This window comes from Leptosomus discolor, chromosome Z, assembly GCF_034619465.1.
Source record: "Leptosomus discolor isolate bLepDis1 chromosome Z, bLepDis1.hap2, whole genome shotgun sequence".
NCBI lineage: Eukaryota > Metazoa > Chordata > Aves > Leptosomiformes > Leptosomidae > Leptosomus > Leptosomus discolor.
In genome coordinates this window covers 29628624-29700712 of record NC_141419.1, presented here as the reverse complement: position 1 = coordinate 29700712, position 72089 = coordinate 29628624, and the positions used below count along the sequence as shown (strand labels likewise).

Below are 72089 nucleotides of genomic sequence, written 5' to 3'. Positions count from 1 at the left end.
GGCTGTGGCCATCAGTCTCCTTGTTTTGTTATGCTGCTGAATTCTAAAGACAGTTTTATTTTTGCCAGGTCTGACCATAGTTTTTAGTGGCAGACATTCAAAAGAGAACTTTGTTTAGTGAATTTCTGTTATAGCCTTAGGCTACAGAAATGCGGCTTTTTCTGTGTCTTAAAAGTCACTATTTCCTTTTCAGTTTGTCATCCTTCTGGTTATACAAGCAATGCCTTACATTCCTGTTTGGTTTAGTGAGCACTTTTTTCTTCCTTCCTTTTAAGCAATAATTGCACCATTAGAGTTCAAATCAGCCTGTAGTGTACCAGTGTTGCATCTAGCAACAGACAGACAACTTGTCGGATGCATTTCAGTTTTTGCTTCTGTGTCTATTACATCAGCCATTTGTCCTAGCTAAGTATCACCAACATCAAAAGGTCGCTTATTGGGTTTCTGTTTTCTGAAACCAAGGATTTCTGTTCACTTTAGGAGTAATACTGTTTTGTTTTGCACCAAGTACTCACCTTGGGCTTTGCAAACTGTTTGTTTTATAATGTTTGGTACAATGTTTATGAAGCCTTTTGTGGCTGGCAAAGTCGTTATGCCTTCTGCACACATATCGTCCTTTCCTTGCATTTTATTAGTTCTGCGTATGTCTAACCATTTTTTCTAATATTCAAATTTTACCTTAATTTGTAGCCTTTGACAAGTTTGTTTAGATTCTTTTTGTAAAGTGTAATAGCCTGCCATTTATAAATACGGACTTAAAGAAACATGGCTTGTTTAACACAAGATTCCTTTTGAATAAGCTAGTTTGTGCTTGTTGGACTGGAAAAAATATTCTAGGATTTCAAAAAAAGAAGAAAACCTAGAATTCTAGCATTTTCAGGTCAGCTGCAACTCACCCAGATTTTGGCAATATTTACCATTGGCTTCGATTACTTTGTTTTCCATTTTCATCCAGACTTATAATTTTGGAGTTTTCTTATTTTCCTATTGTGATCTGAAGGCAACCCGGTTGCTAACACCTCTCTTCATACCAGTTGGTTTGGGTAGAGAGCTGGTATGGTGATATAGTTACTGTTTTGCTCTCAGCTTTTTTTTGTTTTGTAATGTGTTCAGTTTCCAGTTTTCATACCTCAGATGGTAACTGACTTCTGACAACAATTCTCTATGCCTAAACAGACAGAGCCAAGACAGTGTAATAGTCATACCTACTCTTCTGCACACACTGTTCTCTGCCATCAAACACTTCTTGAAAGCAGCATTCTCTAGGTCTGTACACATAATCATAAAGTACTGTCCTGTTGGGAATACACTTATTGTAGCAGCAGTTGGCACAGCACTGCTGAACTGCATGTGACAGTAAAAAGCAATTGCATTTTCAGCTACAGAAGATAAAAAATAAGAAGACAAATACTACACTGATCACAAGTTTGCGAGGTCTTAGAATACCCATCTTTGACATTATTTACACAACTAAGCAACAACCAAAGTATAAAAAACATCACTTTATGGAAGAAAAAAAAGGTAACACTGAAGCAAATCTTTCTCGCTCGTTCTATATCCTATCATTAAATCGTAAGTTCATTTGACTAACACTTAGAACAAGATGGGGAAACTCAAGAAGAAAAGATATGACAAAACTTACTGTCAGTGTTATAATACCTGACATTAAACTCCTGAAAGAGCAGGAAGCTTAATCTAATTAAGATACAGTAGGTAAGAGGCAGTAATGTGTCACTTCTCAGGCAGTTCTTTTCTCTTTCATCCAGTCCTATGATATTAATTTGAATATTAGGTCAAAGTACCCAAGGAACTATTTTTTACAATTATTTTTCAGCTGTGATAGTAATATTTTCTACTTTTTACAGATCTTTTCTGTAAAAGCAGTTTTTACCAACTACTCTTGTTTTCAAAACATTGATTCTTTCCTGTCCCCAAAATAATTAAGGTGTCCCACTTCAGGCCTCACTGATACCAAAAGGCAGCTGTTGAGCACACGGCCATTGATAAAATATTTTAATCTGATAATACTATAGTCAAAACATACCCTTTCGGTACATAATATCTACACAGATTTCTGTTTTCCCTGATTACACTTCTCTGGTTTCTGATGAGCAGTCTGAACTGCATCTTCTGCTCAGGTGCTGTCCTGAGCTGCAGAATGTGCTCATCCTTTTCGGTCAGTTGGAATCTTTCTCACTTCTCCATATTTTGGCCACAAAGGCTATGGCCCAAAAAGCAAGAAGGAAAGAGATTGGGATTAACAACGAACTCATGGTTTGAAATACAATCAGCAGGCAAGCGGTGGGGAAATGCAATGAATCTCAGTTCACTGTTCCACCCAAACCACCCATTGCCTAAAGACTTCCATAGCTTTTAAAGGGCAAAGGAAAAAGACAAAAGCAATCACTAAATGTGCTTTAAAAAATCCACCACCGAGGACATCAGATACTATCAGAGGATCAGTGTACTCCATGTAGGTATATGCATGTGACAGAGATTTACAGGAGTGCCCAGAGGTTCCAGGGGGCTGATCTGATGATCACCTCTTATTTATCAGCAGGGCTGAACAAACTGGAAAAAATAAACCCAAACCCCACACCATTCCTAAACAAACTTATCTACAAATAGACTGGGCATAAGGCACCCTAGAAGAGCCTGTTCCTGCTAAGCTAACAACCCAATGACAAAGCAATTACTAGGAAATTACAAACTGCTTTGCTATTTTAACTGCTACTTAAAACACCAGTGACAAGGTGTCATTTTAGGCACCAATAATAATGTTCAGCAGTTCTGGTGTATTGCACTGCCAGACACTAGATCTGAGACAAGTTCTCTATCTTTTCCACAGTTAGGAGGCAAACCTCTGGGAAACCCATGTGTTCTTCACTTCATTGAAGTCAAGTTAAATTGAGGACATTCTGCCCCTTGCTGGGATCCAGTGATTTCTCACACTCATAATCCCAAATTTTTTCCATTATCTCAGTGAGCAAGTTGTATTCTTAGTGAGATTAATCATCCTCCTGCCCCCTTCAAGGACAGCTGCAAATGTGATTTCTCTTTAGTTGTATTTTAAATTAGAAAATCTAAATGGCTTCCATCTATGGCTGAATATAAAGTTAAATAGATGTCTCTTGCTCTATTTCCTCAGAATGAGTCACTTAAATTGTTAAAACAGCAGAGTGACATACACAAGTAAGAATAATAATATCCTTGTTGGTGACAATTCAACGAAACAAGCAGATTAGTCAGTAGGGAATGACTGATGTGTTGTATATTTAATTTCTCTGAGGCATTTTTTTTTGATAGTTGTCTCCCCTTTCACTTCATTAACCTGGTTATAACAAAAATCAAAACTAAAGGATATTTTAGAATATAAAGTAGAATTCTTTGAATTCAAAACTGCAAGCACTTGCTGGATATTTGCACACAGTCATACGCCCAGAGAAGTCTGCAATTTAGCTTTACAGGGCAGCCGGTTAGACCCTCTCGGGTTTTGTATTGAACTATTCTGGTAGGATGGGTCTAGAAAATCTAAGTAAATAAGGCACAAACGCGAGCTGGAGAAACACACAGATTTGATGCAGGCCTTCCACTGGACTAATTGCACGTTCCATTGGTGACTTAGCTAGTGTTTTGTGCATCTAGTAAGTAGTAAGTTTGCAAACATTATCCTGGTTTTGTCCTTCTTTGAAGTGCTTCCTTTTCACTCACCTCCTCTGTGCATGCACGCATGCATGTCCCTGCTAACTTCTGAGTTGAGTGACTTATTTCAGTCCAGTCTGCCCAAATATGTCTAACAAACATTTATTTTGGTGGCAATATCAGGCTGCACAGTTCCCTTTCCTCTGTACTGTCCCTTAGCTGGACCAACAAAATTGTTAGTGTTGCAGCACAGTCAGCTAGACCATCTTGCTGGAATAGTTTAAATGTGTACTGGTTCCCTGAACTTCTTTACTGTTCCATGCTACCCTTGCTAATAGCTGAACCAGGACAACTAGATGTGTATGAGTAGAGGGGAATGGATGACAGCTACTAATGTTCTAAATTTCTGCAGTGTTAATGAAAGCAGGCAGCTGAGTAGAAGATATAGACCCTACTAATGCTCCGAAAAAAGAAAACTATTCAGCATGAGAACACTTCTCATTGGACATGAGAAAATCCATTTTGTTTCTCAGCATAGTTATTCATGAGAGTTTTTACCTATTCTGAGTTTCAACACTCAAAGCATTTTTAGCCTGTTATGAGTTTTGTTCAGGTCCATTGCAACTAGAAAGCTGTCCATACACAGTGGAGAACCTAAAATGGTTGGGTAGGTGGGGTGGAAAGGAGGCTCTAGGTCTTCTAGAGGATTAAAAAAAATTATTTTTTCCTTTTTTACTTGCTGAGGCATCCTGCAGGTCTGCTTAAATACATTCTGTTCTGATTCTCTGTTGCCACCTAAGTCTGACAACAAAAAGGTAAAGACTAGGAACCAGAGCAGCCATCAGAGCTCCCACTTCCTTAACACGTTTCTTGCAAACACTGAGGATTTCCATGCACAGATGCTTCCTTCCCCTGGACAAACAGATCTCCTTCCTGGGTCTTGCAGCCATTCTCAGCCATGTAGGGAGAAAGCTAGAAATAACCAACACTGGAGCAGAGTCCTGTATTAGCTGACTCCCGCTGGTAGGGATAACCTTGCTTAATCTCCATGACGTTAGGGAGGCTTTTCTCCACAGCCGTTACCCATTCTTTAGCAGCTAAAACACAGAGTTCATGTGCCTAGCCAAATCATGGACACTCGGGTCTGACTGGAAATTTACATTTCACAGGCAAAATGGCTTTCTGGATTTCTTTTCCTTACAGGTGCATGTGTGACAGGCTGAGAAAGAGAGTTCAGAAACAAATGGGAAAAAGACGCTAGAACTTCTGCTAGTGCAAGAGCACTAAGCACACTTATCAGTCAGGCTTTCAGCTGGCAGAATTTTGGAGGCAAAGCTGGAGTGCTGGGTGTGATTTTTCCCATGTTCAAGCAGACAGGACTGTGTGCACGCTTGTAAAGAACAGAAATGTAGAGACAGCCTAACCAAATCACAAAATTTTCCTTCTATTAGGAGTCACCTACAAGATTCAGGGGTTTGCACATTTGTTCCATCCAAAGGAAAGAGATTCCCAAAGGACAAGATAACCCTAAGGTCCTCAGGCCATGTTGTTTATGGGGAGCCACTGGGTAGTAAATGTCACTGATCAATCTTGTTACAAGGAAATTAACAGGAGATTCCAACATTCCTACCAAAACATAGGAAAGAAAATCATGCTTGCTAATATGGCCAAAAAGGTCACACACAAAAAAATCTTTCTTCAAGGGGGAGGTTTTAGGTAAAGAAAAATGAGGCAGTGAGACTACCATTGCCACTGTAATTATGCAGCAATCAGGTTTTGAGCGAGATCATTCAGATCTACAGAAATCACACAGACAGCTGTTGGCTGAAACTTTCCAGTGCACCCAAAACAGCATTTAAAAGTTCTCTAATGATAAGGAGCACATTTGCAAATCAACACTGAGCTGATTAATAACATCCATTATACTCTATATTTGCACAATTGTCCCATCCGACCTTTTTTTTGTTTGGTTGGGGTTTTTTTTTGCGATGAAGGAAGCTTACCAGGACATGCAGCATGTGAAATGAGTTGTCAGACTGCAGTATATGAATCACTTCAGAGTGGTAGAGGCTTGGCACACACCCAAGCTGAAAATTCAGTGAATGGTGGGCTACATGTATGACCATGTTGCTGCTGAATGTGGTACCTAAGGGAAAAAAAAAAAATTGGGAACCCCTAGTTTACAGTGTGTTAGTATTCAGGCTATCAGGCTATGTGTCTGACAGAGACATTCATTTTCCTTTCCAAAAGAAAGAAATACAGTGTACAGGCAATGAATATATTACTGTTTAGCAGCTGTTCAACATAGCAGTATGCATAGTCCCATATGGTGGTCAACGCTAGACAGTTTCCAATATGTTACCCCACAGTGATAAATAGAAAAAACTGCTTTGTTTTGATAATTAAGTAAGGGTGCTTCTGTATCGCAGGGTTTGACAGGAAGTAAGTTCACACTCTATTTACCCCACTATAATTTGTAATGCTGACAGTAAGTTTGGACATGGGAACCGCAGTTAAGGTTTTATTTTTCTCCTCTTAGTACAAGCCAGAAATATTTCCAGAGTCAAGAGAGATCTTGACTTCTGGTAAACTATTCAGCATGCCTGTAATTGCATTCATCTTAGTATCAGCTCACAAAGGAATACTGCACTTTGATTTCACAAAATGAATGCTGTTGGATGCCCAGAATTTGAATTTTGTAAAATAGCATCAGTTATCCTCAGAAGTGCTGTCTCCATGCTATTCTGAGGTCTGAACATTCAGATGAATTAGAAGGAGATCTCAATTTGTTAAAAGACTATGCAGCTGGAGAGTGAAACTTGCTCATCATTGCCAAAAGACAGAGCAGAGCATGGCCCTTTATACAATAACATGAGATTTTAATGGGATCCAGAGTTTGGTGATAGAGTTTTCTAAAACAGATGCTATCAGCTCAGCTTGAGACAACACAGCAACTAATGGCAACTTCTAGATACTATCATCTAGGCTGTCTTTAGTCTGTTGTCATTAGACTTATTGACCCTAAGTATTTTGATTGGGAGCAGTGATGTGCACACAACCGACTCACAATAGACTGTATGTTAGGTTTGTATTATGGTTTCTGTCTGTAGCATCCAGTCAGTCTTTGACCTTGCTCAGGAGACAATTGGAATTTTCCAGCACTTTCTGTGCACTTGCCCTGTATAAATGGAAAATTACAACTATAACTAGGGAGATGAGTCAGCCAGTCTTCATGACTCCCAAGTATTCCTGCAAGAGTAGACCCCAAAGAAGATTGTAACAGGAGATGATTGTCAGGCTTTCCCAGAAGTCTGTGCAGTTGTATCAGTGATACTGCAGACAAGCAGTATAGAATATCCAGCTCTTGCTATAGTTACTCACAGAGACTGGAAAAAATAGTTACTAAAGTGGATAGCTGAAAAGTTATGGGCAGATGCATCATGTTCTGTTTGTGGAGGTTTTTTCCTCCCGCGGAAACAGTGAGCCTAAGTGTGTGCCTAGCATTGTACTAACACGGAGATCACATCAGACCAGGAAGGTCACCCAAGCCAATGTCTGTTCTGCAGTCACAAATCTCTGAGATAATAAGCAAACTTGCCAACCCAGGAATCATGCAAACACTCAGCCAACTTATGAGAAAGGTCAAGGTCTTGGAGGTCTGAAGGCACAGGCTGGGCTTCTCTTGAATCTGCCAAAAGCATGCTTCCCCACCACTCAGCACCTGTGGGAGCAACACAAGTGTCACTTATCTGTATCAGGGTAACTCGGCTGCAGTTTCATTCTCAAAGGGAAAACATAATGAAGAAAATTTGTTTGAGCACACTTGGCAGAACGTTTCTTCAAATGCTATGCTTTGACTAGCAGTTATTGTTTGTGTTTTAAAAAATCTGTGTGCCCTTACTTACAGTGAGGTGAGAAGTGTTTCCAGGTCTGACCTCTATTCTTGGTATGGAGACTATGGAATCCTAAGGAGCTTTGTCAAAGGCAGAGCAGAGTCTGCAAAGGCTGGCCTGGCAGATCCAGTAGTGTCATGCTTTTTATATCATTCTTTCTTGGTTTACAGAAAAGTGTCCCGAATCATTCCTTGGCAGTTGCAACATGTGATTATGTTGCAAACACTCCTGCTGAATACACAAAATAAGCAGTCTTCTATATGAAATCTAATCACATCAGGTTCTTAACAAAGCAACATTTTATTCCAAAGAATATTCCAAAAATATTCAGCATAATTTATAACTGTGCATACACTAACATATACATCTTTATTCAAACAGTCTTGTTGCTATGACTAGAGTTTCAAATTACTTTCTAAAAATAACCAGAGTTGTCATTTATCAGTCACTATTTACAACATATGCAGATTTATATTTTTTGTACTTTTAAGATTCACTGGTTTTTATCTTTTCAGATTTTATTTCAAGCATGAACTATGATTAAAGGGCTGTTCATTAAAATAAATGGCATTCACATCTGTGTTTATTCTACTGTTATCTGCCATAAGTTTCTGCAACTGTGCCTCAGACATTTCACCAATAATACCTATAGTACACATTTTAAAAATAGTTTGGTTTATCATTTTTGCATTCAAGGCAAATGAAACAGAGAAAACACACCCAAACCTACTATCAACCATAATCCTGAGGTAACTGCTTTACTTTCAAAACCATTCTTTCACCTTCTTAAAGTTAGTGTTCTCTCTGCTCCACACATACCCTCTATTTCTTCCTCCTTCTATGTTAAATAACTTATGGACTTCACATATCAGCATGCAGACATCTAACCAGATTTCCAGCTAACAGAAACAGCTTTTAACACACAGCAAGTGAGTTCCCAAAATACAGAAAGATGGATAAAATATGTGTGATTATAATAGAAATCATTAAGAAATACCTCAACATTTTCTGGAATATTTCAAAACATTGTTAATGACCAAGTGACATGCAGACTGTAAATCATGTAAGCTCCCCATTTTTCTCCAAATGCTAGTACTCACTGACAGCAGTGGGTCAGAATTACCCCTCTCAGTTTGATTTACTTAGAAAGAGAGATAAAATGAAACATCCCTCTTCCCTGTATTGTGCATAGAGTTGGAATCAGGAAGGAAACTAGTTCTGTTTGCAGACTACTTTTGTCTTTGTGACTTTTAAGTTACATTTCCAACTTCAAAAATATGGATTGAGTCAACTTCCTGCAATGCAAGTCTGACCTTTAGCATCAGTTCCCTTCTCCTGCTTTTATTATCTTGCACTTGTTGCCTGTCCTGTAGACAATAAACTAACAACAATGGCCCTAATTTCACAAATTTGTACGATAGGCAAGTTGCTCATGTTAGTTGTTGGACATCTGGTCAAAGGAATGCTGTGTATGTTTTTGTATCGCCGGTTTTTAAAACTTCACTAGTAATAGGTGTGTTGACTGCTCAATTCTTCATTCATTTTACTGAATCACAAACGTGCAAACAAAACAAAACAGGAAGACTGGCTTTTTAAACCTCCAAGAAAGGCTATAATATATCAGAAATGGTATTTGTTAAGACCTTTGTTACATCCTCATGCTGAATAATTTTTGAAAGCATCCATGAATCTGAAGCCAAATTGCTTCTTTTGTTCAGATTATTATTTTTTTTAATCTTTTATTGCTGCATTATCTCACATGAGCTGCAATGGATACACCTGCCTATTATCATCCATAGCAATAAAAATAACTACAGTGCATAATCAAAAAGATATGTTTGCATTAAAAGGAAGTTTTTTTGTATTTAAATCCCCTTGAAGTGGAAGAAAAACAGATGCAGTTATCCATCTACAAGTCATTAAGAGGGTATTCCTAGTACTCCGCTCTGTGCATACCAGAGTCTCCACACCACAACCCTTCTTGAAACTTTACTGGCATAATTCCTTTAATTAGGTGGGTTTTGTCTGCTGAACTATTCTGTTGATAACTATGCTATAGGTACTGAGCCATTTTAAAGAAATAGTTTCTCTGCAGGTAGCATCAAACAAAAATATTACTAGGGATTCGAGACAGACAAGATGGCCCCTTGAGCTTGAAGCCAAATCAAGGCTGAAAGTGCCTCAGAATGCCACTGTTGAATGAAGGATTAAGTAATTAATTACTGTAATTAAGACTACCACTATAGCCTCAATTCATGTTCCAAGTCACCAAGCACTGTTCAGAAAACGGGTTGTGGGGTTGCTGGTTACTGCCCAACTCTCATTACAGGACAGGCTGTTGAAATACCCCTCACCATTTCCACTGAACAGCTCTTTGCAATCCTTATGGAAGTGACCCAGAACAACATGGACAGCCCTGGGAACGTCAGTGACCTAGCAGAATCACAAAATGTAACTGATAGTCTCTGTAAATAAAAGTTCAAGGAGATTGAGAAAACGCCAAGACCAGAAATTCCACAGTTGTAAGCTGTATTTATCTAGCTTACTTAAAGAGGATGTTTATCTATAAAGAAAAGCATTGCTTAAACAATCAGCCAAGACAATTACTTGGGACCTAGCTAGTCCTACAGGTTAATCACATCCAGAAAAATCCACAGTAGCCCTTCTGAGTAGAAATCTGCATGTACAGTGGTCTGTGAGTCCTGATACAGCAGTACAGCACCGTTCCACCCCACACCTCATGTTTTCCTCTTGGTAGTATATTTGAAGCATATTTGTCCCAGCTGAGGTACGCAGCAAGGCTTCTGCATAAAAGAGATGCTTTTTTATCTGGTCAGTTCCCATTTCAGTAGTTGCCCATCCAAGTTTTGCAAGCTGGATTTCTATACGTTCACTGTCTGTGCGGTACAGGTTGAACAGGATACTGATTATTCAAATGAGAGTTTGTTTTAATGCTCAAGTACTGCCATCCACATTGCTCAGTGGTACGTCGCTGAGAAGCAGCCCTTTGGAACAAGACATCTACCAGCAGGTGGAAAGCCTTTGGTTTATTCACATGTGCCCAGCTATTAACCTGCCAAAACCTGGTACATTTCTAGCCCTGTCAATCAGCAGATAAACGTCAATATGCATATTATTCACAATCAGTTAGTACTCAACTAATGCAGAAGGTAATAGCAGTCCTGACAAAATTAAACACCTATTTAAGAATTCTCATTTTCAAAAGCTGTTGTCTTAAAAAAGTAACCATTAATGTGGCAATAAAATGCAGTGGTTCCCCACCCACTGCTCTGCACAGCATTAAGGAAGCCCCATCAAACGTCTTCAGGCTCTTAGCTGGCCTGGTAGGACAGAATTGTCCACGTACCCACTGCAGCAGCCCGCTGACAGCAAAGCAGCACACACATAGAGTTAGTAACCAGCAAAGGACCCCAGCCCTTTCAGGAAACACTGTGGTGCCTGCTTTCTATTACACTCCTTCTCAGCAGTGCTTTGAAGAAATGATTACTTAAGTATTGCAAAATGCTCTTCTATATGCAACCTACCTACCACCAGGGACACAGAAAAAAGGAGAGAGATCAGGGAGATTATGTGGGAGAAACTGCAAACAGAAGGAAAATATCTTATTATTCTGAATTTCAGAGCAATGCTGTGAACTTCTCCTATATCACTGGGAACCACAGGTCATCATCATCCATATGCCTCTGGAAAGCTGAATATCTCTACAAACACGACATATTTTCATGTTTAGTGTGCAATTTTGATGCCCCGACCATTCAACTGCCTGGTGCTTGCAGCTTTCATAACACTTCCTAAAGTGCAAATGTGACTGCGAGACAGTCAGCATGCTTCGTTCTCCCAGCACAACTGCCTCTAAGCCTGCGGGACTCCCTTCGCAAAGCAGGTATCTACTTATTTGCTCGGTTTTCCTTTTTTTTTTTGAGGAAAGGTCTGTATTTGAAAGACTTCATTAACAACTCATTAACCAGCAAAATGACACTGCTTTCAAGGCAGCTGACCCTGACTGTGCAGTGGCAATGGCTAAAGTAGCTGTCCCTCTCCACAAGGGAAATACTGCCATTTTGTCCCACTCCTCCCCTCCCAGATGTTTGGGAGAGCACCCTGTCCCAGCACACCCATGGCCTTCAGCTTCTCCCATGCCAGCACCTTTCCCTGCCTGCCCCCACCTGACCACACCAAATGCAGCTTGCAAGCCAAGACCTCGAGCCCATTAGAAACCTCTACAACTTGGCATTAAACTTCCCTTAACCCTGCTGGCCCCCTCTACCCCTACCCAGAGGGCAAGGCGAAACCCAGGGGTGTCCCCCTCAGCCCAGGTGTCTGAGACACCCCCGATGGCTTTCCCAGAGTACAGAGAAAGACCTCCATGTGGTTTTGATTCCTCCTCTGGGTTTTTAAAAAAATTTAGCTCAAACGTAGAGGTACTTGAATTCATTCATATCGCTTCGCTATCAAGATGATAATTTACGAGCACTTTGATTTTGTTAGCTGAAAGCTAACAAAGTGTCATCTTTCCACTCAAATTCAATCTTCTAAGGAATCCTAAATGAGTGTGCCAAGCTAAGGATACGGCTTTTCTGCAGAGGAAGAAAACCTCTCCTTGCTGCCATGTTGGCACCAAAGGATGCACAGAGTCGGGGCATGGCTGCGAGCCAGGGAGAGGCAAGCCCCTAGCTCCCTGGGTCTTGTAGGAAGACAACCCAGAAAAAGCAATGCCTGTCTTAGTATTCATCTGTGCTCAGGGACACGCTGGTGAAAGTGCAATGTAGCAGCAAAGCACCATGTACTGCAGCTTGTAGAGGTACATATGTTAACTAAAGGCAAAGGAAGAAAATGTTCACAAAAATCCTCAGCTTGTTACCTCTAGCACTTCTGTCAAGTCAAGGTCACTCTCAGATGTGGTGTGACAAAGCTGTTTGAATATCAGTACACATCAGAGGGTTTGTTTTTTAATCTTATTACTTCATGGCAATTGGCCTGGATGTAACTAAGTGCAGCACCCCTCGCCCCCACGAGCCCTCGGCTCCATCTCCTCACCAGCAAGGGAAGCCATCTACCACAGGTCAACACGCCATAGGACACCCCTGGCACAGGACTGGACGGCTGCAAGCTGCAATTAATCAACACAAGCCTTGCTCTGAGCCCGCCATTTTCCATCACCAACTCCAGCAATCGATGGGGGAGTCTGTGCTGCCCAAAGAGTTTGGTGATAACAATCATATTGCCTCTGCACAAGGGCTCATGCTATCGCATCTCTTGAGCTAGCAGTTCTGCAGTCCTCTTCACTTTTCTCTCAGTGGCTAAGTGATAAAAACAACCATTTCAAGGTTACACAGCTATCTGCTGACAAGAGTTAGAGAAGTAAATTAAGTTTTCTCAATTGATGGCCTTGCTGCCTCCTGGCCTTTTTGCTGCTTTCCAGATTTCTCTCAAATTTCAGTAAGTCTGCCCACAGTGAACCTGCAGGTTTGTAACCACTGGAAAGGGCAAGCAAGAGCAAGCCAAAGATAAGTGCAAGGCAAAACAGAGGGGTGTGTGTAGCAGGTCCCTTGCCCACATACATTACTGTGTAGGCACAACAATGCAAACGGTGTAACGGCCTCAAGTCGTCCTGACCTGCAGAGCAGCTGCAAAAGTCCTGAGGCCAGGACAGAGAAAGGCTAGAAAGAGTTCAGCTGATAGTGCAGCAGAGATACAGCAAAGCACAAGACTGCACAGACTTCAAACGCAGACATGAGCAAGCATTGCCCGGATCACTTACAAATCCCTCAGGACTATACTAGATCTCAAACCATGAATTATTTGAATGAATGAGCACCCCATCTTCTTGTAAAGGATGGATAAAAGCAATTCCATCCACTTCTCAAAAGAAAATGGAAAGCAGGCTTTACCTAAATACAAAAGTTTTACCAGTGATTTAAATTATAGTTCTACTCATAAACTCTTCATACATACACTTTTATAATGAAGAAAGGTTATACTTTTTTCCCATTTAATGTTTTATACTTTATTTTGCAACATAAATTAAGCAGATTTTATAATTAATATATACCAGACATTTTTATGCCAGCATGAAAATTGAACACATTCAGGCATATGTCTGCTGTTAATACAATACGTGCATACACTCTGCTATGACAGTATCTTCCTGGTTTCACATGATCTCTTATTCCCCTATAGCTGTGCCGAGAAGACTGAGGTGATCTGTTAGCCAAATAAATGTGTTCCATTACAAAGACCATTAACACCCAAAGGATCGCTTTCCAAAATGTTTTTTGGTTTGCTCTTTTCCTGTCTGACACCAAAACAGCACAACGGGATTATAGCTAAAATATTATGTTATATATAGCATATACGTGTATCAACATTCTCTCTGTCTATAATATACATAGAGTGTGTATTCCTGTATTATATATACCATAGCTCAACAGTATTTTTTGTATGCTAGCTAGTTTTCATCCTAACTGAACACTAAGAAATGTGTCACAGTAACATACACCACCCTGTCTGTAATCTCAAAACTGAGGGCCACACCCCTGTCTCACTGGCCTTCGGCAACTCAGCTCCAATTAGCTTACTAGCAGCAATAAAAGATACTCAGCCAAGTGCAGCATGCTTCAAAAAACACCCTATGTACCATGGGCACTCTAATCAATTTCAATAATACAGATTTGAAAGTTACTCCCTTCCAGGTGTGAATTCATCATCTTAGTGGGGGTTCCACCGCAAACTTTGCCTTGGCCACTTCATAAACATAAATAGAACTAGCCTGAATCTCACAGGCTAAAAATAATTTCTCAGGTCAATATTGTGCCTAAGAAATTTAGCACTTTTGTAATTTAGCAGCTTTTCTACAGATGGTTATAATTAGAGAGAGAGAGAGATGGTTTATTACATATGAGAGTTTAATATTAAAAAAAATTAATAACAACTCAGGTCTGAATCTTTCATCTATAAGAAATACATTCTTTGATGCCTTGCATGTATGCCTGTATTTAGATTTGCTATGCAATGAGGAATAAATTAGATCTTTTTACTTTGGTTTATAGTTCCCTTTGACTTCACTATGCACTGCTTAATATTCGAGGGATTCTTAAATCATATACACTGCATGTCATACTGCTGCTGTGATACATGATGTATCTATAACCCAGCTGACACTTGGAATTGAATTGACAACCCTTTATCGCTCAAGCAGTCCTTCATATGTCTCTACAGCTTGAACTAAGGAAACAAGCTTGTCAATGGATAGACTCATATTCAACATACATCAAACACACTGTCCAATAAATTAGGTAAGTGGATTTTTAGGGAATCTAAACTAGTAAGAGCATGTGATATATGACTTTCAAATTTGTTCACTCATTGCCATGCAACTACCAACAGCAACGAGAACAGATGAGAACCAATCCACTGCATCCTATGCAGTTTAGCCTCCAGTTCCTTTGAGCTCCTGTCAAATTGTCTTCCTTTCTGGTCCTCCAAAGAATCCTTTGGCAGTGGGGTAGGTATTGAGAAGTAGCCAGAAAGTGGTGAAATTCTTGTACAAATGCTCAGTGCTTCCTTGTCAATAAATCTATTCAAATTCAGAAACAGGAATATGTCCACAAAGAGCGTTATTATAGAGACAGAAATGCACCTGAACTGTGGGAGGCAAGAGCACAGGGGTATTGGAGACAAATGACATAACCCTTCATTAGCACGGCCTAATAAGACATGCAACACATTGTGGCAGGTAGCTGTACAATGAAATACTTAAGAGGAGTCTGCCCAGCTACTAACTTGAACAGTATGTTTTTGTAGTGAGACAGGGAAAGAATGGGGCCTGAGGAATATCACTATCAGCAAAACGTTCCTGGCAATATAGAAGCATAATGTAGGACAACTGAACCTCAGGAAGCCTGCAACAACCCCTTTTGCTCCAAAATAGGAAAGGCTAAAAAAGTGGATGAGAAAGAGAAAAAATGAAAAGACATGTGAAATCCACTTCATTGAAGAACAACATATAACATAAAGCTTGCTGGAGGGTTGAGGGAGCTTTGTGGTTGTGCAGTGTGGCTGACAGTATCTGTTTATAGGCAGCAAAATTAAAATCTTGGCACTTGAGGCAATAGTTTACTGCCATTATCCTTGCACTCTTGCCCAGGGCTTTTTTTTTAAATCTTTACTCATCAATTGACAAATAGAGCAGCCATTCTGCAGATAAATATAGCCACACTCACCAGAGTAACCCCATTTTCACAATCACTAACCAGCTCAGAAGGTAAGAAGAACTTCCACCACAGAATGACTGCTACTGGACCTCCAGCTTCTACCTTGTGCCTAAGGAAAGTTTCATCAGAAAGGTCTAAAGAAAGCCTTGATTTTATACTTCATGTGCTTACATTTCCAGAGGTTTAGTATTCCCACACTGATTTTGACCTACAGGGAAGCAAGTCACCTAATCAGCACCAGAATATTCTAAAACCTTTTCGAAGGTGTTTTTTACACGTTGCCTATAACTGCCCACGCTTAACCATAGTGTTTCAGGCCACAGCTCTAATAGGCATGATCACCAGTTTTTTAACAAGAGGCAACTTCCGTCTCCAAGGCACAGCGTGCATCTTCTTCCCAATTCTCTCTCTTGTCATTCCCTTGCCTAGTTCACCACCTCTGCTAGTTTTACAAACACTCTGCAGTTTTGTTCTGTTAGGCAAGGAAGAAAAGTGCTAAAAATGCCCTTCCATTGGCCTAACTCTTTAAGGGGTCAGAATAATGGAGAGGATTCTCCTTCATACCAGCTTGAATAAATAAATGGACTAAAGTGCCCTCTTGTGTTTCTCTACCTAAAGCTAAGAGAGGCTTAAGAAATATTCCTATATAGAATATTAATGCAGAATACAAAATGTTAAGAAAATATTCTTAAGAAAATATTTAATAGTATGCCAGCTGTTAAAACATCAAAGATCACAGTGACATTCATAAAATATTTTCAGGATCCAGGCTTCCATGTTATCACTGTCATATTTCACAGTGAAAAAAATATGCTAAATATTTTTAGGCTTTATTGATCACTTGTCCTGTGTTGTACTGCCCCAGTACTGCTACATTTATATCTAAGTTACAGCATAAATCAAAAAAGCATCAGCAGAACAGAGTTACAAAAATAAACACTTATAAAACAGTCCAAAATCTGACATTTTTCCTTTGGTCAACTTCCTGAAGTAGTATCTTTGAAAATAGCGATAAAGCAGGTTTTATGTAAAAAAAAAAAAACAAAACCAAAAAACCAAAAAACACCCAAACCCACAACTTGAAGAAATAGCAAATATTTAGTATTAAACTGGCATCCTTTTTGTCAGATGAATGAGATTACTTGTGTGACAAAGGATAGTCCCTGTGAATCGAGACTCAGGGGTCAGGCCCTGAAATGTTTCTGTGGTTGGCTATGCTTTCAGAGTACAATATTGTAGCATTTTATATGCTAACGTTAGTATTTAGATCCTGCTTTAGGATCCCTTGTTTGGGGCAGACAATGTGAATGATAACAACAAATTTATTGTTTATTTATGAGGGAGTAAAGTACTTAAAAAACAAATTTACTTTGGAGAAATCAGTCATAATTCACATGTAATAGTTTGCAAAGTAAACACTGAAACCTTCATGTGCCTTTCACTAGGGATATTCCTGACACATCCAGGTTGTCTAGAAGATAAAAATCAAAAGCTGTGTACAACAATACAGAAAATTCAGACAACTACAACAGGAAGAGGCCCTCACACAGCACTCGCCAGCTGTCCTTGGCTGGCAGAGACATCAGGCAGTGCTCAACTCCTGGGCTGTTCAACTGGGAGCACAGCGTCCCTGTTCAATTATTCCTGCTTTGCCCTGCCCCCACATTTCTGACAGGAAGCCCCTTGCAGATCTGTTTTCATATTTAACAACTTAACTGGAACAGTTGTTTGGGGAAAGAAATGGAGGGTTTTGTATCTGGGAATTTTTGCCTGGAGACAGAGGAGACTTCCCCATTGAAGTGGCTGGCTTATAGTTGTGGAGATTTAAATGTTCATTATTAGGTTGCAGTTCTGGTCTATTGAGATGGATGTAGCACTTGAAAACTTTCCCTACAATTATTTCAGTTCTCTGGAGGGTCAGAAAAATTGCTTTCAGCTCATGGTTTTTCTTTAGACTTTTATTTTCTTCACAGCTATAAAGGCTCAATATTTGAAATGAAACATAGAGCTCTGTTCCAAGGGACCTATTTGATGCCCTCAAATTATCAGCTAAATGGGCCTCTAACTATAAATATGAATCTTGTCTACCTATAGCACACAATGGGATGAGGTGGGCTGGTTTTGGATCTACCAAAATTTAGAGCTTGATATGTGTGCAGAACTGGGCTGTGTGCAGAGTGTTGCTGTTTTATTTCCCTTGGTTCTGGTATAGTTTATCACAAACGCATTTTAGGTACACCCTAAGGCAGACTCCCACTTACCTGAGCTCCTCTCCACATAGGCACGCTGACTCGGGAGCTATTTGGCCTCTCCTGAAGTGGGGCGATTTGCTTGACTGTTGTAGCTCCCAGAGGACTTTGAGTTCTGCAGCAATCTACTTGGATGGTTCTCAAAATCCACAGTCCCATCTCCTCCCTCCTGCTGCTGTGACGGGGTATTTTTCTGAAAGCCCAGATTTTCACAGCCTGTTCTTTTTCTCTTTCTTGCTCTAATACCAAGTTTATAAGCCAGGTTCTGGCAAACTGATACAAGTTTCACAACCACCAGGCATAAATTCAGGAACCCTGAAGTGGGTTCACTGTCTCACTGCCACCCTACAATCTCAGACAGGAGCCATCAGTCACATCTGATCAAGCTAGCAAAACAAACAAAAGACTGAAATGTGGATTCAGATAGCTCCCCACACCAATCAAGGAGTTACAGCTGAAAACTGATTTTGTCCTTGGTGACAGAAATCCCTTTCTAAAAGGTAGAGTCTGAACTAACAGCTGGAGCTATTTTGGTTTACTAATATTCAAAACTACAACCATGATTAATAGCAGTGAATGGCTGCCTCTCCTATTATAGTTTTATTGTATTATTTTTTCATTATTACTGTGTTATAGTCTTTTCTATTTCTATATCTTCTTTATTTTGTTTGTTAAATTTTGCCTTCATTTGTTTCAGCTGCTCAGGAATTGTTCATGCCCCCTAGATAAAAAGCTGTATGGAAACCCAGAAAGCATGAAAGAGCTATTCCCATCAGATAGCTGACTGGCATGACCTAATAACCTGCTTTCTTCATTCAAAATTAGAACTAAGATGTCATTTCTCTTTTCTTGCTATTCCCTCACTGAAGACTCAACCCCAAGCCTTCTGAGTTCAGCAGAGCTCTTCCCAGTGGCTTGTTTTCTCTGGACTGTCCATCGAGAACCTGACTGAGATACAGATGTAGACCACTGACTATTGCAAGTTCTTTTAAGAACTTTGCAGAAAGAAAGCATGCCTCTGAACTGACTTGGCCAAAAGACCAGAAGTGCCAGCTGTGACAAACAGGCAAGTGTATTTGCAAGGGAAGAAAGCACAGAAGTCATGCACAATCACTCTTCCAGGCCCAGAATGATAAATTCTTTATATCTCTGGTGTCCTCTTCTCTCTACAAACACAGTCACTGAAGTGAATAAGCATACGTTATAACTATTCACAAAAAAAATGCTCAGATACAAAATATGTTTTGAGTTATAAAATTATCATAATGAACTTGGGCACTCTCCTGAGTACAGTGAATGCAGACACATTTTGCAAGATTGAGTAGTAATAATAGATATGATGATCTTAAAAGTTTATAATTTTACTTTCTTTATAGTAAAGTATTAGCAAAATTTATGATAGTGTAATTATGCAGAATTTTCTAAATCTGTTTCTTTTTATTTAAAGGATTACTAGACATCTTCCATATCTACTCAACACAGATAAATCAGACTATGAATCATTAAACAGTCTTGCCTATCTGTTGTTTTGTTGCTGCAATATCAGACGACAGGAGGTAAAAATAAGTAAAGATTTAGAGATGCTGAACCAAGAGAGCGATAGGAGGGTTGGATTTTTTTTCATCTTACACATTTTGCTATGGATGCAATACCAGCAGAAATCTTACAGGCACCTGATTTAGTTGGCTATATCTGTTCAGGTAGGTTTCCAGTACATTTGCAGTCAGCAAAACTTTTAAGCATGTGCTTAATTCTGACTGCCTTAAAAACCACAGTGAATCCTTATTTCAGCCCAATATCTCTATGGGTATCTCACTAGAATACAGCACTTTCCATGCCTTAGACAGATGTTGCAAGTTGCTCTTCCAAAAGGATTATCCTTTCAACCGGTTGAATTTTGTACATGGTTGTACTCCTCTGGCAGTGTCAAATACCGGCCTTGTAGAGCTGACAGAATATCTGACTGTCTTCATGTATCTTTGTTTTTATTCTATACTAAAGCAGCAGATATAGTCAAAGTAGTGGTTAAAAAAGGCCTTGGAGGTTTAGGGCATAAGAAAGGGTACATTATTTATTTCTCTTTTGTCATGTTTGGATTTGAACATTGAATTACAGGGGCACTATGACAAATTAAGCTAGTCAGCCATGTTATGAAACAGTAAGCGAAAAGTTTACTGAAGTTACAGGGAAGTCAGAAATTCTGTTTGTTCCCAAGAGGTGGTATGTCTGCTTTGATAAAAATTTTCCATTTGATGCTTAATATACATACCAGAGATAAGTGAATTTCAAGTGCTTGCCTTTCTTTGACTGGCATTCTCATAAGCAAAATTAATCTGGTGTAAATGACTGTAGCCCCAGATAAGTTGATGGTGCTAAATAAATCCTTACCAGCTGAGAATCTAGCACAGTGTGTATCTTAGAATAAGCTCAGCCATTTCAGTCAAGAATCAGACCTGAGAAGACAAGTACTTCTGCAGTTAATGGTAGGTGCTTCCTGTTGTAGGTTTGGTTGGTTCATAACTGTATTGAAGCCAAAACAGCAGAAGCTACAAAATCACACGAAGTACGTTCTGCCAGAAGCCTCAAAATTGGGGCAAATCTACATATATTCTGGAGAAAGACAACAGTCAACTGGCATAAGCATCCCAAATTACTGACTAGATCTTAGCCCTTGATAGCAAGGCACGTATTTTCTCATTTTGACTTTTATGCTTTCTCATTATGATTTTGTTTAATAGATTATGTGAACACAAAGAGTAAGACAATACCCCAAGACAAAGAGTAAGACAAAGAGAACACAATACCCCAGATAAGCACTTCTGTACCATAAAAGTAAGCTAGATCTCCCTTTGTTGGGCCATTGACTAGACTTCAAAACATTTTTGTGGTGCTTTCCTAACCCCGCACATTTTCACCATCCATTTTAATGTGACAGCATCTAAACTCAGTTTAACCTAAGTCACCTGAACAACCTATATGCACAACTGCATCCACACTATAAGACAGAATAATGTGGAAATTTCATGAAGAATAGTTTCTAAGGAAAAAACCACGTCTGCTGCAGACACCATAAGAACTACTGTATTCCAAAAGGCTGCTCAGCCAGCTCGGGTTCCCAGAGAAGGTATCTGTGACTTACAGGCAAGGGTCCCTGGTCAGCTGCAAATAAAGACCATCAAACTAGGGACAACACCTGAAATCTCCTCAAAATCCTAAAGTAGACAATGGCCAAGGCTGTGGATGCAATACAGCAGACTGGCGTGTGTCCAAAAAAGTGAAGCCCAAAAAAACCATCATACTTTTATCAACGAAACCTGTCATCTCAAGCAATTAAATTAAGTGCATTTGACACGACCTATTTTCTTTTAAGCCCTATTGACTGACATTAATTCTACTTCAGTCTTATAACCATTCCATCTTTTGGCCACAAATCAATGCAAGATTGACCTAAAATTACTCAGGTCATTTCACTTACCTTTCTAAAAATATTTTCATTACTTTCATACCGTCCCTAGTCTCTTGAAACATACAGAGTTATAAATTTACAAGAAAATGTAGATGTGGCCCAGAGATGTCTACTACAAACACAAGCATTTTTCAGTCATCTCAGTACCCTTGCTGGAGTCGAAAGACGGAAGAGTTTGGAGGAACTTGGACCTCCAACCCCTGCATTTCCTTACCTGAGGGCATTCATCTGCTTCAGCTTCAGGGCTGGAGATGGTATGTCATTAATCCCTACTGCTCTCATACACCCCGCTTGGCCATTCTTTCCTCAAAATCTTAATGCATATTAGGGTGCAGTCGGTCATATACTCAGAAATTCACAATAGGCACTTCTGCAAAATTCCTCAGGCTTGTCACTTGTCCCTGTGAAGAAGAGCCTGGATGTTGGGAAAGAAGCATCAGTCAATACACCCAGGGGAGGGAAGAGGATTTGCCCCTTAGGATGTGCTGCAGGTTAGGGGCAATGTAAGACCATTGGGTAAAATAAGTCCCTAATAGAGTTTGTCCTGACTCTGGACTATATACTGCTTACATCATACTTCTCTTCTGAACCAATGCCTGAATCTTAACATTTTATAGTATTACCAGGCTGTTCGTTATTGGATTTACCCCTCTCCATACATCTTCCTTCTAACCGAAGTAGTACTACATTTCTGACTTCTTATAAGTTAGTTTTCCTTTCTGGACCCTGAGTTTTGTTTCTGCTTCATTCTGAATACTATCTCCTTGCTTTCAAGAGAGCCCTGGCTTCATTATGAATACCTCAACAACCACACCCATCAAAACCCTTCTTCAGAGTTGATGGTGATGATGCTAATAAGAAAAAATCTAGCATATCAGAAAAAGAATACTGGGGAGAGGAGAATAGCCTGTAATAGTAATTAGTGTCTATAAAATAATTAGTACTTATAACAATATGCATGTCAGACTGACAGAAGGCTTGAAAATCCCAATCATTACATGAAAGTGACCGAAAGTAAGACATACATATCTTCAGATGAGCATAGCTGCTACATTTCCTTACGCAGTGATTCCTCATGTAACAGACCTATCTCTAATTGTCAGGATAAACCAGCAAACTGAGCGTGTTACTGACATCTTCAGAGGGAGTCTTCACAAGTCAGAATCACTTTGTTATGTAACACGAAAGCAAAAATGCACAACATCATGTAGCATTACCAGTGAAGACATGCTAAGAAATAAATGTACCATGGCATGAAGGTCACAAGCGTGATAAGACCCATTGCACCCTATAAAGCCAGAGGGAGAACACCAAGGAGCATCTCAGCCACGTTAAAGTCAGAAGTGAAGCTCTCTGCTGAGGCCTTTAAGGCCCGGACTTCGTGTTTACTTTGCCAGTATCTGGTAACTGCAAACAAAATGCATTCTTCGTGGCAAATCACTACTTGCTGCCTGCTCAGCACTTTCTCCTCCATGCTCCAGGATCTGAGTCAATGGCATCCAATGCAGAAAAGAGCTGGTTTAATGGGTTTATTATTATTTAGGTATCAGTCTCTGAAGACATGAACAGTATTGACCATTCAGCTCTAAACATCTATTTAAATATCACAACACAAGCAGCCTTTCAGACGGAAGAGGTTCTCTCCTGAAGAGACGTGCAGTGTGTGTTTTAACTTCTTCTTTTTCACTTAGCTACTAGGCCACTATGTCCTTCATCCAGGTTGGAGATTCAAAAGCAAAAGCAGAATGAATATCACATATCCAGGAAGCAAGCTAAGGAGCAAAACTATTGAAGTTGATCAGGTCAGGTATTCAGACACACATCCTTGTCTTGGTCAGTTAAATTGCAGCAAGATTATTTGAGGGAAATTACATCTTCTGATAGTGGATTGAGATGGTCCCTAAATTAGGAAATAGGAGACATTAGATAGCATTTCAGTTTAGGCAGAACTGGAAGCAAAAGCTGAATCTCAGTTTTTTATGTACTTAAAAAGGAGACCCAGAGCACTGACAAACAGGGCATCAGCATCCAAACTACCATGCCGAGGCACACGGTGATTAACAAAACAGGGCCACACTCACTGTTGAAGAAGGTGGACACACCTCTTTGTATCTCAGGGAATTACTTCTCATTTAATCAGCAAAGTGTTCTTCTCAGCATAATGGATAAATACTCAGCTCTCAAAACCACCATTCCCTCCAGCACCCTTTGTGTGTGGGTCAATTTTCAGAGAGTAATCAAAGATAAGAAATCAGGTATCTTTCCTCAAAGGGTGAAGGTGTCACGTGCAGTGCACTGAAGGGCTCTGCCTCCTCTAATGGAAGTGTTGACCCAAATCCTTTTGTACCACCCCTTGGCTAACCCACTCTGCTTAGGGGCCTAGCACTGGAGCAGGTAAGCCCTGAGCTCGCTGGGACTCACGGACTAGGTCAAGAGCAACCGAATGCACTCCTCACCCTCATCACAGTACTCTCCACTTCTGTGTGAGGTTTTCCCCCACACCAGCTATAAAAAATCCAGGTGAGTTGGCAACTTCATCACCAGCTGCATTTGTGTTGGCCATTATGATTACAGGTACGGAATTTTAGGCACATTCTGAATTCCATAGAAAGCTTCATAGATCCACCTTATGTCTAAGGAAGTACTCAGTGTAGCTGTACAAAGACCTAAGTAAGTACAAAGTGCACTACAGAATAAGACAGAAACTAGCAACAAGGAAGGGAGAGTTTACATCGCCTTCACTTCTAGGGGAAACCTACCATGGAATGATATCACAGGATTCTCTAAGGTGGGGAAACTGAGGCACAAGCGTGAACATGAAAGTAGAACAAAATTTCTTGTCATTCCTCATGCAGAAGGCATTAGCTAGAGCCAGGATGATTAACAGCGAAGCTTACATGCTCATTACCCAAGCTGAATGTATAGCATGATGAGGAAGAACTTCAGCCTCCAGAGCAGTTTTTTACAAGAATGAAAAATCATCACAGGACACTAAATACTTAAAAGGCATCTTAGCAAAGCAAGTGAGTGTCTACATACCATGCATCTTGCTCTATCCAAAAAATATTCGCCTTGCTAAAAGGGTCCAAAGAGATACCTTGCTGAGTTCATCAGCCAAGCACTAAGTGGCTGAGAAGCACTGCAGTAACCTATTTCTGAGCACAACTAGACAGGTGCTTGGTACACACAGGCATTTGATCATGGGATTACAGTCAAGTATTTGTGTAACCTGAAATACAGTCTTTTGTATTTGAGCTGTGAATGTACTCATTAAGAAACTGATTGAAAAGTTGTGTATCTGTCCTTCAAAAAAGCAACATATTCATGAAATCTTCCTAAGCCGTACAACTCTGACTGAGTCTGGGACACTTCATTGCAATTCAAAACAAAGACCAAAGTGTCCACAGAAGAATTTAAAAAAACCCCAACATTTTTATTCCTCTTACCAGCTACCTTCACCAAGCAGCAGCTGCGATAACATCAAGTCCTGAAGCAGAGAAATAAAGTAATGTTTATAAAGTCCCTTTTGCCTATTGGTCTGGAATTAGAGAGAATTTTCCAATGTTAACTGAATGACAGCAAAAAAACCCAATTGCTAAAGGAAGCAATGTACAAACTAAGGACCTGGGACTTGTGGTAGGCAGCAAGTAACCCATGAGCCAGCCATGTGCCCTTGTGGCCAAGAAGGTCAATGGCATCCTGGGGTGCATTAAGAACAGTGTGGCCAGCAGGTCGAGGGAGGTCATCCTCACCCTCTGCTGTGCCCTGGTGAGGCCATATCTGGAGTATTGTGTCCAATTCTCGGCCCCACAGTTCAAGAGAGACAGGGAGTTACTGGACAGAGTCCAGCGGAGGGCTACTAAGATGATTAGGGGGCTGGAGCATCCCCCCTATAAGGAAAGGCTGAGAGACCTGGGGCTCTTTGGCCTGGAGAAGAGAAGACTGAGAGGGGGCCTTATCAACACTTATAAATATCTAAAGGGCGGGTGCCAAGAGGATGGGGCCAGGCTCTCTTCGGTGGTGCCCTGTGACAGGACAAGGGGCACTGGACACAAACTGGAGCACAGGAAGTTCCGCCTGAACATGAGGAGGAACTTCTTTACTCTGAGGGTGGCAGAGCCCTGGAACAGGCTGCCCAGGGAGGTTGTGGAGTCTCCTTCTCTGGAGATATTCAAAACCTACCTGGATGACCTGTGTGAACTGCTCTAGGACCTGCTTTTGCAGGGGGGTTGGACTAGGTGATGTCCAGAGGTGCCTTCCAACCCCTGCCATTCTGTGATTCTGTGATTCTGTGACCATTATGAGTGTATCTTTATAACCATCCAGGGAAAAATAGGCCTCACAGAATGCTTTTCTTAACTGATACTCATTTGTTCTCACACGAAAGGATGCACATTAAACATCCGTATTTACGTACAATCTCTGCAACTGTGTAGGCAAAGTTGGAACCTAGCAAATATTTTGTTGTTTCCTGCTGTTACCTGGTTGTAAGGTCCTGTTCGTGATTCATGCATGTAGGAGCTTGGCTCTCAGAACTGTCCTGAAAAACAAACTCCACATTTCTATGCAAAGTCACAGACTGAGACGTTACAGGTCAAGCTTACTAAAGTTTTCTGTTGTTTACCCCTGCATCACCTACACACACACTAGATGACATTCCCCTCCACGGAGAGTGAAAATCTCTGCTGTATGGCATTGTACTAGAGTAGCTGCTAGGTTCCCGAGCCCTTTTCCATGGCTGTCACTCCCTTGTGCCCTAGGTAGTGCTCAGACAGGGTGGCCTCCTGCAGCCGCCCTTGGCCAGCCAGCACCCACGCAGTCACCCTGCCACCACTGCTGCTGCAAGCCAGCTGCCTCAGCTTGCCTGACATGCATGGGCAGGCAGGACTTCTTGGGAAGGAGCCTGTTAGGGGGTTGTGTGCTCTCTTGCCACCCCGTCAGGATTATTTTAGTTATACTTTGCAACATAAAATAACTACTCGGCCATCTGCGGAGGAAATCCTCTGTTGCACCCTGACTCAGAAGCAGGCATAGGCTGTAACAAAGCGCTCCACTATTTGATGAGTTAGCATAAGCAGATCAAAAGTGTAACGCAACACAGTGCTAAAAATCGCTCCCAGAAGAGACTTCTAAAACACCTATCTAGAAACAGCTTGAGGAGTAAAATCAATTTCCATACTATTATGCTATATATAAATACCTATTTTTAACTATATGCTGGGCTTTCAGACTGCTAGAAGGGACTCTGCTCTGGAATTCAGTGCTGATCATTGGTGCTCAGGGTCCCAATAGGCTGCTTAGCGTGGCTATCAGAAAATTGCTTGTCTCGTTAAATTACAGCATAATAATGGACAGAATCCCACAAACTTGGCAACATTGCTTATAGTCAATGCCAACCAGAAGAGACTGGGATTGAAATAGATCACACAAGAAAAAAGAAACAAGAAAGAAGAGATCCCTGTATGCCTCTAGCGGTAGTTGGTTATAGAGTATCTAGCATATAATTGCATGTTACACTTTCATAATGTGGTTTCATTGCCAAAGAAGTTATTCCTTTCCCATTGCATGTTGCTCATTTTCATCCACACAAGATCAGTCTCCATCTGTTTAAAAAAAAATAGGCTGGGGGTGTGAGGAAGGGGCAGCTTGTGGCAGTGTGGCCAGAAACTTCTTAAACAAGTTGTGCTGCTGAAAACTGTAATACAGAATTACATCATTATTCTTTACAGAAACTGTGACTTAGCAGCCTTGATCTGAAACAGATCCCTTCTTCACTTAATCATGTCACAGTGTTGTTGGCATAGCCTGTAAATAAGACTGATGCTTCAAAGAAATGACCACGCATGTGTCAGAGAGGAAGAGAATACTACAATTTCTGTGCTAATTGTAGGGTAGACTCATGATGCTCCTAAGTGGGGCTAAGGAAATAAGCCACAAAATAAAAAAAAAGCACAGAGAGGTGAGAAGCAGGTAAAACACATGTAGAAACACAGAGTCAGCATGCCGGATCCCGTGGAAATGTAAGCCACGAAAGACTCAGGGATATTGCAATAGTTTAACTTGTCAAAAATAGTCCATTCTTCTCCTGCAGCCTTTTCAAGCACAGAGTTTATAAAAACAGGAGTATCAAGTCCTAGATGTTGATAGTCCTAGATGTTGAGAGACTGGCTTGGTAATGCCAGTCAACTCCTTCAAAAAAACTAGTTTTATAACTTCTATGTGTCTAACTAAGTAGAAGATTTTGGGTCTGGCCCCAGAGAAGCAGTTTCCTTCTTAAAATAATTTTCTTTCCTGTTTGAATAAAATTACATGTATCTGCTGAAAATTACAGACAAGAAGTCATTAACAGTGTGGGAAAAGAGACATCAGTAATTCAAACTCTATTCCACAGGCTTGCACTCATGGGACATGCAAAGCACTTGTCTGCTTTCCCCAGCTCTGGATTCAGTTTTGGGGCTGTCTTTCTATGAAAACAGGAGATGCTTGAGAGGTTCTGGAAACAGTGTGAGGGTGGTGGAAACAATAGCAAGCTAGAAAGCATGATTTTTGAAGACAGATTAAAGTCATGGGGGGCAGTCGTACTTGAAACAACAAAGGAGGAAGGGATGTGATAAAGGTCTTAAACTCAAGAGACTTCTGCATAGAAAAAGGGGCAATTTGTTCAAGTCCATCATACATAAAACTTAATCAGGCAAGCCATGCTGCTGCAGGAGAGGGAGACTATCAGGACTATCTAGGGAGTCTGTGGAAACTCCCATGGTGGGGAGGGTTAAGGACGTATTAGGTAACCCTTTGCCAGGACATAGTTATAAATGGTCCCACCTCACAGTACAGCTGGAACTCTTCTGAGTCAATTGTTCTGGTAGTTGACTCTTTATTATGAAGCAATCATTTACCAAGCTGATCATGGAAAATGTTTATCTTGTCAGTGTCGTGAAAAACAAAAATTCACAGATATTCTTGCTGGTATACTTGCCGGCCAGCAGCACCCTGCAAGTCCCCTTTCCAAACCTGTACAGCTGTATTGCTTAGCAGCAGATTCAAAGAGATTCAGATATCCAAGGAACAGATTTAGATGGCTACAGACCCATCCAGACAACAAATTTAGAAATTGTCCTCTCGATTGAGGAGCCTGCAATGTAAATGGGTGTTGTGACCCCTTTCCTATGTTGTCATTATCAGTTTAAGAAACGGTCGTGTGGTATTCTCCGAGTTCTTCAGTTTTACAATTATTTATTGTCTCAGACAGTGACTGTGACCTGAGTGTTCAGTATTAGCACAAGCTGCATGTCCTTCTGGAAATGCAGTGAACATATGCCAAGAACGGCTTCCAGCTGAGACAAGCGGAGCACAGTCCCTGCTTGCTGAGCCAGAGGAAGGCTCTGCTTCGTCTCACTTGGGGCGGCTGCTGCCCACGGACCATGTTGCTCCCTCTGCTTTCAGCAAGCACGGGGCTGTGGGAGCAAAGGCAGTGCATGGGTGTTGCGGGAACAGTAGGCGCCGTGAACAGGACTCTGCCTCTGTACTATGAACATAGGAGGGACACAGAAAGGAAGAAAACTGGTATCTGTTCAATTTTTCTCTACCCTTAAGTGAAAAAAAAAGGGATTTCAAAAGCATGTTCAGAACTCAGCACTCTTTCAGCAAGCGGCAGGGTGTGTAGCCTTTTCAGTTGGCTTGTGTACTCACACAAGCAACCCCTGATCATCCGCTGATCCAGCAGTTGAGAAAGCAGACCTATTGCACAGTGCAGCACCCCATTTTGGTTGCTCTTGTTTATGGTGGCACAAAGCTGAGTGCTTCTGGCATTTCCAAAGAGAGCTGAACTGGAGGCCTGAAGCGTGTTTGGTAGGTGTATCAACCAAATTCAGGTAGAAATCTTTTTTTTCTGTCAACAGGCCTGCTCCTCAGCACTTCCAATAGAACACATATGCTTTTTCTCCGCTATATCTGTCTTCACTGCATCTGTCTTGTGTGTTTGCCTGCTGCATAGCCTCTGAAATCTCTTGTAATTAAATGAACTGGGTACAGGAGCATTTTCACCCCTGTAAAAAAACATACCCAATATGTATATTCTGCCTAATACCTAGTGTATACCTAGTGCATACATCCTGCAATTTGTTCTTGCACTTCAAACCACTTTTCTTAGTACCAGTGCAACAAAAGCAGACAGGGCACAGGACTTGTCATCCTGCCTTTCCTGTCACATTTGGTGGCCACAGGCAGCCACACCAGTACAGCGCCCAGTTCTGCCAGCGATGCAGTTTACAGCGATGCAGTTTACAGTCACCTGTCGCCCTTCTGCACGGGAGACGTGGGTAAGCAAAGATTCAGCAGCTCCTTGGCAACCCAGGGGTGATTTTGCCTTTGCTGTCCTTCTGTTTTGGGTGGGAAACTGCCAGCAAAGCAATTTCTCTGCCACTTCTCAGCTCTCGACGGGGCTGCAGCTTCCAGGTGCTTCCCACGAGGCTGGGGACCTCCCGGGGTACCCGGCAAAGGCAACCCGTGAGTGCACAAGAGAGATTTTGCCAACTGCTGCCTCTGTCGCCCTTCACTAGCCCTGTAGCTGCTCTTCGGGCACATCCCCTGGGGTGCCCTGGTTTCTCCCCTGGGAGAGGAAAGCACAAAACAGCTCGTGCGATCCCTCTGGGTCCCCGCAACGGGACACGTCGGTCTGATTTAAAGCAGCAGCCCACGGCTGGGCCCACACCACCGGCCCGGAACTGTGGCCCTGGCCCAAGGCCGCGGGGGAGGAGGGGCGGGGCGGAGGGGAGCGGGGCGGGGGCGGGGCGGGGCAGGGAGCGGAGCTCGGCCCCGCGGCGCGGCGGGGCCCGGCGGCGGCGGCGGCCCGGTGCAGGGCTGCCCTCTGGCGGCAGCACCGCGGCGGACCGCACCAGGAACCAGGCGGGAAGGTCGGCCTGGCTGACGCTTTTGGGAAAGCCAGGCGGGAAAACGAGGGAAAGCGGTGTAGGACTTTTTTTCTTTTTCGTTGGATTTTTTTTTTTGTTTCGTTGTTTTTTTTCTTTTATAAGAGTCGATACATAGAGCTGCTTCCCCTTGCTGCTAGACAGAACTCCCTCTGCACTTAGAAACCTTCCGCTGGGCTTCCCTGTAGTCTTTGGCTGAGTCCGTTGAATCACAGTTTGGAAAAGCTGGCTCCAGATATGGCAGGATTTCATTTTGGGCATTCTTCAGCAAAAGCCATTTGGGGCATCATTTATACATGCTTTGTTCACATAGCTCCTTTCAAAGTCATTGTGAGAGGCTCATTTCTAAAAAAAAAACCCCTACCTATCTGAAGTGGATGGCCAGACACACTGACAAAGCAAACATACTCTGAAGCAACATAGTTTTTTTAAATGATTGCCACTGTGAGTGCTTGAGATCAGATAGACTTTCAATCTTCTACACACTTCATCTTTTTTCCTCACTGACACTTAGAAATGCTTTGCCTTCATAGAAGCTAGTTTGTATTTGCTTGCATTGATATATACCCTAACAGAGAGCTTCCTCTATCCGTACATCACGAGTTAACACCTCTCGCACCTGTAGCAATTCAGTGACTGACTTCGAAGAGTGCAGTATATTGATTGTAGCCACAGGTTTTAAATTTAAGCAAGCATCCTGTTTTCAACTTTTCTTATCCCAGCCCCCTTGCCTATCATGGCACTCCAAGTAGAAATGCATGTTCCTCAGCCTTTTATGTGATCTAGTCAGATTTTTCTTTACGGCATTACGGTTTGTAATCAGATCAAACACAAAGGAGACAAGTCTAAACCTCAGTTGTTTGTCAGCATAAATCCACAGCCTTCTCCTGGATCTTCAGGTGGCCCCGGGGGAGGCAGGGGCACTAGCTTAGCTGCAATGGGGCAGCAGCCCCAGCCCAGCGGTGCCGCCCAGCTGCCAGCCAGCCATGCTAGAGTCAGGACACAGGCAGGGCCCCACTGATACTCTTGCAGAAGGGATTCCCGTGTGGTCTCACCTAATCTTTCCCTAAAAATTTACCCCAGACATCTGCCTCATAGACACTCTTGAAGGGCACACAGCATAGTCCCCATTGCTCTGCTAACCTTTGGACTGGTAGTAAAAACCAAACCAGGAGAAGGACTACAACTTTTGTGTACAACATGCAATGAGCAAGAACACCACCAAGGTTGCAGAAAATGGGCTCTGACACTGTAGTTTACAAGCTTCATGCTTTCAGAGGTTCTCCTGTAGCAGACTTTGCTGCTTGCTTCTCTTAAAAAACGATAAATAGCACAGCACTAACTTACACCTTCTACCTGTTGCTTTCCAGTATTTAGTGAAAATATAATGGCTTTGAAGAATAAGGGGCTGAATGCTTTGCTTCACTAGAAATCCTGTTTAAGAAGAGTTCTGACTACCATGCACCCACAGCAGTTCACAAGAGGTGGTGCGATTGCCAGCTACATGGTTTAACGACAGCAACTTAGTGGAACTGAGCTCATGACTTAATTATATCAATTGTCAGACCTGGAAGACTGCAGACTTGATAATGCCACAGAAACTTGGCTTTTGACCTGAAGAAATAAGTATTTAAAACTGAATCTGAGTGTTTAAGTAGAAGCAGAGATGCTAATTGCCCAAAGCCATGATCTCAGAGGCTAAAAGTCCAGCCACCTGATGTGTAAAAATGGTCATGCAATGAGAAGTAAAACATGCAGGTGACTGAGCAGGGAAACAGCGGAGATTTTTGGAACACAAAGGAGTCTAAGACTATGTCTTTGCAGGAATCTAGGTTTTCTTTTTAACGTGCTATAGATCATGGCTGTTGTTAAGTAAAGGTTTTCATCATTCCGTTACAACCATATGGACAGACACTCGCATCCCTTCAGCAGAAAGCTAATTCAAAGTTGAAGGAAATGTGTTGGGTTTGGCTTCTTTCAGGGTCTGTTCTGGAATTTATGAAGTTACTGAGATGCTACGATAAGGTCTTGAAGCTAATGCAAGACAGTTTTAAATTCCCTTCTCAAAACTGGCTTTGTTCCATTTGCTTGGATTTGTCTTTGACAACATTGTTGTATGGAAGATGTTTTGCAAAGGCAAATGATCAGTCGTTATTTTGTCAGTAAAGTACACTTTCTTAAATATAGAAGAGCTGAGCTTTCCTGGAGGGGATTAGCTATGTTTCAAAATGTAACAGATCGATATTTTCTGATTGAGACTCAACATGTATTTTCTCTTTTCTGTTGAATCCAGCAATAGGTTTTAATAATTAAATGTACAAAATTTAGCACAAAACTTAAAGAATCTGAAACCTGTTAACATTAACTGTCAAATGATAACTACCCAAAGATCAAATTAGAGCTTGTTAATGAAGATGTAGAACAGTGTTTTCCTTCCTCTTCAATAAAGTTTGATAACTTGCAATATTGTGGTCTTATCACTTTGAAGAGATAGAAAGCCCCAGCTGTTAAACAAAACAATGTAACATTAATTATCTGTTAGAACATTTCTGACACTATTTATGTCAACATACACAGTATTTTGCTATAAACCTACTATGAGAAAGGATAGGGTAGAGAGATATAAATGTTCTGGTCAGTAACTCAATTAGGGAAGTAAAAATTCGGAGGCTCATGTGTGACAACATTGTAACACTTCCTAAATTTTCTGCAAAATTTATCATCGTATCCTTTTTTCTTTCCAGTATCTTGACTTCAAGCTGCTTTCCTTTGATTTCTTACTTGCTTGGAACAAAGTCCATTTCATAACTTCAATCAGTTTGGGGCTGAACATGCTTTGGCTTATTCACACATGATGTAAACAGGTGTGAATGAACCTTAAGCTTGCTTTGTAAACCGGCTAAATCCAGACCATAAAAATAGCTATGCTGGGTTAAATAACATGGTTAAAATCTTGTCTGCATTGAAAAGGAGAAATAATTATGCCTGTGTCAGACATCTGCTTTCTCAGTGATGTCTCACTTCAGGAAGATGCAACCCATAGAATATTGTGGTCACTTCTTAGACTTTTGTCTGTCTTCAATAAAATTTAATATTATTTGGAAATTAGAAAGCTTGGTGGTTTGTTTTTTTTTTTTCTCTCAATAGAAATTGCTTTTCCTTTTGGTATCATTGGCAAATGTTGGAACAACAGCGGGGAAAAAAAAAAAAAGTTTTACATAATTTTAAAAAGAAATAACCAAATGTAAGAAATCCACATTTTTTCTAAATCCACAACAAATGTCAACTAGTGACTACAAAATCTTTTTCATATCCATAAAGAACGTTTTTCTTAAGCCAGCGTTCACCCTAATGACAAGAACTTCCAACAGATTTTCCAACAGTCTGTAGAAGTTGGCAAAGCCAAACCTGAATTTGGTGTTACAGACACTGCAAATGTGAGCAATACTGTTACCAGTGAAACACAGTATAATCATCCACTGAGTTGCACTATGTAGTGCAAGTTTTTAACTTAATTTCCCACAAGTTGGTCTCTGCAGACCTACTTGTTGAACTCTATTTCAACAGGCTGCCCATTGCTCAGCATAACAGCTGTGGAAAATAAGAGTATGTTTTCTCTGGTCCTGTGCTTCCAGCAGTCATTGGAGCAGTGGCTTCCCCACCAGGTTTGCATTTCAAAGGAGAAGAACCATTTCCCAGATTTACTTCAAAGCAGCCGGACCTTGTGTCTTTGCATTTCTTACATGTTCTGTGGACGATAGCCAATTACTACCAGCAGCACTGGAAAATACATTAAAGCCTGGGTTGGTCCCACGTCAAAGAGCACTTCACGCAGTCTTAAATCTTGCACCTTACTCTTGAGAAGTAAATGGGTATTTGTGAGGCTGCAGATTGTACAAAGCAAAGTAGATGTTGACTACACATGAGCTGAAAAAGCAGGCCTAGCCTATCTCCCCAAAAAATGCCAATGGCTGTTGTGAAACCACATAGCCCATCTCTCCTAACTATTTTAGTTTCTGCTTATCAGCTGAAATGCTTTGGTTATGCATTCTTTAAAATATTTCAACATTTCTTCCTTGCTGCCCTGCTATGTATTCCAGTCTCACCAACATATGCAACTGGCCTTATTGGGATGAACCTGGAGCTAGAGGTCCTGTGAGGAAAGATCTCCCCAAAGGTGACCGGGGGCGGTGAGTCCAGGGGAGGCACAATACTGCAGCAAGAGCTTAAGCTGAGAGTTGGTGCTAATGCTGGTTGCTGTTGCCCCCACTTTGAAAAGAAAACGGGCATGGTTAATTGTTGGACTGGAACCACAAAATCACAATTGAGAAATCAGTATTTCTTTAAAAATATGGACTACGCTTCTAAAAATAGTAGTGATAGGTCTTCTTTAAAGTTAAAAAAAAAAAAAATCAAGCTCATAAACTAGTTTTAACTCTTATTTTTTTTAAATCGTTGTAAGTAACAAAAACTAAAAGTCAGTATGTCAATCCTATAAATAAGCGAATATTAGTATTTTCTCCTTACCTTATATAATAACTTTACAAGTGATTATGTGGTCTCCAAGGGCATATTCTTTGGACCACTTCTCTAAAAAAACCCTTCTGCTTGAATTAACACTAGAAATCCAGTAACAAGCTAGATAGGAGAACCTGAGAAGAAGGGAAAACTGAATAATGGGGGAGACACTAGAAAGTCAATGAAAGTGAAGCCTACCCACACACTCGCATCTGCTCACTCAGCTCCAAAACCAGCACCTGGGAACTAAAAAAAATGACAGCAAGGCCCTGAGGAAAGGTCCCCCCAAGCCCATGTACCCTGTTACACTGATTGCTCTCATGGCAAGTAGAAATAGAGGTGCTGGAAGATAAACTCATGCTTAAATACTCCTGAATGCACTTACACCACAAATCTGCATGACCTAAGTTACTGCCCTTTGATTACAGCAGCAATGCACCAGTCTGGGTGCTGTGACTGCCAGGTGCTGGCTGGTGCATGGGGAACTGGATGGGGCTCAGCGTGATGCCAGCCTGCCTCCCTGGAGCCTGACAAAATACAAGGTGCATGAAATCTAAAAAAAAAATTATCTGTGAATTAGCAAGCAAATTAAGGTATTTAGAGAACAAATAGGATTTGCAGAGAAAAATCTTACCAGTACCTCCTTTCCTCACTAGTGCCTTGAAAATGCTTTATTTCATATTTTTATGTCTGGAAGAAACAAAGTGCTCTGAAATAAAATTAAAACAGTACAAACCTGGTACTATACATTATTTTTTTTCTCATAACAAGTCCTAGTCTTGTCCTTCTTCATCCTACTTTTTCTGTCTCAACAGTTATCTAACATGGACTTTATTGTCATTTAAAAAAAAAAAAAAACAATTAACATTTTGAGCTAGATTTACTCTGTGAAGAGGTTTGCATGTTCCCCTGTGAGGCAGGAAGAAGTTTTAATAAAACCAGCATGAATGAATTCACACCTGCATAAATATTCTGAAGTATCAGGGGGTGCCTGGAAAACTAGCATCTTCTAAATAAGGAAAGCAGTGACAAATTCAGCTGAAGCCTGGAATGACTGCGCAAAACCAGCTTCCATTGCCAATTAGCTCCTAGTTGGTCAGCAGAGAAGGCTTCTTCCCTACAGAGAGATGCTGTGGGGGTCCAGATCCCATGTGGGCATCCTGTGGACGTGGCCACAGAGTATTTCTGCCAGGGCAGAGATGCAAGAATTGGGCTTGAAAGGTGCCCCTCAACATCATTCCCAACTCCAGGGTCTTGTAAGTCCCAAGAAACAACAGGAAGGGAAGTTACAAGTGTCTGTCGCGTCTCCTTGTTCAGTGAGGAAAAGCTGAGGAAAAATCACCCTGACAGCTCCACTAGGGTGCAATGTCACACCTCCACGTCTTCTTCTGGCTTAGTGTTCACATGTACAGCAGATGTACCACCAGCAGCACCCCAAGTCCCTCTGGCTCACAGTAAACAGTCTCTTCACCCCGTACACCCCCAGGTGCATAGGAAACGACCATCCTCTGTCACCTTGCATAGTCTAAATACCCGGATGCAGTGAGCACACTTGTCCCAGCAATACACAAAATCCTGATAAGATGGTCCTAAGAACAATTGTTGGTATTATTTGAGTAAGTCAGTGTTTTCTGACCTTCCTAATGATTTCATAAGTAGTCAAGTAACTTTCAAGAAAAAAAAAAAAAAAAAGACATGCATATACCAACATCTCTATACATGGGTAGGTTCAGGGACGACGAATGAAATGGAAGTGCTGCTTGTTTTCCATAGCCAAGTAGTTAGTTCAGATGTCTGCAATTTTCTTATGAAATTACTTCTCCAGCAAACTCTTAATTTTTAATCTTCATTCATCACTTAACATGGTTTTGAGGAGTATTTATGAGATTATTTCTTAAAGGAAACTTTTTCATCCCACTGGTTCAGTTACGGTGTTTGTGTGGCATGCTACATAACTAAGTATGACAACTCATTTAAATGACATTAATATCAATTCTACTCTTGAAAGTTCTCTTTTTAAAACAGTTCTGGTTTTAAGAAAGGATGAATAGATATTCAGACAAGTTTTTTTGTTGGAGATGGATATCTGTTAAATCAACTGACAGAGAGGAAGGCCAAATATAATCTTTTTACTTAAGCTCAGGCAGAAACAAAGTCACTTGCACATTATGCATATAGGGAGAAACGGAGAGGAAGGCACTGAACTTGCCCATTTTAGACCACCAGGTCACATTAGGTTACCAACCCCAGAAACAGCCATTTCTGGACACTATGCCAAGTTGTGCTGCAGGTTGTACATGTTTAGCAGCACCAGTAGGAACCTCCTCTGCCTACCTGTCTCCCTGCCCTGCTCGAGCACCCACGCAGAATGGTCACTTCACAGAAGGAAGAAAATAGTCATTTTTCCTCTGAAATAATTTTTTCACTTTTTTTTTCTTCAAGGTGCAGGTTTTCTGTCTACCTAGGGTACTTTCTCTCCATCTCCTTATGATAGGTTTAAGGATAGCTCTGTATTTTTTTCCTCCTTCCTACATCAGTTACAGCACCTGGAGGAGCAGAGGATACTGCTGCTGTAGTTGTTTCTAGGACTGAGAAAGGAACAGGAAATCTAATAATTACACCAAAGTTGAACTGATACAGGTGTGATGGAGCGAAAGAGAGGGAGAATTTAATAAACAGGCAGGAAAAGATAAGTTTGAGAGAAACATTTTTTTATAGTGTTTGAGCCTCCCATTTCTTCCTTACAAATGTCTTATGGGAGATAGAAGGCAGGAGGAATAAAAGGGTTAAGGACAAGGACTAAGCCTGTGAAACCAGGCACGCTAGAGAAAACAAATGGATCCTTTCATGCTAAGTTGGATTTGCCCAGTGCAATGTTTATAGTTGGGCAACAGATACACAAAAAGCTTTATTATTATGCCAAGGAGCTAGAAACACCCTTCAGGCCAAGTCAAAGCTACTTCCTTCTAATTTGAGACTCCAGCACAAACTGGAGTTCTCTCTCACACAGTTGCACAGTTTGTCTTTCTGAACCTCAAAACAAGCTTTCAGAAAGTTACTGAACAGGAGCTGAGCCAAAGACCATGCATCACCTCAGTCTTCCCTCATGGCCCACATCTCAGAGAGTGCCATGCAGCTTTGCATTCATTTGCTGAATATTCTTTAGCCCCAGTCACTTTCAAGTGCTTCCTCAGCCACCCTTCTATCTCTTCCGTGTTGGTTTTACTCAGCTTCAAGCAATAAACAACCTGCCATTTGTACTTTTGAACAATATAATGAGGACAGCAGTCAAATCAGAAAGTTGAGAAAAATCAGCAGAATATTGCACTTGGTTTCAACACTCCTGCTTTCCCAGGAGTCAGTTCTTCTCTCCTAAAGTATATACATACATATATTGACCGTACGGCTGCTTTAACCACACTGGCACAGCTCACGGGACATTTCCTGTGAATACAGCCTCCAGCGCTCACCTGAAGGCAGCAACCATCAGAAGCTGGAAGTTCCAACATCCAGAAAGCAGCAGCATCGACAAATGCAGACACTCAATTTTCAAAGAGTTGCAAATTTAAGCATTGGCATCTATTTTCAGAACTGCAAAACAAGGCAGGTCATCCAACCTAACTTAGGTCTCTTGGCTGGGCTGCTCACAATTGGAGAGCTAAGCACCACCTGCTTCCTCTGTTAAAGAATAAGTAGGTTCCCTTTAAAGTGCCCAAGATCCAGCTTCCTTCTGGACACACATTTTTCTCGACTAAGTGGAATGGGAGCCTCAGGCAGCGAGTTCTTAACATCAGCATCTTAAAAAAAAGCCTGATGTGGCAGTTAGTCCAAACCAGACTCTTTAGTCCTCCTAAAATTAGAGGTACTGGTGTATGGGCAGCCGTAAGAACTAAAAGCTGTGCTTTCTCTCCGCAAGTCACCTGTCATCATCTATTGTAAAAAAATATTACTTCAACCAGGGTGCTTGAGAGCTGGGATGTAATGATGTGAATGACAGAACTACTGTATTTTCAACTTTTATTTAAAAAAAAAAAACACCAACAAAACATCACATTTACATTTCAGAATATTTTTAAACAAGGCCTTTCTGTTAAAGCTTTAGATATCTAAAAAGTGTCTACATGATTCACACCTGCTTGAAGCTTTGCAAATCACACAGTAGTCACTAAACAGCTATATTGCACAAAGATCCACACAAAACCACACCATTCTTAGCTTAGTCTACATTGTAAAGTGCTGTTTCATAGGAAGAAACATGTTCTGGAAAAATAAGTATCTGGATAGGTAAGTACTGCTGAACTGTGTTTCTGAAAGGTGACACGTCCACTGTAGTGGAAAAAACCTGACAGTGTGGTGTCAGTGCCTCTGACATTGAGGTTTTTTATTTAATAAGCTGGAGTAAGCACCATAAAGTACTGTAATTAATGCATCCTAAGTATTCAAGTAACACCGAAAGACAAATTGATTTTTAAATTCAGAATGAGATAAATACAAACATACATATCAAAAGGTAGATAAATGTTTAAAGTAGCATCAGTCTCTGTCCAGTCGAATAAGTAATTGCATAGCAAAGCACATCTTAAATGAATGTAAGATAAAGCTGTAATAGAAAAAACCCCAATTTTTAATTTTTTCCTTCTATTTTCTCAAACCAGTAAAATTTGATTTTTTTTTTTTTTAAATAAATGAGTCTGAGAGACTGTCTTCCTATGAAAGATAAGTGTTCATTTTATGAATATTTCCCTAAAGTAACAAAAGGCCAAAGCCTAATGATATTGGTCCAGGTGCTTATAAAGAATCCCAATGCCCGAAGTGCTAACCACGACATAAAACCTCTTAATTTAGACCCGCTCCTGAACAGAGGAATCAAAAATGACACATTTCTCTGTGGAAGGAGATTTGGTCTGGGAAAAACAAACTAGAAAGCTCAACCGTATAATCTACAGCTTTAAGCCAATACTAGGTTTGGTAGGTGAATGGACAAATGGTGATTATACAATGGGAGATGCCACAGCTACTGAAGAGAGAATCCTGTCTCCTGGGTCTGTTTGACTACTGGTCTCATACAAGCATGAGTCATGTACTCAGAGTGTACTAACACGCAAAAGTTTTCAGTGCTTGACTAGCTAATCATGGTTTAATAAGTAACTGAGGGAAAAAAAGTGGAAGGAACAATAAATTTTAACAGCAGAAAGATTTGCCACTTCTCACTACAACTTAAGTTGCTCAAATATCTGGAAAAGCAAGAAAACAAAAAAATGATCACATTTGTATTACCTATGAAGCTACTCAGGAACACTCAAGTCTAGAAGTGACAGAAAAGCTGGAGGAGGCCCTCACAACTATGTGACTAGGTAAATGAGCAGATGAAACTCAACATCCACAAATGCAAAATAACACACAAGGTGGGGAAACTCTTATGTGCACAGCTTGTTCATGACTAACCATCAGGAAAACACTGCAGAAGAAACTTCGTAAATGTCAGCTTAATAGTAGGTATCGACCAAAAAAGGCAGATACAGTTTTAGGACTATGGAAAGAAGGAAAACCCAGAATTCTGTCATCCTTCACAACAGGGTGTCTGTAAGGAGAGCTCCTTCAGTCAGCCTCAGCAGGCAAGAGGATAAAGAGGGGCAGCAGGATGCACACCAGTACAGAATGGCTTCCATCCAGCAAGAGGGAACATGAAGAGGAGGGCATAATGGGAAAGAAAGGTTATGACAACAATCTATTACAAAAAGAAATTACCTAAAGGATAACTAGCAAAAGAAAACTTGCCATTTCTCCTGAAGGACAAAGTTCCAGAAGATACCCACTGCTTCACACTTGCTGCCTGGGACATCAAAGTGCTTTTCACACAAGCACACAACGAAGCTGCAGAACATACTTCCACACAGCCTTACTAAGGCAGAAATGTTTGCAGGTGAGACCCAGACAAGAAGTTGCCCTTGCTGGGCCTTTCTAGCCCCGAAAGGGCTGTCATGCTCACCTGGGTGCAGATGACATCTCTGCCAACTACCATTTCTGTCAATTTCTTCTGACGGTGGCCACCACACAGGGGCTTAGGAGAGAGGACACTGGGAGGAGTAGACTCCAGGTCAGATCAGTACAACAGTTCAGACAGCAAAGCATACAAAAGTTTTGCATTATGACATACATTCATTTAAGTGTACTGTGATCATCAGGTCCCATTTGATACCTCTACAGCTGTATACATGTACTTAGTAAGCATACTTCACACACATTCATCAAGATGCAATGCTATCCCCAAATTAGAAAGCATATCCCCAAATTAGAAAGCACCAAGTAAGTATTAGAAACATCCTTCACTTTAGATCCTTATTTTTCCACAACACAAGTTAACAGTGCAAGTACCCAAACGTTTTTTTTACATGGATTTCTATAAACAGATGCAGTACACCTCCATCCCCAGTGAGATCATGTAACAGATCCTCCTGGAAGACAGGTTGAAACATATGGAAGATAGGGAGGTGATTACAGAGAGCCAACACAGGGTCACTGAGAGCAAGTTGTCCTGACTCACCTAATGGCGTTCTGTGATGGAGCAACTGCATCAGTGGACAAGGGAAGAGCTACAGATGTCATATACCTGGACTTCTGTAAGGCCTTTGAAACAATCCCCTACAACATTCTTACCTCTGAATTTGACAGATGGGTTTGATGGATGGATAGCTGGATAGGGAATTGGCTGAATGGCCATGTCCAAAGAGTTACAGTCAATAGCTCAATTTCCAAGTGGAAACCAGGGATGAGTGGTGTCCCTCGAGGGTTTGTACTGGCACCAATATTATTTAATATCTTCATGAACAAAATAAACAGTTGGATTGAGCACACCCTCAGAAAGTTTGCAAATGACACCAAGCTGAACAGTTCATTTGCTGGAGGGAAGGGATGCCATCCAAATAGACCTTTACAGGCTTGAGGAGTGGGCCCACGAGAACCTCGCGAGGTTCACCAAGGCCAAGCGCAAAGTCCGGCACCTAGGTCTAGGCAATCGCCCGTATCAATACAGACTGGGGGATGGAGAGCAGCCCTGCAAAGAAGGACCTGGGGATCCTGGTGTATGAAAAATTGAACGTGAACCAGCAATATGCACTTGCAGCCCAAAGCCTACTGCATCCTGGGCTGCTGGGTGGCCAGCAGGGCAAGGAAGGTGATTCTCCCACTTTGGTCTTCTGAGACCCCACCTGGAGTACTGCATCCGGCTGTGAGGCTCCCAGCACGGAGTGGGTCCAGAGGAGGGCCACAGAAATGGCCAGAGTACTAGAACACCTCTCCTGTGAAGAAAGGCTGAGGGAGTAGGGGTTGCTCAGCCTGTAGAAAAGAAGAGTCTGGGGAGACTTCATTATGGACTTTCAGTATATAAAGAGGGCTTAAAAGAAAGATGGAGACTTTTTACCAAGGCCTGTAGAGATAGGTAGGGTAGATTTAGATTAGATATTAGGACGAAGTTCTTCTCTGTGAGGGTGGTGAGACACTGGAATAGGTTGCCCAGAGAAGCTGTGGCTGCCCCCTCCCTGGCTGTGTTCAAGGCCAGGTTGGATGGGGCTTTGAGCAACGTGGGCTAGTGGGGGGTGTCCCTGCCCATCACAAGGGCATTGGACCAGATGATCTGTAAAAGGTCCCTTCCAAATTGTTCTGTGGTTCTATAAAAAACTACTATGCGATACAGCTTTTAACATGAGAGGAACAGAAGTTTAAGGGGAAACAACATCCTTTAAGGCAGAAATTGGGTTTCAAAACTTAATCAGTGCATTTTTAACATTCTTACCAAAAAAACCCAAGCTGCTACTAGATCAAAAACTTATACAAACAAGTATTAAAAGAAATACCTGTGGGTTTTTTTTAGAAGTTTGCATATCATTACTCATGTCAGTAACTCATTTGCTTTTGCCTAAATACCAGGTACTATTACTCAACACATGCAAACGCTTCTGATTTTGGACTCTAAAGTCTGATGTTCAAGGTAGAATTGCACTTTATATATTTTATATAGCCTACAGTGAAAGCCTGGAAGAGTACAGAAACTTACCATTATGCACCAACTATATGACACCAGGTGTCTAAGAATTAAAGTTTTAGCTTACAGTCACATTAAAGGTATAAGACATGCAATCAGACTCTAGTTTACCCTCCTCTTTCCAAATACAACCTAAATGTTCAGCTGCAGTTCTGATTTCTCCCTGCATTGTATTTTATTTCTGCAAATGTTATTTCATGCTGAAAGGCCCAACCCCTGGTGCTTAGGGGGTAATTGGAAAGCATCTGACCCCTCAGGGGCATTCAGGCAGATTTCTTAGAAGAACGGCAATCACAGCTATCAGCTTTGATTTCATTAAATGCAAAACTGACTATTTAAGTAGCTTAAGTAACTATTTAAGTCACATAAAAGGCAGATTTCTACCCCTGAAGAGTAATTTTGGTTGCTAGCCAAACTTCTTCCCTGATTCCCCATGGGAAGAAAGTGTGTGGAGAACAGCATCGCACAGATCACAAGAAAGGCAGGAGAGTTCCTGGAAGAACGCCAGTGGAAAGTGTCTGGACCATTTGTTTTAAAAAAAAAAAAAAAGCATGGACCAGAGGCTTGTGAGCAACACATAGGTAGAATGTAACTAATCAGGACTGAAAACTAAGATAGAATTATTCTGCTCTCATTTTCGATCTCAGAACAGCAATGGGAAGATTACAGCACTAGATGTCATCATGGTACTCCCCGTGCTTTGCTGTGACAGCTTCCTCAAGATGAACTGCAGCACCACCCATTAAGGCAAATGCTGGGTACATTATGGCAGAGCAGTCCACCTCGCACTCATAAAGGCATTTCATACGGCCTGCGTCGTAAAACTCCACTTTGCCTTTGTCATAGTCAAGGCAGATGCCCAAGCATGATGGCAGGGGAAGGATTCTGCTTGCTGGATCCTTGGGGGCAGCTGGTGTCGTGGGGATAAAGAACTTATTCATGCCTAAAGTGACCAGTGTGAAAGGCTGCGATGAGTCAAAGAAGGCATCTTCACTCCCACTGTCATGACCACTATCTTGCTCGTATCTAGAACAGAAAAATAACCATTTGCTTTTGTCAAATTCTGAAGTGGGATCAGTGATGTGAGCTGGAGAAAACATTTTTGTAACACAGATAACACCACACAATCACCTGAAAAACACTGTGGGGTAAAAATATATCTAAGCCAGGAGGGAAGATGGATTTAGTAGGTGGAGAACACTCACTTGGGACACTTCAAACAATTAATAACAGCTAAACACTAAAGACGACAAGACCACAGAATACTTTACTAAGAAGCAGATGTATCTAAATGTACTTACGCTAGGCAATCATTAATGAAATACATTAGTTAACTTGAGAAGTAATTTAGCGAATATGACAGACAATATTTGTTTTGTTTACTTACAAAGTGTTAAAAGACACCAGTAAATACATTTAACATTACTGTTGTCCTAGGAGTTTTCCATGTCACTGTTGTATTACATGGTCTTTAAAATTCACAACATAATAAGTAGTTATTTAAGGTTTGGGGAGATCTTTTGTTGGGTTTGTTTTGTTTTGTTTTTTAAAGTGCTCTGCCTGGAGCCTTCCCTGAACCCTGTTTTCCCAGCTGGGTCCTGGGGAGAGCCTGTAACCAGATTTGCTCAGTCTACATGCTTTTCACCCTACTTCTGTCCCCAGATGAAGACAGACAGGAGAAGTGCACATTCTTATGTGCAGACAATCCACAGCTAGGTTTGTGGTTTCGGGGAGTATGGGGGGAGGCTGGATGTCTGTTAGCTAAAGTTTTCCAGATATTTGTGTGGATAAAGAAATCAGGATCTACTCTCTTACTTTGCAGAAAGGCTCCATCCAACTTTAAGCAGGTCAAGACATTGGCATTTTTATACTTTCAGTATGTTACACAGCAGAAAGACAATACATTTGTCAGATTCCTGAAAAAGTGAAGAGTCCCCAGGAGATAGCCTCCCAGCCTACAGTTCCTAGACACATCGAGGCTTACTACAACTGTAACTGAGAGCTGGAAAAGTTTTTGTTGGTTTGTCCACTGTGCTTTGGCTTGTGCTCAGTAGCACTCCAGTACCGTATGCAAGCATACAGCCTGGGATAAGCCAGTGACTTGGAATCCACCGTGACACAAGCTACAGTAAAGGTACACAGATAATGCACAGTGAACACTGTACTGAATAGCTGCCAAACCTAGCTTGCTAAGGGAATTAAGGCAGAGTCTTACTACTGACAATTAAGCATTGCTTCTATCTCACAACTGATGCTTTTTTTTTTTTTTAACTTTCTTGCTTTAACTGACATATCTTGACATCTATAGGAACCTGATTTCTTTCCCAAAAAGAAAGAAAATAGGACTCTGGATAATTAGAACATCTTTCTACTAATAGTAGGAGATGAACAGGACAGCCTGCTTACACTCTATCCTTCAAGCCACTTTCCGCTGTTTAGGTTCACCTTGTGTACTAATTGAGAGCATACTCTTATTTTTTAAAAAGCCATCTCCTCATATAAAACATGTATTAAACACAAGACTACAATTTACCTTGGGCTGGTCACATCATGGCTATTATGGAACAATTTCTGTATCTTGTTGCTAGAAACAACTCCCACTTTCACCAGGTATGAATAGGCTTCCACGTGAAAAGCCCAGAAGTGCTTCCCTTTGGAAATGCCATTGTCACCAATGATGTAATCCAGGGTTGTGTAGCATCCAACCTGCATGCGCTCAGATCCCAGCAGTAGAGGAAATCCAGCCCTACTTTCAACAGAGGTTCTTCCTGGGTTCAGCAGGAGATGTTCACTGTTGTATCCACATTTGTCATCAAAAAGAAAACTGAAAACTGAAAAACAGTATCCAAAAAAATTTCTTCTTAGTTTGGTCTTCTGTGCTTATAAAATACATTAAGTCACACTGGCATTAGAATTTCTCACTTTTAAAGGCTACCATGTATGTCATGCAAGCCAATAGTCTCAGTATGTTGCCTAGTTAATCCATTTTTTAACAGTGCTTCTAAACATTTATGCAACTGGTAGCAGTATAGCAGAAGCCTGGGAGCTACTGGAAACCACCTACAGCTCTTAACACTGACAGACACAGATTCAGCACTTTGTGGACATTAAGAAAACCCAATACCTGGAGCTGGGGGTGTACGCAAAATAACTTCTCGGCTCCAAGGGCTACAGATGGACCCTTTATGTCCTCGAACTCTGAAGGCATAGCTGCTGTCATCATCAAGATCAGCTATTACTTTGCTCTTGTTGCAAACTTCAATCTCCTGCCACATCGCACTCTCATCTTCTCTGTTAAGCTTATGATACTCAAGAACATAGATATCAGCTGAGTCTGTCTTCCCAGGGCATTCCCAACTGATCAGAGCTTCGTTGTACATTCTGCTCTGCTCTTCATTGATTTCTGGTATTTCTAGACCTGGAATGCCAGAGATTCAGGAGAAAAAAACCTCAAATTTAGATACATGTTGTTTTAGAATTAACTTTACAAGCCCTTTGTGGAGTGGCTATAGCACTGTGTAGAGCAAATCTCACTCAGTCAAAAGACTGCAGATGGGGAGGGTTCTGTTCATGAACTTAAAGAAACCCCTTTCCTTCTGTTTTTACTTTTAAAGTTGTATTTATTTTTGCTGGCAGCTAAAAAAAAACATAAAAAAACTATTATTTTCTGTCATGCAACAAAAAGCTTCTAGGAAGACCTAGTACTGCTTAACTACAATATTTTGTAAGCCAATCTAAACCTGTATTGAATAAAATGGCATCTTAGCTGCTTTATCAAAGCTGAAGCTAGCAATGCTGCCAGGTAATGCCTTGTGGATCATGGAGACAAAGGGGACAATTCAAGTCACAAGACTGAGTTCAGAAACTGCAGTCCTGCCTAAGTTTTGCCTTTTTCCAGAGATGCCCTTAAAGCCGTAACTCAAGAAAGACTTGATGTTCTCACAATTTACCATTGGAATGGAAGGACAAGTCACCAAGGATCTCTTCTTGCTTTGCTATGTCCACAACAAACTCTTCAAAAGTAGTTTCAGCTGCTGGCCTGAAGCTCCTCAGAGATTCAGTAGCTTTTTGGATTCTGAAAGCACAGAAGCAGAGGGACGGCAGAAGAGAGAAAAGGTAATTCAAATGTGTGCATTGCTTCAAGTAAAAGTACTAGATTTTACTTGTACTTACTGATGCCTCCAGAAATTTCTGTCTCTCTAGACAGAATTCAAATGCAAAATGTAAAGGCCTTTTGTACATCAATGTAAAGATAATGAACAGGTAATCATGCAGCTGGCAGAGCATTTTAACAATCTGGGGCATTATATTCAAAGAACAAAATTGGTGTGAAGCACTAATGGAGAACAACTATTAAGATCCAAAAGTTTAAAGCCAGAAGACCTGTGAGATTAACTTGCAAATACCTGATACAATCTCTGAGCAAAGGAATGTGTCAGTGAGCTGAATGGGCTACCCTTCCACTGCAGTCCTACTGAACAAGGCTAGGTGTTGTTAAAGGACAGAGCCCCATCTGTGTGCTGTTTCTCAATGCACACTGTAAAGTAGTAATTTCTACTGAATGGTACCAGGACCATGTCCTGAGCCTCTTCAATACAAGGTATGGCACTCAGTACTTTGCTAGTCAACAGTATGACTGACCAGACACCCTGGAACAGTACCTGTAACCTCAAACAGAAGATAATTAAGATACCTGACATGAAGTTGTTTTGCTGTTTGAACAAAACAAGACGGATCAGTTTCTTTAAGCACTTCTTGAGCATATCCTACAAGGCCATTGTTTTCCAGAAGCCCTTGATATTCTTCCACTTGCATTTGCAATTTTTCCAGCCTTAAATTCTTAGAAGCTTCAATTGCCTTAAGAGCTGCATATTTCTTCTCTTCCAGGACACAAGACAATTTCTCAAAACTCTGAGATGCTTCTTCTTTAGCCCTTTCACTGTTGCACTAAGAGGCAACAAAAGACATTTTAGACAGACTCTACAGCACTATGGCTGTGTACAGAAACACACTTAAGATTGTTGAAGACACCACAGCAATCTAGTCATCCGTTTGACAGACAAGACTAATGAGCTTTGTTGTGCTCTTCGGCACTGAAAATGCAATCAGCCCTGCACACAAGCTAGTAAGCATTTACTATCTAAATACAGAGAACAAAGAGCAGGAAAGTATTCCTCTGATTATGTCTTGAGCTATGCACAACATTTGTCTAAACAGCTCATGGAAAAGCACTGTAAAAGCAGGTCAGTCTCTGAAGTCTTCATGCCTAGGTGCTCTTCTACCTTCCCCAATCACCCTGAACTGGGGGTCCAGTCCAATTTCTCAAGTACACCCTCAGAACTGTAGTGCCACCCCTGACTAGGGCACTGGGTAAAATAAACTAGAAAGCACAGAGACAATCTGTATCAAGGCACAGGCAGGGCCAGGAGCTCCTGCAATCTCTGTCATTGTGTTTTTCAGCTTGTATGTGACCTCCCAGCTTTGACTCTTCTGCAGGGAGATTTTGCCCTCAGTTCTGACTTCACTGCAACACCCTCAAGGTAAACACACAACGTAAATTGTGCAGCACCATTAATACACAAGAGCTGTAAGTCTAATCCACCTCTCTTTGGTTAAGGTATCAAATAAGCTTTATTTCAATTAAACTTACAGCAGCACCTAAAACTTAACTTCCCTCTATGATGCCCAGATTTCCCACACTGTCAGGATCAGGTCTTTCCGTGTGTGATTCAGGACTAACACAAACTGTTCAGAAATTGTTTTAGCAGTTAACTGAAAAAATCCCAACAGATTTGAAACACTTCACTGAAAACAGTTCGAGTCCCTGCTGTGTCCAAACAACCCACAATCCACTCACTCTTACCTCTGTTTCTTTCAGCAGCAGATCCAGCTGTGTGATGTGAGCTTTCACCTGGCTCTCCTTACTGATAATGTACTCAATATCGTTTGAAAGCTTTTCCTGTTAAAATAAAACAGCAAGCTTGTAGAGTAAGGGTATCCCATCCAAACTGACAACCAGCACAGACAGGTCATCCAGCCAGCTGTATTGGGTTTGCATGGCAAGGTTTTGGCAGCAGGGGGCTACAGGGGTGGCTTCTGTGAGAAGCTGCTAGAAGCTTCCCCCATGTTCAACAGAGCCGCTGCCAGCTGGCTCCAAGATGGACCCTGCTGCTGACCAAAGCCAAGCCCATCAGTGATGGTGGTAGCATCTCTGTGATAATGTATTTAAGGGGGAAAAGTTATTGCATGAGAGCAATTCCAGCTGAAGAGAGGAGTGAGAGTATGGGAGAGAAACAACTCTGCACACACCAAGGCCAGTGAAGGAGGAGGTGCTCCAGGTGCCAGAGCAGAGATTCCCCTGCAGCCCACGGTGAAGCCCATAGTGAGGTAGGCTGTCCCCCTGCAGCCCATGGAGGTCCACAGTGGAGCAGATACCTGCCTACACCCCTTGGAGGACCCTACACCAGAGCAGTCAGATGCCCAAAGGAGGCTGGGACCCCATGGGAAAACCCATGCTGGAGCAGGTTCCTGGCAGGACCTGTGGACCCATGGAGAGGAACCCAGGCTGGAGCAGGTTTGTGGGCAGGACTTGTGACCCCATGGAGGACCCACGCTGGAGCAGTCTGTTCCTAAGTGCCACACCCCATGGAAGGGACAAATGCCGGAGCAGCAGCCCCTGGGAAGGACCCACATTGAAGGAGTTCATGGAGGACTGTGTCCCATAGGAGGGACCCCACACTGGAGCTGGGGAAGAGCTTAAGGACTCCTCTGCCTGAGGAGGAAGGAGCAGAAGAAACGATGTGTGATGGACTGACTGCAACACCCATTCCCATCCCCCTGTGTCACTGGGGGCAGGAGATAGAGAAATCAAGAATAAAGTTAAGCCTGGGAAGAAGGGAGGTGTGTGGGAAGGTGTTTTCAAGATTTGGTTTTATTTCTCATCATCATTCACTGATTTGACCGGTGTGGTGGGTTGACCCTGGCCAGATGCCAGGTGCCCACCAAAGCCACTCTATCACTCCCCCTCATCAACTGGACAGGGGAGAGGAAAAAAAAAATAACAGACTTGTGGGGTTGAGATAAGGACAGGGAGATCACTCAACATCTACCATCATGGGCAAAACAGACTCCACTTCAGGAAAATATAATTTATTACCAGTTAACTCAGAGAGGAGGCTCTAATGTGGATCTCCTTCATGGTGTGCCCGACTGCTCCAGCATGGGTCCCCCCCATGGGGTCACTAGCAGCAAACCTGCTCCAGGGTGGGCTTCTCTCTGTCCACAGGCCACAGGTCCTGCCAGGAGCCTGCTCTGTTGCAGGCTTCCCACAGGGTCACAGCTTCCTTCAGGCATCCACCTACTCCGGCGTGGGGGCCCTCCACGGGGTGTAGGCAGTTATCTGCTCCACCACCCATGGACTGCAGGGGGAGAGCCTGCTTCACCATGGTCTTCACCACAGGCTGCAGGGGAATCACTGCTAAAGACAAGAGGTAATAGCCTCAGCTGGCTCATTCCTCCCCAGCCACAGGAGTCACTCTCTCTCAGGCTAGGAACATGAGGCTTCACGACATTACTAAAACTTACAGAAAAGCCCTTGACAGGGCTAAGATTTAAACCTAGGTAAAAGCATTCTTCTTGCTGGGTTTCTGCATTAAAGCAGCTATCTTGGGTCAGCTATTTTGACATGAAATATTTCTTCTTTCTCTTGCCCTGATGATAGGAGCTAAGAGTTTCTTGTATTTACCATGTTAAGACCGCTTGTTTTAAACTATTTAGTTTAGTCTTTTAGAACCATATGGTCTTATACCCTCTGTCTGTAGTTTATATTGTTTGATAGAGAATAATATTTTTACCAGTTAAGATATAGAGAACTTAATAGTGTGTGTCACGAAAGAACAGTTTGTGTGATCGTTGGTGTCTGGAAGATATAGACATACCGACATATGTAAACAAGAGGAACTTGGAACAACACCCAAGTAATGCACAAGACTAGGGGACACAAAAAAATGTTCAAAGGACAGTTGAGCATGCGTGCAGGTTGGGCTTAAAGAAAGGACAATATGAGGAAGACTATGGATGACCACCAGAGGGAGAAGAGACCCCTACCATAATTTAACTGCACATGTTCCAAAATCATTAGCATAAAGTAATGAGTTCTAGGAAAGTACTGAATATTATAATTAGTTCTGAGAAATGTAATGAATATTCACGAGTTAAAACTGTACTTAACCTACTTTGTGAGACCACTCTGGCGGAGCACTAGTGGTGGAGCGATCCCCAGTGCTGCAATAAAGAATGTCTGCTTAATAACACTCTGTTGTTATGAGTTTTCATCTCAGAATCCTTACCCAGCCACACACCTCGCTGAGGAGCGTTAGAAAGCAAGGGGGTTTGGAAGCTCTGAATTTTGTTTCACCCTTGTTAGTTATTAACTCATTTGTAATAATATTTGCTAGAAAAATGGTCAAAGTACAAACTTATGAGTGTCTCTGCACTTCCTTAGTTGCAAGAGCTAACAGCTGTAGAGGAAAAGCCCTGCAAACAAGCAAGGAGGTCAAAAAGCACAAGGCAGACGGGTCTGGTTTTTTTTTTTCTTCTGTGAGCAATAAAACAAAGAGAAGGCACAGGCTATCATTCTGTAGTAACAAAGCAAAGTCTTTCATGTCGCACTGCGCTTAAGGAATTAACAGTTACACAACTTCAGAAATACACGAGATCCCAACAGGTACTTCAGAAGCACTCCTGAAAAATTCGCATTTGAAGTGTTCTACAAAGCAACAAAGACACTTATCTTAAACAGGCTAACTGCTTAAACATTCTGCATTGGTCATCACTAAGGTGAAAGCTTTTTTAACGGGTTATGTTTCAAGCCTCATAGAAAATACAGTTTAGTTTTTCAGATGTGCACTATGTCACACTAATACATACATTAACAGACCTTGCACAACAACACTCATTTTGGCTTCCCGCCAGGGGGAATCTCCTCTTTATCCAGCTGATCATTATTCTTAAGTTCAGCAGCACTAACTTTTACCTTCAGGGTTTTGTAGGCAGTGCTCATGTTTGTTACCCTATGGTTTGCATGACTTCCACCCAGTTTACAAAGATGACAAACAGGCCTTCTGCAGATTTCACAGTACATATTTACTCTCTCCATATCGTGTTCTGGACACATCAAAATCTGAAAAAAAATGACAGCAGAGAGAATGTAGGTATACTTCCAAAAACTGAGGTGCTCAACAAAACATTAAAACACTCAATCATCCCCCAGCAGCGTCTGATTTCATCAGTGGATTTTTTACATTCAGTCTATCTTCCACCTTCTAAATTTGTCCATGCAAATGAAAGCCAGCAGATGAACACACACAGTTTCATAAGGTTTACAGTGAGTAAACCTGTAGCAACATCTATGTACACATCACGTAGCCTCCATATTGCTATCGACCACTTTGTTAATTCCTGAAGTTGTTTCCATGCCTCAAGCTCCTAACACTCCTGTTCAGAGCTGTAAACACAATAACACACCCGCCTCGTCAAACGTAATCGTGTCCATGTCAGCATCTCTTGAAACAGCTATGAATTGTTTCTTAAAGCAAGAGTTGACTTAATACTGTAATGATTTAAGTCTAAGCTAGAGTCCAATCAGCCACATAGCCATTGCTCTTCGAGCTACAAACAAAATGCAGCCGCCACCACCAGTCACAGTCATTATGAAGACAAAAGGCTCCAGTCTTTCAATTTTGTCTGACTCCAATTACAAGTTGTTCACGCCAAGCGCTAATTCAAGTATCAGCTTAAACAGCATTGCAAAAAAGTGGAGTTCACTAAAAAAATCAGCTTTCAAAGATTGAACACATGGAAATAACTGCTCGAAGAGGGGCGGAAAAAAAACCAACTTGCTGCTCAACTCCCAAGCTCAAGCAAGAGATAAAGCCATCCAGAAAGGGGAGATGGGAGGGGGTGGGGTATCAGGAAAAGAAAAAATGCTTTGCCTCATTCCAGAGCACTGAAGACAACAATGGTTGGGTCCCTCTAGTCAATGTCACCAAAGGAGAGCTCTTGAGAAAGCTTTTCAGTTTAATGTCAAGGAGAAGAACAAGTCAGCAGTGCCAAGTCAAGCTTTAAAAGTATAATCTTTTAGAGGACAGGAAAGTACACAAAAATAGAAAATCATGATTAGCATAAATATGGACACACTAAGCTAAAACTGCAGACCATCTCCAAAACCAACTCTCAAGCCCCAAATGTTATCTTAGGCTATGGTGAAAAGCCCAAAGACACCAGTCTCACAAGCACCTTGGTACATAAGACTATCATTAAGCAGCATATGGGATATGCTATTCTGTTGTCACTGACTGCTTGATCTGTGAGGAGGGGGGTGTCAGAGAATCCACAGCTTTTCATAGTCACCCCTAACAGAAGCCACATATCTTCTCATATATGGAAGAATTACAGCCTGCAAGCTAGAGACAGAAAAGGTCAGCAGATACCTTGTCTAGCTCTCTCAAATTCAAGAACAATTATCTCAGTACGTGCTTCTCCCATCCCTGCCACATCCATTGCAAAGTGCTCTCTAGTCTGGTTGTAAACTAAAGTGATGACTGGGAACAACGTTTAAGAGACCAGCAAATACTCCATGCATTCGGTTCAGGTCTTAATAATGCAGTGCAATGAAAAATGTACTGTACTTTGCTTATATTAACAGTCCTCTGAAAAGTCTCTACAAGAGCACAGTAAGGATCAGTTTACTGCTGTTGGGAAGTTTTTCTGCAAAGCAGGTATCTATAGTTGATTTAACTATACTAAGAATTTTTTTTTAAACAGTACATCTGCCTTCACATCTGAAAAAAAAAACCCTACATCTCACACATGCACACACACTTCATATATCAAGGTCAGGATGACCTAAACCACTTCTCCCCCTTCTGCTCTGCTTCAACAGAATTTAACTACTAACTTTTAAATCCAAATTCAGTCTGCAAGTAGTGTAACAACATATGGTACCTTTAAGAGTACACAAGGATCACAAGATATCTTTGGTATTTTTAAGTAGCAATGCTGCAGCAGTGACGGTTTAGATACCACAGAAGCAAAGTTTTAAGCAGCTGTACAGCATTTTACCTCAAGAGCTGGAAGACCGCATGCAACTTACCGACTCATATATCCAATAAAGGTACATTTCAAAGACAGCTGTGTGCTAGCACATTTTAAAGCTCATCAAGCACATGCTTGTTCTTAACCGGAACAAATGGGTTAGACCCAACAAAAATGGCCTATGTGAACTTCTGGATGTCCAGTATCTGCCAGCTCACTAACTTTTGAGGCTCAAGTTTTCCCAGCCTCAGAAAGAGAGCACACCACCAGTTAAGAGCTTCTTATGCACTGGACATTAATAAAATTCACATAATTTAATCAAAATTAATCAGGACTCCTTGAACATAAGGATTTCCATACTTGCGGGTCCTTCAGTGAGGTCACTGGCCACAGGCACGCAGCAAGTGCTGGGATATTGGGACCTACTATGGTCCCGTTAGAGAGATGGCAGCTGTGACAACTCCTCCGATCATGTAACTTAAATTCAGGAAGGCACTACCCTGTTCTGCACAACGCTTAGCAGGACAAAGGTAACAGCACTTTACGATCACTGTTTTGTCTGCATGCAGCAGCAGGAGGATGTAAGGCAGAAAACTTGCCATTACATTTCTCTCTTCTGCTATAGCTAAAAAGATAACAGGGTGTAATAACAATGGAGACCTGAACTCCACCTTTTGCTATGGCTAGATGCAAGGAAGAAGGGGAAAAAGAAAGCGCTTTGTGATGGATCAAGTTGAGGCACAAAACATCCAAATGGAACCTGCCTTAAGGGGGTGGGGTGGGGGGGAGGCAGGCCAGTTGTGTTGGGCTTTTAAGTTTACTGCACACAGGCATCCTCCTTAACCTGACCTTTAGAGAAAAGCACTGCCATTCTAGATGTTCAGGATCGTCTTCTAAAAAAAAGAAAAAGACTCAAATCACAAATAACATAATCCATTTTTCAAAAGTAAAAAATCCTTATTTTTACGATCCCCTTCAAATAAGTTCTCAATGTCCTCTTCAACAACCACAACTTCACCATCAACCAGAAGAAAAGCTTATGGTTCACTCAAGAAATAAGAGCAATAGCCGATAAAGCAACAATGGTCCCAGAAAGCAACTACCACTGCACAGCTACATCTGAAGCTATATGCAAATAACACAATCCAATTTCTGTAAGATACCGTATACTTACCTTGGGTCGGAAGTTCATGGTTGGTCCTACAGATTCATGCTGGGCTTTCAAAGATCCCCAAGGATGGTGTACTTTGAAACACTTGTTGCAATAGTTTGCATTGCAGTCCACGCAGCTCTTTGTGGACTCTTTAGGTGGAGGTTTGCAGAAATCACACCTAATCGCAACGGCTTCCCTAGCTGCTCGCCTGTATCTTTCCACAATAGCTTCCAAAGTAAAGTTGCGAAATAAGCCATTGATGCCACGTTCTCCGAGATCAATATTCCTCTCACAATGTGGACAACGAAACAGACTCAATCGATGAGTCAGCGAATTGTGTTTTATGCCTGTGTAGATACCAAATTCTGATTTAGGAAGAGCATAAAGAGGTTTAGATTTGAAAGAGAGAAGCAATTTATTAACCAATTCCAATTATTGTAGCACATTGTCCAAAACAGTACAATACTAATTCATATGCAGTCTGCCAAGCCAAAGAGAATACATTTGCCATGACAAGGTAGTGTAATGTCTGAGTCCAGGGGACATAACAAACTAGTACTCTAAAACTTAAATCTATGTTAAGATGAACTTAGCTGTTACAATCCTGTCTAGTTTTGGATGCACTCAAGCTGCAGCCTTTCAAAACACTGAACACAAAATCTTCCGGAAACCAGCTGGTTTTAGGCTAACTGGCTGCCTACAGAGAGCAACAGCTTTGTAATATATTGAAGTGAAAGATGCTTATTCCCAGAGTGAGAGTAGTTATTCTCAGACAAATACAGCCAACTCTGAGCTCCCTGAAGTTTGCTTTGACCGAGCCAAACTTATCCAGCTCATCCCAAGAGGCATCATAAAAAAAATACAGAGGAAAACAAGAGAACTAGGATATTACCAGCATGAAATCTCAGCCAAATCATTTAGTCAAAATTTGCAGAGGCTGACCTGGCCCTTGATGAACGGCCTTGATAAAGGAGGGCTGCTAAGTAAGGCCTGCACACCAAAGGGGATGCCGAGACAGTTATGTCCGAGATTCCTCTATCCTGAATTGGGTAACCGCAGATCTGCACGGTTACACAGGGTATGTCTCTTTTCATTTCAAAAGAGGACAGCTGAGAAGCTGCACTCCAACCAAACAGCTACGCACAAATTCCCCCTTCTCTCCAAAATAAAATGACCAAAGGCTCAAGTAAAGCCAGAAGACTAAGGAGCTTCTGGAGCCTATTCAAGGGGACTGCTCACACAGACCCAAAAGCTATTTACAGGGTGTGTTCTTGAGGAGTGCACCCCCACATCTCATGAACCCACAGGGTACAACTATCAAAAAAAAAAAAAAAGAGAGTCCTTTATGTATTTCTAAAGCAGGCTAAGCCACTGTTTAGGCTTAACATGTATCTCCTCAGCTTGCCTTTACAAAGAAAAAAAAAAAAATCCTCTGCAGCTGGAGGCTGGTTTTAAGATCCTTTCAAGAAGACTGCACGTTGGTATAACTAACAAATTTGTAAATGAAGGTATGACTTAAAGTCTTAGTGTTGAAATTGGTTCTTCTTCAGAAAGGGCAATTTGTTCTCCTCCTTATTTAGCCAGTATCTTCTCATCAGAAATGCTGATGCTTCATTTCTTTTTGAAGTGTCCTTTGATGCTATCCAAAAGACACTTCCCTTATGCTGCTGCTCTTCTGTGGCTCCTTCTCCCAACAATCCAAAACCTCCTTTCCTATCATGCCCTTTCTAGTCTCTTAAAAAAAAGCAAACCAACACTCCCAAAAAGCTCTTTCAGTCTTCAAAGTGTGCCTCATGGTGGTTATGCATGCCAGCTAAGAAGCCACAACAGAGCATGAATAAACGTGTACAAGCTGGCAGTCTCAAACTCAGCTCGTCTCATGCCTTTCTGTAGGTGCTGAGCAGAACAACTAGACTGCATTAACAGTATGGGTGACAAGGCACTGGTATACAACCCTCTGACTAAGAGAAGCAGAGATTTTTTAATTTTTATTTTTATTTTTTTTTTAGTACTTACTTGAAGTGAATTAATTACCCAAATGTCCTGCAGTACCTGTAACTTGGCATACCCAGCAACACACACATGCAATGCACAGCAACAGCAGTGAAATACAAACTGTATTTGTAATGTATGCTCCAAGCTAGCACTGCACATAGGAACACAGACATCTTCTACACAGACCTCCACAATGGCCTAAACAAAAAGATGATTTTTACATGCAATGCCATGCAGTCAACAACGACAGAAAGGGATATGGAGTACTTATATTCGCTAAAACTAAAAAAATAGTGATACAGTGCTGTATGTACACAGACTGCCTACAAGCAGTATACTATAGCAGAGAGCAAGCAATGACAAAGCAAGATAACCAGAAAAAAAACATGGTGCAGTGGTCAAGTTTAAAAGTACAATCAGGAATTTGTATCCACTAGCATGCTTTTGAAGTCTGGCCTAAGCGGCTCAAACATGGAAGGTGTTTTTATAACTCAAAGGTGAGTTCAGGTGCATCCCAACGGAGGCCTTTCATTCTGCCCGTGGTGGACTGAAACGAGACTGTCATCATGAGCCATGCTCTGCGAAGACTGGTGACACTCTGCTTACGGAAAGCAAACCCATAGCAAGGAAATCCTGCGCACCTTCAGATGTCTCATCGCTTTTCTTTGACAGCACTCTAAGAGCCTAGGGTTGGTTTTTTTCCCCTTGTTTTAAACCCTGGAAGTTTACTTGCTAAGGAAGTTTACAAGCTTCTTTATGTGCTCTGTGACTTCAATATTTGAAGTATAGAAATACTCTCTTTTTACTTAGTGAGTGTTAAAATATTAACATTCAGTCAGAATTAGTATGCTTCCTGCTTACAGGATTTCTATATTCACTCGAAAAAGAAAGCACTGATGAAGCGATAAATTACTTGGAGCACTATCTTTCCTACCTGTCTTGTGTCCAGTTCACCAAAACTGAATCCTGCTTATATATATATAAAAAAATATATATTAAAAAACACTGCAGCAAAAATCACAGATTTTATAAGATGTGTGGCTCAGAGAAAGTTAGGTCCTCCCCATATTCTTTTTTTACGCTTTGCCAATCCAGTTTACAACAAACAACTACATATTTTGTGAAATATTAGGAATCGCCACAAGAAAAGTTTCCACTGTGGTTTGTAAACAGGCTGCTCCACTTGCAATGAATAGCTCAATCAGTAACTAAAAATTAGCACACATATACTCATGCTTAGACTCCAAACTCACAAATATTAGGATTTAGATTGCAAAGACTCAAGTCAAAGAGCAATCTTAGGTATGTGTTTTAAAGACAATGTTTAAATGTCCTCTTCCCAAGAAGAGGTACCAACACTTAAAATATTGAAACATTCAACCTGCAGCTGATGGTTTGCAAGGGATAAGACATCTTAAAGATAAAATTGTGTTTTCCAAGTAAACAGTATCACCAGAATTCTATGGTTATGGATGACACAGAAGTTAAATGTTCGAGAGTTCAAAAAAAAATAAAGATTTTAAAAGTCAACTGGATTCTCATAAGAGTTCTAAAAAAATATATAAATATATATTGTCACACCCACACACACACCTCTCGCCCAAATTCAGTTAATGCTTTTGGATGGATTTTTGGGCAGAGAAAAAAGTGAGAGAAGTCAGTAGCTGCAAAATGTCACTTTCAGATACTTAATCTTCTCCAAGTCAAAGAGAAGCAAAAAGCACAGATAAGGACAGCTTACCAAGAGCTCTGAGAGAGTCCTACCATATCTTCATTTTAAGACACTTTCAGTCTTCAACTGAGGCAATTTAAACTCCCAATTAGGTGCTTTGTCCTCCAATTGTGAAATTCAGATTTGTGTTTAGCTCAGTTCACGTCTTTCTTGAAAGACACAGTATTTCTATGGATTGTTCGTGTGCCTGCCAATATTATGGCATCATGGAGCTTTGGGTTTTTTTCAATTATTGACAGAGCATTACATCAAAAAAAGAAATACTTACGTTAACAAGCCCACACAATGCCCGAGATGCTCAGACTAGCTCAGTTTGGGAAATCAAATACTGAGAACAAAGACACTGGCTATCCCTCAACGTGACTGTGTCACTAAGCACATCAAACTTTACAAGCGTATCAATTTAAAATATTTCACTTTCCTCATATATTCCTGTGCTGTGCTAAACTGCCAGATCCAGAACTACCTGCTCAGATTACCAGGGTGTAAATTTCAGTCTGCTTCTTTATCAAATTAAGCAGGCTCAGATACAATGAAGAAGCAGTATTACCTTCCATTTAAAAGTGATGGCCAACCATGACCTCTCAATGTTACAAAGATCAATCTAATAATTACACTTCACTATCAGCAAGACAGCAGTTTTACTGAAACCTGAACACATAAACTCTTGAAAGTTAAAAAGGCCGGGGGGGGGGGGGTGTGGGGGTGTGACTGTTGTTTTTTGTTTTAGAGCAAAGAAAAAGCGTGCGTTTCTGCACATGTATGTTCACTCATGCATACACGCAAGAAAAAAATATAATCCAATACCTAACTGAATTCCAGTACAGTTGACCTTTAAGTCAGTGTTAAACAGAATGAAAAGCTTTTCTTACAGCAGTCCTTTGCTGTACCTTTGCTCACTGCAAAAGCCATTTTGTGGACTTGACCACTGACAAAAGCTATATGCTAACCAACAATACTTAACTCGAGATCTAAATGCTAGACTATCTCTAGCCAATACAAGAAGTGAAGGTTTTCTACCTCTCCACCCAAAAGACCTCCTCTGTGAGGCTGCGAACAATGAACAGAAAGCTGTTTAGATATCAAAAGACGAAATATACCATTGTTTTACAATGGTTCAAATGAAAAGCATTGTTTTCTCTCCTGTGGCTGTTAAAACTACTGCAAGGCTGAAAGGCAAGAATGTTTTATTTCCTAGCACATGAAACAACCGCAGTATTTAAGCAGAACAGAAAAAGGGAGAAGGAAGAGATTGGCGGGGGTGCAGGGGCAGATATTTCAAACATTGTTTCTGCATCATCTGTCAGTGCTGCACAAGTGTCAATATAACCACATTACACACTTTACTCCAAGTACACCAACATTGTAACTGCACTAACATTACATAAAATGGATAAGCAATAAGAAATACCCTTTATTTTCATTTTATATGTGTATTTTCTTTTAATCAAAAGCTGTTTTATATATAACATAAGCAGTGGATTTTTTAAACCAACACATTAGATTCTAAGAAGCACATGCTCTCCCTTTCAACTGAAAAATAGAGTTCTACCAGTTCCAGCCTCTTTACATTAAGGTAAGTTGTAAATGCAAGCTGTGTGTGCATAACAAATACAGAATGTGGACCAGCTCCATCTGGCATCTCAAGAATTCAAATGCCAAAATCATTTAAAATAGATGATACTCCTCTAGGAGATAGCAGGGATTCCTTAAGTCAGCAAAAAAAAAAAAAAAAAAAGGCAAGCCACAGCATAAGGAAGGTGTCATATACATTTTCAAATACAAAAATAATGTCTTGACAATGCCATGCCCTTCATAAGCCTACCAGAAATTCCAGTGGTTTTTTGTTATACATGGGAGGCCCCACCTTGGATGCTTTCCTGTACATTTTCTCCCTTATGGAGCTGTTTTATTACAAATTCCTCTAAGGATCACAAAACACATTAAGCAAGGCAACACACAGTATGGGTACTTGAGAGGCAAGACAGGAACTGTACAAATGTAAGTTGTAAGCTGGTTAAACATTACCAAACATCTGAAAGCAAGTATCACACCCGCACAGCAATGGAGCTATAACGTCTGTAACACTAGAAGCAAACACAGTATAACCTGAATGTCCAAATGTATTCTTTAAAGCTCCTATTTCCATACACTTTTCATTTCGCAATTTTGAACTGTCTGAGACAGTAATTTTCCTGTGATGCACACCTGCCCAACACTCTGGGGGGAGGGGGGGAAGTCCATTACTTCCAGGTCTCAACCCTCTCTTGCTGCTCAAACAGGTATGAAGTTTTTAAGAAAGCATTCATCTTCCTCTAATAGCAGGTCAGATGAGGAGATAACACACATAACTTCCCATCAGTTTTCTGGGACAGTGGCAGACTACTGTGGATTCAAATATTACAACCCCTACAACAACTTGTGCGCACATATATCCTGGGTGAAGACAGTAGTACCAAGAACGGTTCTTTCTTGCCCTGCCATTAAGGGCATAAGGAAGCAGAAACACTAAACATCGCCAGAAGAGCAGCCAACAACTACAGCAGCACTGCCAACTGAACTCTGCAAATCTAGTAGTAATTAAATGTCAGGTTCCCAAGGGAGCTCTGCCTCCTCTGAGCATGGGGCGGACTGTGCCATGGCACCACATGCAGGCTATGTCATGCTAGATCTCTACATCTCTACATCTGCTGCCTGATGGAGAGAGCGCTGGAGGGGAGCTTTTGATGGGAAATAAAGCATTACCTCCTCACTTACACTGCTGAAGGCAGCGTGGAGGGTCTGCTCCCCACACACAGCCTGTCCAATACCCCCACACTGGACAAGCCACATTTTTCACAGGGAGGTCAGATCACCAATGGTGCATCCATCACTCCCCAGGCACCCAACCTGGTGCTCCAATGCCCACATTGTAAAAACACAAAGCTGACAGCTGCAGTGGAAACCAGTGACTACTTCAGTCCATGCATACAATGCCGTGCCATAACATTATGCTTACTGAGGAAAAACGGGAATAGACTCAGGAGAAGGCAGTCACCAGCAGGCTCCCTTCATTCAAGCTTCATGTAACACTGCTAGAGAGGGCTTAGAAAGCAGCTGCAGTGCACATAGAGCTAAACAGCACTCCACATCCAGAAAACAGGACTGAAATGAAGATAACTAGCCATTTGGTTTGGGGATTTCCTCAAATGATTAAGTAAGCCTCAACTAGCCAAGCTGCAGCAGACACAGCATTCACTGATCAAACTGATTTGAAAGACTTACCAGTACTAACAACTCAGGAGTTGTTCAAAAGAAGTGGGTGAAATAAAACACCTGAACTTTTAAAACAGCTGAACTTCGAAAACTGGGAAGGGGAGGATGAAAGTTAGTAACACATGAAATGCAAGATAGAGCTTTAGGGTTTGTCTTGTGGGTGACTCTTCCAGTGCACAACAGAGTGTGGTTTTGAAGTGGATAATTTTGTCAGAAGGAAGCCTAAAAGCTAAGATGAGGTTTCCTTCAAGAAGTATAGCATGCACAAAGTACTTTTGATGTATCTGTGTAAAAGCAGATCAGCTCATGCGTGGATTACATAGACAGCTGTAAGAATCTTTCTAGTGTGATATTACAAAGAGCATGAGGAGTCCTACAGCTAAGCGCTCCTTAAAGCTTCAAGCAGACCATGCTGCAAGAGACTGTTAGCGCAGTCTTCTTACAGTCATCTGTCCTCCAGCTCTGCAACCGTGCAGTGATCATCACCTATGGAAAATTATTTATTGTAATCATAATGCAACGGGTAGGATAAAACTATCATTTGCAAAGTCCGCACAGGCCCAGAAGGAAGTTGGAACTACTGAATTTAGGCTGGCCAAAACCTGCAAGAACCACCTCAACAGTACTACTGACAGGCAATAAAATTGCTGAAATCTACATCTCAATGCTATTGAACATGACGCTATTGCATCTCGACGTAATTGAAATGCAGTAATAAACACATAAAATGGCTAGAATTCACAGGATGCCACAAAGACAAATCTATTATATGTGAAATGAAGTGCATTGTCCTTAGAGATAATCCCATTGTTCTTACCACAGAATGAACAAGACTTGCACTATGCCTAAGTCATCTTTTTAAGCAGGTCAGGAGTACTGGGAAGACATTTTACCAATGCAGATACAATCCAGCTCAAGTCAGTCCAATGCATAAAATTAGGAAAACGAACAAAAATTCTGATACATACCTGATCTACCAATTCTGTCAATTCTGTCCATGCTAGAAGAGATTCTAATTCGAGGGCTACTCTGATTAGAGGACTCAGAGCCTCCATCAGCGGAAGAGTCTTCAAATGCAAAGAAAATTTCTTTCACACATTTGTGACAGACATTGTGCTGGCAAGGAAGGATCATTGGATGGGTGAATAATTCTTTGCATGCTGGGCAGATGAGCTCTCTTTCGATACCCTTAACAGCAACCTTTGTGACAGAAAGAGGGAAAAACAGGTGTAAGCATAGAAAACATGAGCCAGCCAGACTAACGGCACAGCTCTATGTCACCAAACCCCAGCCCTGCATCATGACAGTTGCACGCAGTTTTAGCTGGTTTGAAGCACTCCTCTGGTTCGCACTGCAAATAAACCTCAGTTAACATTCATGAAAGCACCGACAACGTTCATTTCAACTGAAACGCACGGTGCCACTAAGCAAACTCAGTTCATCTTTAGGTCACGTCTGCATTGCAGGGGAGGACAGGAGGGGAGTAGTCTTAATTCCACTCAAGGACCTAGTGAAACGAAAGCAAGCATACTTCTTAACAATAGGAATCCATACGTTTAACTCAGCTTGCTCGCTCGCTTTTCAAGAAAAGGGTGGGGGAGGAAAAAAAAAAAAAAAAAAAAAGAAAGAAAACAGAAATTGAGCGTCAGACTGGTTAAACAACAGCCTTACCTTCCATGTGACTCACACTTAAGGACTGAGGCTGCCGTGGCTTCACCAGGCTAACAGTTCGAGCTGGGATCATTATTTATTTGTCTATTTACCGCAGAAAGCGCGGCCCGTGGATCGATGCAGCTCCTCGGTCATTAACGACGCCGCAGCCATCTGGCACGGCGCACCGCGGCCGGCGACGCTGCCGGGGAAGCCAGCGGCAGCCGAAACCCCCGCCGAGCATCAAGTTGCGGGCGCAGACACCGGCTGCCCCGCGCCCGCTCACCCCCTCGCGGGTGTCACCGTTCCGCCCGCCGCCAAATTAGACCCATTTTATTTATGCGCCCCCGGGAGCATTCCCCCGGCGCGCACCGAGCCCCGTCTGAAAACCCCGTGCGAGCCCTGCCCGCCGCCCCAGTGCCGCGGGGCTGCTGCTGCTCCCGGTCCCAGCCGCGTAGGGACGAGGCTGCCAGCAGACACCGGGAGTAGGGGGGGGGTAACCGACCCCCCAAATCCGCCGCCTCAAGGCGCGACGGCGGAGGGGACGACAAACCTGAACCCGTCGGCTCCCCTCATCTCATCCCATCCCATCCCATCCCACTCCACCCTCCCCGCGCTCACCGCGCCCTCCGCGCTCTCCGGCCCATCGGCCGTCATCGCCTCGGTAGCCAGCCTGACGGAATGCGACGAGGCGTCGTTATCACCGAAGGAGTAATACCAACGCACTCTGCCGAGCGGCAGCACCCAGCTTAAAATGGCGAGCGGGCGTGGCACCGGGCACCGGCGGCGCGGCGCGGGGCGGGGTCGGCCGCGCCCGCGGGGATGGCGGGTCGGCGGGGGCGGAGCGGCCGGCAGGGGGCAGCGCAGCGCCGGTCCCGCCGGGGCCCTCCGCCCACCCCCAGCGCCCGCCCCGAAGGTCCCCAGAGGAAACCGGCTCCTTTTTAGTTTTGTTTTTTGTTGTTTGGGTTTTTTTATTTTTTTATTTTATTATTTTATTTTTCCCTTTCGCCAGGCGGCAGCAGCAATGTCGCCCTTCGCAGCGGCGCGGAGTATTTAGCACTTTCCCACTCAAACCCCTGCCGTTAATTATCTCCCGGGGTGACAAACGTTACGCAGGTGCGTGCCTGCCCCTGGGCGAATACGTCACGCTGGGCACACCTCCAAGCGAACTGGAGCGGGGCGCAGCCGGGACGTTCCAGGCGGCTTCGGTGGCAGCTAGGACGACAAAGAGGTGGGGAAATAGTTGTGCTCCTCTGCACCTCCTACCCTCCCCTTACAGCATGTTTCCGTCGGGAAAGGTGCAGCAAATGCCCTTTTCACCACCACCACGAACAAACAAAAATACTTTTGAATCCCCAGCTTCTTCAGGTTTTGGCAAGGGTGCAGACGCAACCATCGCGGGTGCAATGCTGCCCGTTGTTACCGCAGCGTTAGGCTAGGGGGAAAAAACACTAGTGAGGAAACTCGGAGTGAAAGCATACACGTGTCCTTACATTACACAACGGAAGGAGGTTTCATTAATTAAAAGAGCTGGAGCCTGGACCGCATGAGCGATGAAATGCTGTCAGTTTGACAAATCCTAAATTTTACATACTTGCCTATTCAAAGACTAACATCAGGATAACAAGTTCCTTTTCCCCCTCAGTATTACCCTTCATATGAGTCAATAAAGCAAACATACATGAAATGTCTTATTTGGGTTTTGCTCATTATTTACATCTAGGCTTCGGTGGCCTGGACATGAAATTTGAATGGAAAATTATATTCAGAAATCATGAAGACAGAGGTGATGTTTTTGCATGTCCAGTACTACAAAGAACTTCATAGAGAACACATTTACTTTAGAAACCACCCTTATAAAAATGCAGAGTACTGGGCTTGAAATTATTCTGATAATGCCAGTAATGCACAGTATGTGTGTTCAAACTGAAACACATCACTTAACTAAGCAGGGAAGGAGAACAGATTGGTAAGGACATGAGTTGTCAGCCTTCCAACCATTTTTTGAGTAATGATGTGCAAGCATCTGAATAACTACATTATCCCCTAACCACCTCTACTATCCCCAAATTTCCTGATGTTATAGGCAGGCTTTAAAGGATGTAGATCCTAATAAGCCTTCCTCTTCATTAGCACACTACCCATCACTGATTCTGAGTGTGGCTGATTTGGGGCCAAATAAACTATCGGCCACAGATCAGAACAAAGCCGCTTTGGCTCTGCTGCCGCCTTGGAAACAGTGTATGAAGAAGTTTTGTCTTCGGTGGCACAGCAAGGCACACCATTCTGCACTTCATGCCAGAGGTGCAGGGGCCAGGAGAGGTGGGTGTTGCTAGCGTGGACAAACCTGGAGCATGCATTTTCCTCCTGTACTCCCACAGCCTTCAGATGGACCACAGTGCCAACTACTGTTACTGCAGGGACTCGTGAGTGACTTTGTTCAATCCCTTAACAGACCGTTAAGGTGTAAGCTTGTTTGCGTGCCTATTTGCCCTGGCTGCAGGGTACTTCAGAGTAGGACTTTAATTGCCAACTCCTCCACCACCACATTAAGATGTTTTGTGGATGAAAAGGTCCTCGAAGGCCTCCAAAGGGCAAAACTCCCCATTCTGCACTCAAACCTTTTTACTAGCCTTTTAATCCTGCCCGAGCCTAAGGGGAGTGCAGTGCCAGAATTCACATTAGCTTTAAGGTACTGGGAGGAAAAAACAACAGTTAGGAATCACTGACACATTAAAAAAGCAAGAGCACAAACTACTGTCAGAAGACATTCTACCTGTTGTTAGCCTCTGCAGAAGGGGTTAGTTAGTAAGACCAGCATGGCCACTCAAGTCACACCTACCCTTCTGTTTTGTTTCCAGCCACATGCATGCATCGACTGGACACCTGTTCTGCTAACGAGGGACTGATTTTACATGAAGTAATACCTGGAAAGTGTCAAGAAAGTTCAATACATCCTTCATAATTTGCTCCTGTCCTCTCAGCAGGCAGACCCTGACCAGGTGTTGCTGGCATGGCTTGCATTCCCAACACAGCGGCACTAGACAGACATCGGAGTGGGTGGGAGTTGTCACCCTATCTTCCCTCCCACCTCAGGTTAAAAGTGCTTGTTAATTTAATTATTGGTATGCAGCAGTCTCCCAAGCACTCATTTGTATTTCCTATCACTACAATTCAAAGAACGATGCGGCACCGTTTTTCAACAAGCCATAAAAATGCTACACTTGTTATACAAGGTGGTTGAGGTCCCACTGCATGAAGCAACACAGCCCTGCCTGAAAGCACTCTGGAGGTTCTGGCAAGACTTCCCCTGCCTTCAGTAGTCAGGTCCTCAGACCAAATCTTTCCAACACATTTTTTTCATGCTGCTTTTGCAAACATGGCTCAAGCCTGACCCAGTTCCCTGCTGGTCTGCACTCCTCTGACTGAACTGCTGCTACCTGCTTTGCACTAGGCTTGCATCAGAGCAGAACAAATGCGTCCACAGCGGAGATAAACAGGATGAGGAGCAAGATATGTTCCTGAGTTAACATGACTGTCTTGGGGACCGAGATACCAGGGAGACACTTTTATCCTTGTGCAATGGAAGTGTTTTCTGCTAGGATGGATGCAGTGGGCTTTTAGCCTGCATCCAGCTCTCTGTAAATTGTCAGTGATGCGATTTTCTTCTCTACTTAGCCCTGAAAATTTGAACCTTGAAGTTGACTGTTTTCCCCAGGATTTTCTTAGCCATGCAGGCTGAAAGATACATTGTTCACTCAGCAATAAGTCAGGAATTTATGCTGCCTGAGAGAAACGTGCCTGTTTTGGCTCAGGAACACAGGCTCATCTTTGTTTTCCTAACAGTTACCCTTCAATTGCATCACCCTGAGTGGCCAGCAAGGGCCTACAGACCTTGGGTATTTCAAAATGAAATCACTTGAGGATCTCTTGTCATAAACCAAAAAATATCCATCCCTAATCCTTCGATTCTGGTTGTCTGTCTGCTCTGCAGTGATGTGCTACAGGCCTATAACCCTCGTGGTTGGGTGGGTTTCCTAACAGATCCCATAACCTGATCCACTGGACTGAACAAGTTTGGAAGGTCCCACTGCTATGCACAGTGCACTGAGCCAAAAAAGATTACGCTCATTGAACCACTGGAATATTTGGATTGCAATCAGCTTTGGATAGGATTTGTAGCTAACACATCTCAAAGTGTGCTAAATTGGTTCAGTGTATTTTTACTTTTCCACTTACTGCTGCTTGTACAGTACGCTGCTTCACGCCCAGGACACCTGGAAAGCAGCAGTTGCAGGGGGTCCAAAGAGCAGCTACTGACACTGAGGACTCTGCTGGTTCCCTCCACACACCAGACTCCTCTGCAGTTATCTCACTTAAGCTGTTGCCTGGAATTTTATCTTTACATGCTCTTTTAACCCAAGTCACACTTTGCGCAAATACACCTCACAATATAGACATAATCTGCCCACAGCCACTAGCAAACTTTGCTGTATTTCCTCCCTCCAGCTCCTCATGTGATTTGATTTTTGTACCCCTGTGTAGCTCTATACCTTCCTCTCACCTGGAGAAAAGCTGAAATGCTACCACGAGAGAATTGTACATCTGTCACTAAATAAAACGAGGCAGAAGCAAGGGACAGAAATCAGCGTCACCTGCAGAGTCCAGATGGAGAGCATGCAGAATTTGAAATGCTCTTAAAACTATTTTTATGTATTTCTCATGTTCACATCATATGGGTTTTAGGGCTTGTTTTAGTAGTATCTGTTTCTCTAAATGCTTTTTCTGGATAAATGTTTTTAAAGCTGTTCTTTATGAATCACAAACTGTCAGTTTCTGCAAACCATGCTGGAGGGGTAGGGATAGACAGTAAAACAAAGCAAATGAGTGAGGGAAAAAACAGAGAGGGCAAGGGTTTTGATTAAAAAATGGAGCATGACAAGATCCTTATTTTAACAGAATCAACAGCTAGTGCACAAGGACAGCGTCAGTGTTGCTAGCCTCTTTCTGACATTCACCTTGGTTTATATCGGTTTATTGATTTTATTCCACTTACAGGAAAATGCCTGAAAATGGTTGTACAAAACAGATGACAAGTATTGGTATCTGTTACCCCATCAGATACAAATATTTCTTTACAGCATCTAAAAATTCTTTCAAGTTAATACTACAACAGAAGTAGATGCGTTCCAATGAAGAAAACATACATCTACACAAGTAAACCAATTTTGAATGCAGTGAGGGTGAGTAACTGTAGGAGTGTTTCTGTGTTTGACTACTGCAAAAGGAAACTTACAGACATTGAAGAAGAGAGAGGGGAAAAAAAAAGCTTGACATAATTTCTGGAATATTATGTCATTTTGAGGCAGTTGAGTGTCCATCCTTGCTATGATTTGAACTGGGATTTCAGAGTCCTGAAAGAAGGTCATACAATCTCCTTCCGCCTCAGTGCTCCGGCTACAAAATGCAGTTAATTGTTAATCTATCTCACAGGGGTATTTTGGAGTGCTCAGATGCTGCTGTGGCATTTGTGACAGGTGCCTCGGAGGCCCGAAATATCTCAGAGTATTGTAGTAAGCCTAAATAGATGTGGATATATGGATTGCACAAGGACTGTCTTACCGGGGCTAAAAGTGTTACATGCATGTTTCTGTTGCAGGTACAACGTTCAAGTTGTGTGTGTGAACAGAGTCACAAGGGAATAATTAGTACAGATCATTAAAAGAGATAAAAGGTTTTTAAAGTGACATTCCCCCAGGGAAAAGTGATAGATAATGATTTGCCCTGTGTGAGAGGCCTGAGAGAGGCTGTGAACGAAGTGGAAAAACAGCATGGGTGCCAAAAGAGGTCATGTGCCCAGGGTCTAAGAGCTGATGTATTGTACCTGTTGGGACCCTAGGCAATGAGAGACGAGTGTGCAAGTGTAAATTACTGTTACTACTATATCCTGTTTCTCTAATTCTAGTTCTTTGTTCAGTGAAAGCCAGATGCTTAGCAGTGAATTCAGAGCATGTTAGTGCTCTCAGGCTTTTTGCAAAAGCTTTATTGATGTCGGAGAACAGGAAAGGGAAAACTGGAGTGCTGGGACCTCTAAGCAGTAACACCCTGCCCCTAAGCAAATACAGTTTACCATGCAGAAGAGTACTTTTGCTGGCATGATGTACACCACTTGACAAACCAGCTTAATTATGCCAGCAGAATACCTCCAAGCTGCATTAATAAATTACAAAGAGGCTGTAATCTAAACCCCTGGTCCGGAGGTAAAGAAATGCAAAAAGAAAACGTGGAGAGTGAGAGGTCTCAGAGCTGGCCCTTGGAGAGCCTCAAGCAGTGACCACCACTATGGAAAGTCTGTGAAGGTTACACAACTGCTACTGCTCCTCTTCTGGTACATCAAGTGTCTCTGAGGATGAGACTTGGCAATGTGATGCTGTATGTATAAACAATATTACACTGTTTGTAATAAACATGTATATTTCACACTACTGTGCTAACTCGGCTGTCTACTGAACCATATGCTCTTGCAGAGGCCATCTGATTCAAGCTACCAGCACAGACTGTTTAACTATGAGAGAAGGGGCAAACGTAGCACCTCCTCACAGCGAAATCACAGGCAAAAGGAATTCCTTGCCTGAAACCCTTTATGATTTTGTGTGTTGCATAAAATGGACAGGAAGAAGACTTGGCCATCTGAATTTCCCTTTAGAGCACCAGTCATGGTTACTCCCAGGCAAGAAGAAACAGAAAATCACCCAGGAAACTCCTTTGTCACCCACTCTAAGGGTTCATCCATGACTTCTAGAAGAGGGAGTGGGGGAGAGGTAAGAAGTGTAGGCACAAAAACGGGGTGTAAAGGCAGGCTCTGGAGATGAGCTGGAAAGTCTTCGGGATGCATTCAGAACAAACGATCTTTCCAATAACACCATTTTTACCACATTTATTTTTAAGTTTAAAAGCGCCACGAGTACTTCATTTTTTTTAAACCTACTGCAGCAGTCTCGGGGGGGGGGGGGGGCAGAGAAGAAGTGCTCCCTGTTTTTTATGTGTATCAGCAGATCACAAATACAAGAAGCTGGATTCCCCCCTCCTTTTTCTGCAAAATGCACATGCTAGTTTCCCTCAAAATACTTGCAACCTGTGAATCTGGGGGTTCCTGGGGGTGACACTTTTCGCTCCAGCATTGCCCACAGCCAATCCAGCTATGGATAACAGAAACTGCCATGGGGGCAGCCCGCCTTAGTGCAGATTAGCAGAAGGACGAACTGGCACACACAGAGGAGAAGGCTGCAAAAATGTCAGATGCCTAGCCGTGCCGGGCCGGCTGACACTTCACATTTTCATTTTTATCTTTAAATTTCTTCATCTGACAGCCTCGGAAGAGTGCGGCAAATACTAGGCAAGCCTCCAAAGTACATCAGCTCTAAAGACAAGTGTCCTCCCTCCGCGCCAAAAAAAACCCAAACCAAACCAAAAAAACTTTAAGGAGGGCACGGACTCTCCCCTCCAGGCGCACTCCCGGACCCGCCCGGGAGTCCCGGGAATGGATGATTTGCCGCGCCCGCCCCGACACGCCACCGCCGGCGGCCCCCACCAGGGACCCCCGATGTCCCCGCACTGGCGCTTACCTTGTCACGCTTCAGCAGGTCCAAGAGGTAACCGAAGCGGCTGTCGTCCGCCTCCACCGCCATGGCCCCACGCTCCGTGCCGGGCAGCCGTGCCGCGGGCGGGGGCCGCCCGCCGCTGCCCGCCGCTTCCCGCCGCTCCCCGCAGCGCAGCCCCGGCCGCCCCCGCGGCGCTCTGCGGGGAAGGAGCCGTCGCGGTGCGAGAGATGCTTTCCTCGGCTCCGCGCCCCCCCCCCCCCCCCCCCCCCCGCCCTCCCTGGGGGACGCTCACGGGACCGAGGGTGCCCCTGCAAACCCCTCACCCAGCAGCAGAGCCGGCGGACTGCCAGGGCACGTCGGGGCGCCCAGAAACGCCGCCTCTGCTCAGATGCTGCAGCCACGAGAGCTGTTTTACAGCCGGCGGGGTTATACTTACTCGTGGTCTGGCCAGATGTGGGTGTTGCTGTGTAAATCACTCTTGGGCTTCAGTGAGCCTGTGGCACGGGGCTGATGCTGCAGCCAGATCTGCCCGGGGTGGCACCCGGGGTGGGCATGCCTCTTTTCAAAGAGTTGTGAAAGCACAGCTTGAAGTGGGATGCGTGCTGAGGTACAGCATGATGCATTTGTCTACAGGCTCCA

The 72089-nt window shown here is 42.3% G+C and overlaps 1 protein-coding gene across 1 annotated transcript; it reads right to left on the bottom strand.

Moving 5' to 3' along the window:
* Positions 1–43641: 43641 nt before the first annotated feature.
* Positions 43642–71537, bottom strand: TRIM36 (tripartite motif containing 36). Its single transcript, XM_086479599.1, has 10 exons — positions 71475–71537; positions 63168–63399; positions 55239–55564; positions 52005–52151; positions 48834–48929; positions 47664–47917; positions 46921–47045; positions 46095–46388; positions 45504–45801; positions 43642–43996 (listed from the first exon to the last, which is right to left on the bottom strand). Exons 1-10 carry the CDS (start codon positions 71535–71537, stop codon positions 43642–43644), a joined length of 2190 nt encoding a protein of 729 aa, XP_086335725.1.
* Between the last annotated feature and the right edge of the window lie 552 nt (positions 71538–72089).

What these genes read in the sequence shown, in the direction of transcription:
- TRIM36 (XM_086479599.1), bottom strand. Translation starts at nt 71,537, where the DNA reads ATGGCGGTGGAGGCGGACGACAGCCGCTTCGGTTACCTCTTGGACCTG. An exon ending in TGACAGAATTGGTAGATCAG is followed by an intron (nt 55,565 to 63,167) that starts GTATGTATCAGA and finishes GTATCTACACAG; the next exon opens with GCATAAAACACAATTCGCTG. An exon ending in CATGATGTGACCAGCCCAAG is followed by an intron (nt 43,997 to 45,503) that starts GTAAATTGTAGT and finishes TTTCTGTTCTAG; the next exon opens with ATACGAGCAAGATAGTGGTC.